Source organism: Ovis aries, chromosome 12, assembly GCF_016772045.2.
Source record: "Ovis aries strain OAR_USU_Benz2616 breed Rambouillet chromosome 12, ARS-UI_Ramb_v3.0, whole genome shotgun sequence".
Taxonomy (NCBI): Eukaryota; Metazoa; Chordata; class Mammalia; order Artiodactyla; family Bovidae; genus Ovis; species Ovis aries.
The window spans coordinates 24996831-25068919 of record NC_056065.1 but is presented as its reverse complement, the minus strand read 5'-3'; the positions used below and the strand labels follow the sequence as shown (position 1 = coordinate 25068919).

Genomic DNA, 72089 nt, shown 5'->3' with positions numbered 1-72089 from the left:
ACACACAGAAATCCCTTGCATTCCTATACACTAATAATGAGAAAGTAGAAAAAGAAATTAAGGAAACAATTCCATTCACCATTGCAATGAAAAGAATAAAATACTTAGGAATATATCTACCTAAAGAAACTAAAGACCTATATATAGAAAACTATAAAACACTGATGAAAGAAATCAAAGAGGACACTAATAGATGGAGAAATATACCATGTTCATGGATTGGAAGAATCAATATAGTGAAAATGAGTATCCTACCCAAAGCAATCTACAGATTCAATGCAATCCCTATCAAGCTGCCAGTGGTATTTTTCACAGAGCTAGAACAAATAATTTTACAATTTGTATGGAAATACAAAAAACCTCAAATAGCCAAAGCAATGTTGAGAAAGAAGAATGGAACTGGGAGAATCAACCTGCCTGACTTCAGGCTCTATTACAAAGCCACAGTCATCAAGACAGTATGGTACTGGCACAAAGACAGAAATATAGATCAATGGAACAAAATAGAAAGCCCAGAGATAAATCCACACACCTATGGACACCTTATCTTTGACAAAGGAGGCAAAAATATACAATGGATTAAAGACAATCTCTTTAACAAGTGGTGCTGGGAAAACTGGTCAACCACTTGTGAAAGAATGAAACTAGATTACTTTATAACACCATACACAAAAATAAACTCAAAATGGTTTAAAGATAAATGTAAGACCAGAAACTATAAAACTCCTAGAGGATAACATAGGCAAAACACTTTCCTACATACATCACAGCAGGATCCTCTATGACCCACCTCCAAGAATATTGGAAACAAAAGCAAAAATAAACAAATGGGACCTAATTAAAATGAAAACCTTCTGCACAACGAAGGAAACTATAAGCAAGGTGAAAAGACAGCCTTCTGAATGGGATAAAATAATAGCAAATGAAGCAACTGACAAACAACTAATCTCAAAACATACAAGCAACTTATGCAGCTCAATTCCAGAAAAATAAACGACCCAATCAAAAAATGGGCCAAAGAACTAAATAGACATTTCTCCAAAGAAAACATATGGATGGCTAACAAACACATGAAAAGATGCTCAACATCACTCATTATCAGAGGAATGCAAATCAAGACCACAATGAAGTACCATTTCACGCCAGTTAGAATGGCTGCGATCCAAAAGTCTACAAGCAATAAATGCTGGAGAGGGTGTGGAGAAAAGGGAAGCCTCTTACACTCTTGGTGGGTATGCAAACTAGTACAGCCACTAGGGAGAACAGTGTGGAGATTCCTTAAAAAACTGGAAATAGAACTGCGTTATGACCCAGCAATCCCACTGCTGGGCATACACACTGAGGAAACCAGAATTGAAAGAGACATGTGTATCCCAATGTTCATCACAACACTGTTTATAATAGCTAGGACATGGAAGCAACCTAGATGTCCATCAGCAGATGAATGGATCAGAAAGCTGTGGTACATATACACAATGGAGTATTACTCAGCCATTAAAAAGAATACATTTGAATCAGTTCTAATGAGGTGGATGAAACTGGAGCCTATTATACAGAGTGAAGTAAGCCAGAAAGAAAAACACCAATACAGTATACTAACACATATATATGGAATTTAGAAAGATGGTAACGATAACCCTGTATGCGAGACAGCAAAAGAGACACAGATGTATAGAACAGGCTTTTGGACTCTGTGGGAGAGGGAGAGGGTGGGATGATTTGGGAGAATGGCATTGAAACATGTATAATATCACATATGAAATGAATCACCAGTCAAGGTTCAATGCAGGGTGCAGGATGCTTGGGACTGGTGCACTGGGATGACCCGGAGGGATGGTGTGCGTGTGTGTGGGGGGAGGTGGGAGGAGGGTTTGGGATTGGGAACACATGTACACCCGTGGTGGATTCGTGTTGAAGTGTGGCAAAACCAATACAATATTGTAAAGTAAATAAAAAATAATAATAAATAAAAAAAGAAAAAAAATGAAAACTTGAATCTGAAGTTATAATCTGTGAATGCCACAAAGATTCAGAACAAAATAAAATGGGATCAACAAAGTTTTCCGAAACTATGGAGTGATAGCTGAGGTGGTACTTTTATGCCTTAAATTGTACAGTTCTTTGGAATGCCTTTCTTCTTGCAAGATAGGATACTGTCTGATTCAGAAATCTGAATAAAGCTAATTCGGTCTTCATGGTTACTTATTTGAATTTTAATTTATTAAGAGTTCTTTTACATTGGATCCTTTCTTACGGACACTAATGTGTATCTTACACATTCATATATTTTGTGTCTATTCTTGAAGTATTTTTACATGCTTTTTCTTTAAATCTCCTTGTTCTTGATCTTTTAAGTCCACATCTTCCAAGTGCCTGACCAACCAGCCAAGGTATTTGCCGTAACTCAGGAGTCTATGCATATTCATACAAAGTACGTGACCAAATACATCACTTGAAGCTGGGTCACTCATAAGGCTGTAGTTGGGCAGCGGTCTATTTTTGAGTTATATAAATATTGAGCTGATCTATTCATAGACCAGGCCTATATTTTTTCCCTCCTCTATTTTAGTTGCATAGAACTCACCCTACTCCTCTCCAATCCATGGTGTGTGTGAGTTCATATGTAGTCAAATGCTCAGCTATGTCTGATTCTCTGCAACTCCACAAACTGCAGCTCACCAGGCTCCTCTACTCATGGAATTTTCCAGGCAAGAATACTGGAATGGGTTGCTATTTCTTCCTCCAGGGCATCTTCCAAATCCAGGGATCAAATGTACATCTCCTGCATCTCCTGTACTGGCAGGCAAATTCTTTACCACTGAGCCACCTGGGAAGTTCCCCTCCATGACACAGCAATGTATACTGAGAAAGAAGTGTCATTGTAACAGAGATGAGTGGCATGGGAATTTGGGCCATCCATTCATGGACACTTCTGCGCCCACCTGCTTTTACATTATTGTGTATCTGACAGCACCAGCTCATGAGGGACAGCTCCAGTAACATGTTCAGTCGATATCTTATGGCCAGACTCCCCATCACTGCCATAGTATACCAGGAGTTTTTTCCAAACGGTATATAATGCTCTGCTGCAGACTACATGCTCCATAACTTTAGATTTCTGTGTTATGACTCCTACTGTGGCTTGTCGAAAACTCCACGTGACAGATTTACCCATTGTGTACTCCATCATTGTGCTGTCCATTGGCTCAAGTGCCAGCAGGCCTCCTTGTCCCACAGCCTATACTTATTGCAGAGCTCTCTATTTCTTTGGCTGCCCACTCAAAACCGCAGTCTCTTAAGTTCCAATAAATGGATCCCAACAGTCATTGTTCCTGGTGCTTCCCTCTTAAGGAAAGGGTGAGTCACAGACTGGTCTGATAACTGAGTCACTCAGTGCAAATGGCAGGGCAGCTTGAGGGCTGGACTGCTGGCTGAGCGCAATGGCTTCAGCCACTGGTGCCTGAAGGCTGTGGCCATGAGAGACCAAGGATCCAAGGGAAGTGGTTAAAGAACTTGGTGAGGACTCTGGGTTAGTTATTTCTCTGAACCCAAGCAGATGGGGACAGCACCCAGGAGCTCAAGCTACATGTACTTGAGCCTTAAACTTACCCTGTGGTTTAAGATTGGGAACTGTCTCCAAGGAATAAAACTTCTAAAGGTAAGTTAGAGCTCCAGCTCTAGGAACCTAGATATAAAGGTCCAGTTATGGGATACACTGGGTACATTGAAACTAGAATTAAAAAGCTGTTATTAGAATTAAGGTGCCCAATGGCAGTGGAAGGTAGAGGTGAGCCACAAACCCAGAGAACAGATAGGTTCTTTTACATAAGCCCTTGCCATTTGAAAGAGAAGGGTAGAGATTTCCTTCAGTTCCACTGCATCTTTTGGAATGGGCCAATGAAACATCTAGGATTTTCAGTCTAGAAGAAATATGAGGACCTTTCAGGTTCCAATTTGGAAATGTGGGTTATCCTTAGTGAACTCCACATCTTCCAATCAGCCCCTATTAACCCAGTGTCCTGTGTCCAGTGTCTGATAAGAACATGCTTTTCTCATTATAGATGTCCTGGGCCAGATGGCCTTGTCCCTGGCTTGCTCCAAATCAACTGCTCCAGTCTCCTGTTTCCCTGGCTCCTGACTTGTCAAACTTATCCTTGGTCTTGAAAATGGACTTGGCTTCACCAGGACTGTGCTGTGTTCTTAGTTGTTCAGTTGTGTCCAACTCTTTGCAACCCCATGGACTGTAGCCTGCTAGGCTCCTCTGTCCATGGGGATTCTCCAGGCAAGAATTCTGGAGTGGGTTGCCATGCCCTTTTCCAGGGGATCTTCCCGACCCAGGGATCAAACCCAGGTCTCCTGCATTGCAGGCGGATTCTTTACTGCCTGAGTCACCAGGGATTAACCTTTAGCATTTTATTCAGACATGATTATACTGCCTCACTAGCTTTTTTTCACCTCTTTCTTTCCTGGACTTAGTCTGACTACTGAAATCCAAGTTGAACCTTGCCTTCCTTGGCCATGGACCCACATGACCTGACTTTACCTCCTTGGGAGGGAAATGGTAGGATATCATAATCACCTTGGATTTAGCTAGTTATAAAGATATATGACTTAATATTTTGCCAGCTCTGGATTTTTTTAAAAGAAAAAACATTATGGGAAAAAGAAAATAAAGCATCTCAGTAGCATTTATCACTTTGAAGATCAGTCTGCAGTGGAGTTGATAAAAAATACCAACAATGCAAACATCTGGGTGAAGGAGCAGAAAATCAGGTTATAATTCTTTTTTATATGAAAATATTTATATTTTCCCAGGCCTTGGATCCTTGGTTAGTGTCTGATGTAGAGACAAAAGAATGTTTTGCTACATTTAGTGATGAGCGTGAGGAATGAACCACAGTGTGGTGCCATCTGTAAAACAGTGTGCATTTCAAGTTTGTTGACAGGACTTCTTGGAGGAAAAATGGAAAAAGATGCTCAATTCCTAATTAAAGGGTCGCTTACGTTTTCCTTTCACTATGAAAAGAGCCATTGGTAATTTTGTCTAATTACAAGACAGTTTTAGCACTGAAAATGCAGTTCCATTTAGTTAAATCTTAATGGGACTAGAGATTTGTTTCCCCAGAAGTTTCCTCTGTGCTAGGGAATGAGATCTGATTTGGGACAGAAAGCATAGCACTGTAGGAATTAGGACACATATTTACTTACGTGTTTATTTTCAGCTCTAAAAACTCTAATATTTGGACAGACAGAAGCTTGTCCTATATTTGTCTTGGCCTGGAAGAGAGTTGGAGCCAGAGAAATAGGGGGACAGAGCCGTTGGTGAGAAGCACAGTCAGGAACAAGGAATCTAAAGATGGGAATTATGGTCTGACATGCATAAAACTAGAGAAACTCATAATTAACTGACTGATCACTGCCACTCATATTGAAGGGGAACTTAAAAGAAGGCTTCTCTCAGAGACAAGATTCTCTAGTTCAGATCACTTTTATTATAATATCACAAAAAAGAGAAGAGCAAAAACATAGCTATAATTCATTATGTAATAGCTTTTATTAAAATGTTGTTGTTCAGTCACTAGGGCTTGTCCGACTCTTTGCAAACTCCATGGACTACAGCATGTCAGACTTCCCTGTCCTACACTATCTCCTGGAGCTTGCTCAGACTCATGTCCATGGAGTCAGTGATGCCATCCAACCATCTAGTCCTCTGTTGCTCCCTTCTTCACCTGTCCTCAATCTTTCCCAGCATCTGTGTCTTTCCCAGTGAGTCAGCTTTTCACATCAGGTAGCCAAAGTATTGGAGCTTCAGCTTCAGCATCAGTCCTTCCAATGAATATTCAGGACTGATTTCCTTTAGGATCAACTGGTTTGTTCTCCCTGCAGTCCAAGGGACTCTCAGGAGTCCATCTACATGCCTAAAATACAGGCATGGTATATTAAAAAGCTCTGTATGAGCTTGCAGTTTTGATTTAGACAGTTATTAGAGAATGTGGGCTCTCATTCTAACAACGTGAAAAAGCTAGATTAGTTACATCCTAGTCATTTAAAAAACCCATCAGAAAGTTGAAAAGAAAGTGAAAGTGAAAGTCGCTTAGTTGTGTCCAACTCTTTGCGACCCCATGTATCCGTTCAGTTCAGTTCAGTTAGTCCAGTCGCTCAGTCATGTCCAACTCTCTGAGACCCCATGAATCGCAGCATGCCAGGCCTCCCTGTTCATCACCATCTCCCAGAGTTCACCCAGACTCATGTCCATCTAGTCCGTGATGCCATCCAGCCATCTCATCCTCGGTCGTCCCCTTCTCCTCCTGCCCTCAATCCCTCCCAGCATCACAGTCTTTTCAATGAGTCAGCTCTTCTCATGAGGTGGCCAAAGTACTGGAGTTTCAGCTTCAGCATCATTCCTTCCAAAGAAATCCCAGGGCCGATCTCCTTCAGAAGGGACTGGTTGGATCTCCTTGCATCCAAGGGACTCTCAAGAGTCTTCTCCAACACCACAGTTCAAAAGCATCAATTCTTTGGCACTCAGCCTTCTTCACAGTCCAACTCTCACAGCCATACATGACCACAGGAAATACCATAGCCTTGACTAGATGGACCTTAGTTGGCAAAGCAATGTCTCTGCTTTTGAATATGCTATCTAGTTTGGTCATAACTTTTCTTCCAAGGAGTAAGCATCTTTTAATTTCATGGCTGCAGTCACCATCTGCAGTGATTTTGGAGCCCAAAAAAATAAAGTCTGACACTGTTTCCAGTGTTTCCCCATCTGATAGATAGAGTGCCTGATGAACTATGGAATGAGGTTTGTGACATTGTACAGGAGACAGGGATCAAGACCATCCCCATGGAAAAGAAATGCAAAAAAGCAAAATGGCTGTCTGGGGAGGCCTTACAAATAGCTGTGAAGAGAGGCAAAAAGCAAAGCAGAAAAGGAAAGATTTAAGCATCTGAATGCAGAGTTCCAAAGAATAGCAAGAAGAGATAAGAAAGCCTTCTTCAGCGATCAATGCAAAGAAATAGAGGAAAACAACAGAATGGGAAAGACTAGAGATCTCTTCAAGAAAATTAGAGATACCAAGGGAATATTTCATGCAAAGATGGACTCGATAAAGGACAGAAATGGTATGGACCTCACAGAAGCAGAAGATATTAAGAAGAGATGGCAAGAATACATGGAAGAACTGTACAAAAAAGATCTTCATGACCCAGATAATCATGATGATGTGATCACTAATCTAGAGCCAGACATCTTGGAATGTAAAGTCAAGTGGGCCTTAGAAAGCATCACTATGAACAAAGCTAGTGGAGCTGATGGAATTCCAGTTGAGGTATTTCAAATCCTGAAAGATGATGCTATGAAAGTGCTGCACTCAATATGCCAGCAAATTTGGAAAACTCAGCAGTGGCCACAGGACTGGAAAAGGTTAGTTTCCATTCCAATCCCAAAGAAAGACCCCATGTATAGTCCATGGAATTCTCCAGGCTGGAATATTGGAGTGGGCAACCTTTCCCTTCTCCAGGGGATCTTCCCAACCTAGGGATCGAACCCAGGTCTCCTGCATCACAGGCAGATTCTTTACCAGCTGAGCCACAAGGGAAGCCCAAGAATAATGGAGTGGATAGCCTACCCCTTCTCCAGTGGATAAGTTGCAAATAAATCTGAGTGAACTTTAGACCAGCAAGGAATAAATCTTTTCAGGAGAGAAGAGATCCATGCTGCCTGCATCTGTGTGAGTGTAATAGGGAAGAACAAATCTGACTCCACATTGAATCTCTTTCTTATACTTTGTTGTAGTGGTTAAGTTCTAACTTATGTCCGACTTCTGTGATCCCATGGATCCTGGCCCTCCAGGCTCCTCTGTCCATGGGGTTTCTCAGACAAGAATACAGGTGTGATTTGCCATTTCCTTCTTCGGGGGATCTTCCTGACTCAGATCTTCCTGACTCAGATCTTCCTGAGCTACTAGGGAAGCCCCAGGTCAGTGTAATATGGAAGACCAAATCTGACTCCCTATTGGATCTATTTCTTTTACTTTAACTTTTGTATTCTATTGCTTTTGCTATAATTTAATAACTAAAGGGAGCTTCCCTGGTGGCTCAGTGGTAAAGAATCTGCCTGCAATGCAGGAGTCTCAGGAGACACAGGTTTGATCCCTGGCTTGGAAAGATCCCCTGGAGGAGGGCAAGGCACCCCACTCCAGTATTCTTGCCTGGAGAATCCCATGGACAGAGGATACTGGCAGGCTATATAGTCCATGGGGTCACAAAGAGTTGGACACAACTGAAGCAACATAGCGTGCGTGCACACAATTGCTGAACGGATGCTGCCTACAGTTTAAAGTGTACCTAATGGACCATCTCTGGGAACTCTGCCTCCAAGATAATGAGCATTAAGCTAAAATACCTTTGTTCATAAGCTAAAATACCTTTGTTCAACTCACAGGAAACATCTGGACCAGGCCCACCTGTGAATGGCTAGACTTGCTGTTACACTTGTATGATTGTTTGTATGAATATTTGCTTCATGCTTATCTCAGTAGTATGTGAGCTACCTGTGATCTGGTGCCATTGTATCCTTTGACTCATTATTTGTATCTTTGAGAGCAGATACACATTAATAAGTGAATGAGAACTCTGACATAATTCAAGGAAATGGTGAATGATGTTTCCTTGCAGGGAGGTGTCAGGTCTCCCAAAGAGTCATGCCTGTCCTATGACCTTTTACCCTGCACTCAAATAAATATGTAGAAAAATGGGTTAAACTGATGGATGTCTCAGAATAGGGGGGAAATATGATAGGATAGGGATAAATTATTTTTAACAGTTTTCAACCATGTAGGAAATTTGATAAAATGACATTTAATAAGGAGACATGTAAATGAAACATAGATGACTGCCAGAGCTGTAAGATGTATTAGATAGGAGAGTTGTTTCTAAATAGCATTATTCATAGAAAAAGTTTTGGAGGTTTTGGCTAATATGCCAATATACTCTATTACTCAACAAAGAGGTGTGAGTGACTTTATCAATTAATAAAAATGCAAGTATCCAGTAAAATATGGGCAAAAAATATGAATGGGTAACTTGGAAAAGAATATTAACTTCAGCTAATAAATAAATGAAAAATATAAACTAAAATAAAATTAAACTATTTTTGGCCATAGAATGGACAAATATTAAGTGAAAGGTAGTGTACAGCAATGCTAGGGTTTGTGATTATCAGTTTTTATACTTTTGGTTGTAATATAAACTGATTCATTTATAATTTTGGTTGCAATATAAATTGATAGCAGTTTTTTTACTTTTGGTTGCAATATAAATTGATTCAACCAGTATACTTTGAAGGCAGGAAGAGCAGAGGGCGACAGAGGATGAGGGAGACAGAGGATGGTATCACTAACTCAGTGGACATGAGTTTGAGCAAACTCCGGAAGATGGTGAAGGACAGAGAAGCCTGGCATACTGCAGTCCATGGGGTCACAAAGAGTTGGACATGGTTTTGTGTCTGAACAGTATACTTTGGTTGCAATATAAATATGAACACCTCTTTTGGAGATATATTTGGCAATTCAAATAAGAAAATCTTAAAATGTGAGTGTTTTTGGCTTAGCAATGCCACTTTTAGACTTAAATCCAATGGAAAGGATACAATAGATGTGTAGAACTATTTAGCTGTAAGGATGTTCACTCTAGTATTGTAACAATGGCAAGAAAGTTGAAATGAGTCTCTAAGAATGGTGGGGCACTTGTTAAAATCTAGCATATTCGTATAAGGAAATAAAATGCAACTACTCAGTTGAAGTCATGAAAAAATATTTAAGTAGTGAGAAAGACAGCTAAGTGAGTTTAGAAAGCAGATTACAAAACATTATGGTATGATCTTATTTACTACCAAATATGTGCATAGAAAAATGGTTAATAATGGTTTTATGTGGTTGATGGAATGTTGGTTTTTTCCCCTTATTAATGGTATTTGTTTTCTATCATAAACATACATTGATTTCATAAATGATAAACAAACAAACCAAAAACATTATTTAAATAGTGAGAACATGAAGTGGCCAGTGAAGCCACTTTGAACTTGGGCTGCATGAATTGAAGCGGCATGTCAGACATAGAATTCCACACTCCTCTGTGCGCGCACCCTACCCTGAGTGTGTTGGATTCAGTACTAAGTGACTTATTACAGGTTTGTGTCCACAGAAGAGCGTCAGAGATCACGAGGGGATTCAAAACCACGTCTTCTGTGGCAGCAGAAGGAGCAATGGATTGGGAATCAGGAGGCTTGCCTTTGAGTCCAGAGTCTGTCACCTGCCAGCTGGTGACTTTAGGGCAACCACTAATTTTGTCTGATCCTACATCTTCTCATTTATAAAATGTGTCATAACATCTCTACATCGAAGACTATATTGCAAATATTAACTGAAATGATAACTTGAAAAGAAGTTCGTAATGAGGAACTATCTGTGATCAGTTTGGGACCAAAAAGGGATGAGGAGAATGGGTTTTCTGCCTTAGAGTGGCATATAGCTTACTGGGTATGCATTATAAGAAGGCAGATTTTGGCTAAAATATGGATGAATTTTCAAGTACCTACAATTGTTTCAAAATATAAAGAATGGCTTTGGAGTTTCATAACTTTCCTGGAGCTATAGGATTTCTAGCAGAGAGAACTCAGTTATTGAGGATATTAGAGTGGAAATTCAAATGCCAGTGAAAGAAAAGAGATTATGAGGGGTTTAAGATCACTTCCTATTTGGATATTTTGATTCTTTGCATTGAACATCATGGTAGCATCTGCATTCTAGTACCATCAGAAGGGTTACTGGGTTGGAAAGATCTATGCATTTTGAGGCCATAAATTGTCCATCTGTGAAGAGAGACCTAGTGCTCTATGAATTCTGCGCAGTTCTGAGGGTGCTGTCACTAAAGTAGTATCTATAACATCAGTGGGAATTAATAGGCTCAAAATAGAAAGCCATGCCAAAGGAAGAAAAGGCTAGCTTTATGTAACATAGAGGGTGGATGGCAATTGTTTCGAGGCCAAAAATGTAGAGGAAATAGATGATTTATGACTCAAGCTGTATGAAAAGTTTGTTCACTCACCTGTGAGAGGTATGTGGCAGGTTGCTAAGTGAACTCAGTGTGTGAGACAGTCATGCAGGGAGAGCGACTTCTAATTATTTCTTCAAAATTACATGTGGAGGACTTCCCCAGTGGTCCAGCGGTTGGAACTCTGTTGTCTCAATGCAGGGGCCCCAGGTTTTATCCCTGATCTGGAACTAGACCCCATGGGCCACAGCTAAAATCCTGCATGCCCCAACTAAAACAAACAAACAAAACCAAACAACCAAAAAACAAGAACATCAAAACTGCAGATGGACTTTCTTGATTTGGGCATTGGTTCTACAGGTGAAATTCACATGTTTACATGAAGGTTTCATGAGCTGAGTATGACTTCTTCTGAAGCCCATGTGCAAGGTGACGTCTTAAAAAAATATATGCCCGGGGTGGAGACCATCAGAATGTCTCCAAGTCCTTTTCAGTCACCATCTCAGTGATAAGAAACCCACAGGTACTCTGAGGATGTAAATAGTGGCACCTCCTCAGTGTTTGAGAGTGGCCCAAGCTGTCCGCATCCACAGGTCCTGGGTCCTTGCTGGCTGTCTGCAACATCATCAGGGTACCTGCAGCTGGCCCCACAGCACCCTGAGAGCAACAGAAGCATGGTGGGTTATCATTGGAAACAAAAGTTCTGAACAGCGGGCTGCCTTACTAAGGCTGAAATACTCCCGGGCAACCCAGCAAGTGTGTTTCAACACCACTCCACCCCAAACCTCAGAAAGGGAATCAGTGTGTTGGTTTGGGCCTCTTTACCACAGGTCTCTGGAGTTCCTTGGTGTACACATTGTTGGAGAAAATGGGGTCATTTTCATGTCTGGGGAGCTGGATTTACATTATCCCATTCACTAATTCTTGCCAACACCGACTTACCAAAGTTGACTTTCCTCATGTTCACAGAGCACATTTTTCGACTACAAACAAGTCCATTGCTAATACCCCCACTGTCTTTCAAAGCTCAGGCACTGACATATTCCTTCCAACTTGACACTATTTAGTAACAATGATTTTTTGAACCCCTACTATGTGCCAGATAATTTTCTAGATGTCAGTAATATAATAGGAAAGAAGTCAGGCTTTGTAGGCCTTCCACTGTAGAAAGGAAATGGATACTATAAGCAAAAAATTGTACTATTGAGATAAATTCTCTAGGGGCACTCATCCTACCAGAAGTACCATGAATCATTTATGGTGGATCTGAGTGCAATGCAGGAAAAAGGGGTTTATTAATTAGGAATGCTTTCAGCTGTATTGACCAGAATGCCCAACCAACATTGGCTTAAGTAATGAGGGCATTTAGCTATCTTAAATAATGAGTCTAGAGTTTTTTAGTTCAGGGTGGAAGCAGCAGCTTAGTCATGTTCACAGAGACCTGATGTCTTTCTGTTCTTGCTGCCTGGTTGATTTGATTCCCTCTAGTTGAACTGTCTGCTGTACTTCCAGGCGTGACATCACATTCATGGCAGGGAGGAAGAGGAAAGCAACTGTAAGCTGTGTCTGTTTCTTCCATCAAGAATGCCAATGCCTTTTCAGAACTGAATCCTTGTTCATTTACACCTGAGTGGCCAAAAGTGGAGCTGGCAGCCACACATAGGGAGGCTCAGAAACTGGGGAATGGGATTGTTATGTTTAACTTAGACATGGTTTTGGGGCTGACCACATTGAAGTTCCAAGATTGAGGCTGTGCTAGCGAAGAAGGTGAAATGAGTACTGGGTGGATGACAATATTTGCCTGCCACATAGAGTAAGGAGGAGCACTATTATTGTGGCAAGTAGAGGTGATTGGTGAGCTAGTCAGCTCACAAAGGGTGGTCTGGGTTTGAGGACTTGATTTAAGATGGCTCTTACTGTGGTGTACCAGTGGACCAAACAAATGATTCCAACCAAGACTAAGGATACAGATGGGTAGGTGGACTTCCCACTGTCTCTTCCCTCTCAGAGATGATCCATATGGTACCCATAGAATGAGATAGTTTCAGATCTGAGGATTCCAGAGCTGCAGTCTCATTGCTGTTTATCCAGTAGCTGGGGAAGGGCCATGTCAGTATCTTAATATCTACCTACAAAACTGTGGTACAGTGGGTTCTTGGTTTAGCAATCCATATATTACCATTTGGGACTTCCCTGGTGGCTCAGCGGTAAAGAATTTGCTTGCCAATGCAGGAGATGAGGGTTTGATCCCTGGGTTGGGAAGACTTTCCTGGAGCAGAAAAAGGCAACCCGCTCCAGTATTCTCGCCTGGGAAATCCCATGGACAGAGGAAATGGGTGGGCTACAGTCCATGGGGTCTCAAGGGTCAGACACGACTTAGCAACTAAACCACCACCACCATATTAACATCTCATGGCAATAAAGGAAGTGGATGGCACTAGTGGTAACGAACCCGTCTGCCAAGGCAGGAGACCTGAGATGTGAGTTCAGTCCCTGGGTTGGGAAGATCCTCTGCAGGAAGGAACGGCAACTGACTCCAGTATTCTTGCCTGGAGAAATCCATGGGCAGAGGAGCCTTGTGGGCTACTGTCCATAGGGTCACAAAGAGTTGGGCACGACTGAAGCAACTTAGCATGCACACAGAGGAAGTGAATGCCAATAACCAGAGTATATGAGGAGGCTGCATGGGTATGAGATGTGCATACAAAGAACATTGCTTCTGTGGATCCACCCTAGAAGGACTCATCCCAGTCAGGGGAGGGGATGATTGAAATCTAAAAAAAGTTTGATATACAAAGATGTTCATTTAAGCATGTGAACAAAAAGCCTGAAGTGCAGCCCCCATTGGCTCTCTGGCTTGGATTCTTGCTTTATTCCTGGGACGTCTTTCTTTCAAAATTAATTATGAATGTAAAGATGTGTTTTATATTTTATCAAGCATTTAGCATGATTTTGAAAGAGGCTTTTTTTGTTTTTCATCAGCTTCGTATGCCATATTGTTAGAAGCCCCCAGAAGACATTTGGCAGAGGGAAAGGGTCACTATTCAGGGAAGGGAGAAAAGTTCTTAAGTGGGAGCCCTAGCTCAGCAGAGTCCTGTAGAGAAACTGAGGGCTGGCTGGACAACAGAGACTATGGACTGTTGGTCACCTCTCTACCCTTCTCTCTTCCCCCCTCTCCTAGAGCAGTTGAAAGAAGTCCACTTGCCTTCCATTTATTCAAGGTTTCCAGAATTCTGGAACATAAAATAAAGGCTGACCCTTCTTGCAGTCCACTTTTAGAGATTTACAATGAACATATTAATGCTATAAAGCACGAAACACAAGTGAATTCTTTCTATGCAGAGCTTAATTATAGCCTGGTTACAAGGCATAGTGCATTGGGGGGTGGTGCATTCTGGTGATCGGATATGAGATTAAGTCTGGGTAGTAAATTTCTTGCTTCAGTCATTCAGTGGATCTTTGTGAGTGATACAGGACTTCATTTGGAGGTACCCTCACAGGTCTAAATTTGAATCCCTTTGTGAGTGTAAGAACTCACCCTAACAGTTCTCCTGGCTCACTGCTCCTTGGTGAGGGTCAGGATTACATGTCAGAACTCAGTGCAGTGGCCAGAGCGCATGTCCTGACTAAATGAATACATTGCATGGTGTAGCCAGATAGGAGGGAGCACTCGTGGGAGAGGGAGGGCAGAGGGTGTTAGAATCTCTTTTCGTACTGGTGGCTTCTGCACTTGGTGTTGGGGGGGCACTACTGTTTACTAGATGGGCACACATTTCTAGATGTGGTGAGGCTCTGAAACAACAGCCCAGAAACTCGCCTGGACAATAGCCCAAGTCTGTGTCTCACAGCAGTGCAGACTCGTGCCCAGCCTGTCAAGGTGGAGCGACACAGCCTGCCCCTTTGGATTAAACGGGTCCCTTCTGATTTAGGAATGAGTGCTAAATGCTTGTCTGATACAGATCGCGGGGGAGAGGGCACAGTTTCAGCTCAGTGGCAGTAGCCTAGGAGACGTCCTGCCATGGTGGCAGTGGCAAAGGAGCAGATGGCACGGGGTTCATGGAGAGCAGGAGGTGTACACAGCATGGACTTGTCACAGTCTCTGCATGATGCTCCAGGGAGCTACTGCCTGCTGTGTTTTGTGGTCAGGCTGCATTTGTATTCTTGTGGTTTAACATCCAATATTAAGCTTATCTGGAAAGTGACAGCTAGATTTAAACTAGTCCAAGCTGCTATTAACAGTTTTGCAGCGTTCACTACTATTTTGGAGGGGAAGAGCTTCATTACTGAAGAATTAGGGGCTGGATGGCGTGATACTGAGACGGTTCTCTTGGGTCTTTGATTCTGTAGCCTCGTTTGCATGGAGAGCTCAGTTGTATATTCAAAACTGAATGCTCCCCTCTTTCCCCAGGTGGCTTTCTTAACCAAGCACTGGAGCAAGGGAGAGAAGTCCCTTTCATTAACATGTAATTGACCAATTTAACGTACTGATGAAGTGCGCAGGTGTCCATGTGTGTCCTTTGATGTCCTAGGAGAAGATGTTTATTAAGCTAGGATGGTTACTGTTTGCATTAATCTATTAATTAGAGAGCTGCTTAACATGCCATTGATTTTCCTAAAGGAAGAAGGTGGGCAGGGGATAGAGAGAAATAAATTAGGAGTTTGGTATTAACATGCACTACGACACGTAAAGTAGATAACCAAAGGACCTGCTGTATAGCACAGGGAACTATGCTCAATATTTCATAATAATGTACGAGGGAAAAGAGTCTGAAAAAGTATATTTGTATGTGTGTAACTGAATCACTTTTCTGTACATCTGAAACTAACACAACATTGAAAATCAATTAAGCTTCAATTAAAAAATCATCAAGTGTGTTGTTATGGAACAAGAGCCACAAGCCTACTTTTTTCTAGAACGGGAACGGACTAGTAACAGGGACATGTGTGCATGCTAAGTTGCTTCAGTCGTGTTCGACTCTGTGCAACCCCACGGACAGCAGCCCACCTGGCTCCTCTGTCCATGGGATTCTCAGGCTAAGAATACTAGAGTGGGTGGCTATGCCCTCCTCCAGGGGATCTTCTCAACCCAGGGATGGAACCTGTGTCTCTTATGTCTCCTGCATTGGTAGGTAGGTTCTTTACCACTAGCACCACCTACGAAGCCCCAGTAACAGGGACAAGGCATGCTAATTCTGATCACATAGAATAACCCAACTTTCTGCAGTTGTTTCCCTGAAAACTGAAGAATGTGCTCTGTTCTCGTCTTTGCTGGTAGGTAAATTGGAAAAAAAAAAGTTCAACTTCTCTTTAATTCAACTCTATTAATTATGACTAATAGCCCCTGGCTTTATCACAGCAGCATGAAATATGATGTCTTCTGCAAGCTTTCTGCACAGGGATGAATATATTTCCCTGCTTTCTCTCATCTTGACAGACCTTGTCCAAGAGAATTGGTGACATCATGGAAGGGGTTCTAGGACAGCATTAGCTCAGGGCCTAATAAAGAGATTTCTCTCGTAGATGTGGGTAATTAGGAATGACTCACTAACTGTGGAGTGCAGGATTAAAAGTGTTATTATTGTCTTATTAGAAGTGATGAGCCATGGGCAAGAGTATTTGCCTGGGAATGAGTCTACTGACAGCTTCTTGTAACTCTCATCTCTGATTAAAATGCTTAATTGATTCCAGAGCTTGGGTGCTAAAAACTCCGGTTCGTTTTGATACTAATGAGAGAAAAATGTTCTCCAGAGATATGCACATGGGGAGAAAGGAGGGCGGCGTTCTTTGCTAATTAACAGCAGGTCAGCTGCTGAGTGTGAGGTAGTGAAGAGCGGAAGACCAGGAAAGACAGCTAACCCTGGTCGGTCCTTGCTGTGCCATCTTGGCAGAACGGGTTTCTTCCTCAATTTTCAGATCTGTGTATGCATGCAAAGTTGCTTCAGTCGTGTCCAACTCTTTGTGACCTTATGGACTATAGCCTGCAAGGCTTCTCTGTCCATGGGATTCTCCAGGCAAGAACACTGCAATGGGTTGCCATTTCCTCTTCCAGGGGATCTTCCTGATCCAGGGCTCAAACCTGCATCTCTTAAGTCTCCTGCCCTGACAGGCAGGTTCCTTACCACTAGTGACACCCGGGAAGCCCTTCCGCATCTGTAATATGAGGATAACAATGCCTGCCTGAAAGAGCTCTTGGTATGAGACAAAGTCAGGGACATTGCAGGAGCTTACAAACACCTCCCTCTCTTTTTTAAAAAAAATTTATTTATTTGTTTGGCTCCACCAGGTCTTAGTTGTGGCATTGCAGGGTCTTCAATTGTTGTTTCAGCATTCAGGTTCTTTAGTTGTGACATGTGAACTCTTAGTTGTGGCATGTGGAATCTCGTTTCCTGATCAAGGATGGAACCTGGGCTCCTGCCATTGGGAGCACGAAGTCTTATCCACTGGACCATCAGGGAAGTCCCTAACGCCTTTCTTTTTCTTTCTTTCTTTCTTTTTTTAAAATCTCTTCTTGGTCTTGTTAATTCTTTTCAAATCCCGATGAAGATATTACAATTCCATTTGACGCATTATCATACTAGAGATATAGGCCAATACAGAAGGACTATTAAAAATGCCCCTCTATAAACTGGTAGGTTACTTCAAATGAACTCTTATCCAAAAATTGCATTGGCCCCAAACTCATTTAGACATTCTTTTTGTAAAAATAAGAGAAATTCTCTTTGCTTCATCCACCCTGTCCATTTTCTTCCTGGTTCCTCCTACCTCTCCCCACTTCATTCAGTTAAGACAACGCTTGGTCAGCGGGAAGAAGCCAGGAGGAAACGGAAAGGAGGGACAGAAACCATTCTAACATAGTGCTGTCTTCATTTCCCCTGTGCCCTGTGATGGTTAATTTTATGTGTCAACATAACTTGATCATATGGTGCCTAGATGTTTGGTTAACCATTATTCTGCGTATGTCTGTGAGGGTGTTTCAGGATGAGATTAGTAGACTGAGTAGAGCATATTGCCCTCCTCCATGTGGGTGGGCCTCATGCAACCCACTGAAGGCTCGAAGAGAACAAAATACTGGAGTAGCGAGAACTCTCTCTCTGCCGGTCTTAGAGCTGTCACTCTTCTGTCGCTGGACATAGACTGAGCCTGAAACCACACTCTCAGCTCTCCGAGGGCTCCAGCTTGCCAACCACAGATCCATGCAATGTTCCTTGCTATGCTTTGGACTTGCTTTGTACCCATCACCCGTTCTTTCCAGTTTCTCCTTTTTGGAATGAGGATGTGCATCCTATGACTGTCCCACTAAGGTGTTTTGGAAGCACATAACTTGTCTTGTGGATCACAACAAACTCTGGAAAATTCTGAAAGATATGGGAATACCAGACCACCTGATCTGCCCCTTGAGAAATCTGGATGCAGGTTAGGAAGCAACAGTTAGAACTGGGCATGGAACAACAGACTGGTTCCAAATAGGAAAAGGAGTATGTCAGGGCTGTATATTGTCACCCTGCTTATTCAACTTACATGCAGAGTACATCATGAGAAACGCTGGGCTAGAGGAAGCATAAGCTGGAATCAAGATTGCTGGGAGAAATATCAGTAACCTCAGATATGCAGATGACGCCATCCTTACGGCAGAAAGTGAAGAGGAACCAAAAGCCTCTTGATGAAAGTGAAAGAGGAGAGTGAAAAAGTTGGCTTGAAGCTCAACATTCAGAGAACTAAGATCATGGCATCTGGTCCCATCACTTCATGGCAAATAGATGGGAAACAGTGGAAACAGTGTCAGACTATTTTTTTGGGCTCCAAAATCATGCAGATGGTGATTGCAGCCATGCAATTAAAAGACACTTACTCTTTGGAAGGAAAGTTATGACCAACCTAGATACCACATTAAAAAGCAGAGACATTACTTTGTCAACAAAGGTCTGTCTTGTCAAGGCTATGGTTTTTCCAGTAGTCATGTATGGATGTGAGAGTTGGACTATAAAGAAAGCTGAGCACTGAAGAATTGATGCTTTTGAATTGTGGTGTTGGAGAAGACTCTTGAGAGTCCCCTGGACTGCAAGGAGATCCAACCAGTCCATCCTAAAGGAGATCAGTCCTGGGTGTTCACTGGAAGGGCTGATGTTGAAGCTGAAACTCCAATGCTTTGGCCACCTGATGCAAATAGCTGACTCATTTGAAAAAACCCTGATGCTGGGGAAAGATTGAGGGCAGGAGAAGAAGGGGATGACAGAGGATGAGATGATTGGATGGCATCACAAACACAATGGACATGGGTTTGGGTGGACTTCAGGAGTTGGTGATGTGTGCTTTGGTTCATGGGGTTGCACAAAGTCAGACATGACTGAGTGAGTGAACTGAACTGAACTGAACTTGTCTTGTTTTCCACATTCAGAACTGGAGAGGAGCTTACCTCAGGGTGAATTATACCCGGAGTCTCACTCATATCTGATTTACATGACATTTAGGTGAGACTTTAGAGTTGATGCTGCAATGATATCAGACTTTTGGGACTGTTGAGACAGAATGAATACATTTTGCACGAGAGATGGCCATAAATTTGGGGGGATTGGGGGCAGAATGTGTCCCCTTAATATTCATATGTTGAACCTCTAACGTGATGGTTTTTAGAGATGAGTCTTTGGGGTATGGTTGGGGTTAGATGAAGTCATGAAGGTGGGGCCCGAATGATGGGGTTGCGTGCATGCTTAGTTGTGTAACCCCATGGACTGTAGCCCGTCAGGCTCTCTGTTCTTGGAATTTTCCAGGCGAGGATATTGGAGTAGGTTGCCATTTCCTTCTCTAGGGGATCTTCCTGATCCAGGGATGGAACTGTATCTCTTACGTCTGCTGCATTGGCAGGTGGGTTCTTTACCACTAGCACCACCTGGAAAGCCCCAGTAATGGAGTTAGCGGCTTTATAAGAAGAAAAAGAGAAAGATTGCTTTTCCTCTCTTCCATGTGAGGACACAATGAGAAGGTGGTGGTCTGTGAGCCAAATAGAGAGTCCTTGCCAAAACCTGACCTTGCTGGCACTTTGATAATGGGCTTCCATTCTCCAGACTGTGAGAAATATCTTTGTTTAAGTCACCTAATCTGTGGTATTTGTTATGGAAGCCTTAGCTGGCAAATACAGGTCCCTTACCTTGTTTTTTCCCCACCAAGCTATTCTCTTTTGTTTGGAGCTTGGGCATGAAGTTTGTGTGAATGTGCATATAGAAAATGCTAATTTCTGGGAAGTCCACCAGTGTCCAGAAACTCAGTAAATAAGAGCTGATCATCACTTTGGGAAAGCCACTTTTATTATACATCTATTATACAAAAGCTTCTAATTCCCTGAATTATCTGAGCTGAGAATCTCTTCATCAAGTAGAAGGGGACACAGAATAAAAACATAAGTGTTTATGCATTTGCAGTTTCAGAAATGGAGAACAAACTGGAAACTATGAAAAAATGAACAACTCATAGATGCTGATCTGGGAAGGAGTGGACCTCTCCCACCTCTTCCTCTCTCCTTCTCTTCTTCTATACCTGGCACTCTAAAGAAAAGTGGATTGCATTTCTCCGTTTTAAAAAGTTCTCCTGTCCCCATCCCCCAACATAACTCTTTCCCTGGAATCTGTTTCTTGGCAGCTGTTGTTTCTTAATGACTCAGTCGCTTACCTGGGACTCAAGACCACACAGTAGATAATGATGGTACCTATGTGGTAAGCTATTTGGGAGATGCAAGGAGTACTTAGTATTTATTCACGCCAGTCGTTATTTTGGAATTCTGGGCCATTCAAAACCATGTGACTCCACCCCGGGCAAGACTTGGTTTCTTCCTTTTGGAGAGAGGCTTTCAACACATGTGGTTTCAAAAATAAAAGTAAAACTCCATCTAATTTATCACTTTGCCAGATACCCTCAAATAGCAATTGTGAAATGCTAATAGCTCCTTACTATGAGCTTACACTTATTAAATAAACAGGTCCATGGATTAAGAACAGAAGTGTTAATGAACTTTTGAAGTCTGCTAATTTGTTGAACATTTAGGGCCGTTAATAAGTGCCTATTCATTGGAACATACACACACCTTTCCTCTGCTATATAAGCAGTTAGCTAACATCATAAGCATGTTGTTAGGAAAGCAAGATTGCAGAAGAGGCTGCAGGTGCTGGGGTTGACTGTTGATAAGGCAGGGGCTCTAAATAGGATTTTGAATACTCATCTGCCATCTTGCATGAACATTATAATACATGAATCGATTTGAAAAAGCATTGAATTGCTGTTTTGCAGGAAGGTGCAGCAATTTCAACTTCTTTTCTTCTTTTTTGACAGGCTTCTGATATCCAGACCTGCAAAGGCTGCAGGATTTTGCTTTACACAATGAAGAAGTGCTGGTTCAGGCTTGGGTACTGTTGGAAGAGCTAGCTTTGAGGGAGAAACTGGTTTTTGCTGCAACAAAGGGTAGACTATTAAAGATGAGTCATTTGATGGTAGTTGTGTGTGTGTATGTGTGTATGTTTGGTGCGTTGGTTTAAGTTTCCAAATTGGAAAAACAAGAGTGAAGTTTCCGACTGGAGACAGGCAATCTTTTTTAAAAAGTAGCTTTCCTTTAGCCTTAGTGTCGGGGTCCAGCCCTGGTGGATCTAGGGTAATTTGAAGCGGGGATGGAGTCGGCGATTAGGAAAGATTTATTTATTTAGAGATACAAAGAGAGATTAGAAGAGAATAGTGTAGTAGAGAAAAAGGGGCTGAGATTCCTTGGTTTACACAAGAAGCCAATAAAGTCTCGAGGCAAGAGACTTGCACCATCTATGTTAGGCCACAGGCGCCCTCCTGGTCTCCTGAAGGAGCGGCGACACAACACGCCTCCCCGTTTGGGTCTTAGAAGCCCAGGCAAAATTAGTAGACACGGCGAGCCTTTGTGTTCCAGATGGGAATTTAGCCTGAAAAGGAGAGGGAGGGAGAGGGAGAAAGAGAGAGAGAGAATTGACACGGGGGAAGCCAGATTTCTGAGAAACTGGTTCATCCTTTATTTTTTAGAAAAACTTTTATACTTTAAGTTGTACATAGAGATCAATGGATAATACAAAGCCATGCAGGGTCAGCAGCCCTGACCCTTATCAAGACCAGGCTTTTTTCTGCATACCTTTCCCACAAACGATGTTGTGTATATTATCTTCTGGCCTTGGAGGCCTGTGGACATTTTCTGACCCTCTTTAGATAAAGGCTGCTCAACCAGAAAACTTATTTTCCCTTGAAGTGTTTTTTCTTTATATTTCTAATCTACGTTAGCCTCAGAAAGTATCAAACAGAGTTACATTTTCACGAAGCAAAGGTGCAGCGAGTTACAACAAAGAAAGAACCAATTAGCTCAAAGGTCTGAAGTGGTTAGTTTTAAGGCTACACTTGTTTTTCTTACATTCCAACTATGTTAACTAATGTACTCCCAGGTGCACAGTGGATAAGAGATATGAGAACTTGGCAGCAAACATTGGCTCAACAGTGAAATCTTATACCAACACTATTCTAACAGCTTTTAACTCTTTGAAAGGCTCTACGTTTTAGGCTTCCCATGCCTCTCACATTTGGGGGGCAGTAAACAATCACATGCGTAGTTGTAAAAGTCTGGGTAAACCTGTCAGGCAAGTTAGAGAGCCATCAGAGGGATCTGAGCTGAGATGCTCCTTTTATATGCAGAAGATTGTTAACCGGAGCTCTAAGTTAACTTTTTCCAGAGAAAGGTGGTCGGGGATAGCCCCTGTTAATATCAAAAATGTTGGTGACAGGCATAATACAATAAGACAGACAGACTCTGGTTTTGGGGTAGATGCCTGAGAAAGTCCAGGGGGACCACTGAGCCTGATCCCGCCTTTGTGTTTTGTCAGGCGCCTTTCCCCATGACCTTTGCCATGGGCGGGATTCCCCATGTGGCTCCTGGCATCTTAGGACTGTGCTCAGGTCTTTTGTGGAGCTAGCTGTCCTTTGGCTCTGTCACTATTTTATATGTTCTTTTATGTCTGTGTTCTGTGATGACCTTTTATTCTCTTTCTTTCTCTCTCCCTCCAACCTTCCATCCTAACCCTCAACCACATTCGAGAACTGAAGGACCTTAGATTGTTCCCTCCTCTCTAATCAAATTTTGCTTACCCTTTGTGAGAGTTCTGAGCTGCCCAGTGTTCTTCCTCTCCCAGCAGTAACTACTGAAGCATGGGTGATATTATGGGCTGAATGGTGTTCCCCTTGTAATTCAGAATGAGACCTTATTTGGAAACAGAGTTGTTGCAGATGTCATTAATGATGATGATGACATACTGGAGTGGGATGGGTTCTAATTCAGTAAGGTGGTTGTCCTTATAAAAGAGGAAATTTGCACAAAGACATACAGAGTGTAAATGTAGTATGAACTTGAAGGTAGAGATCAGGGCGATGCCTCGACAAGCCAAGAGCTACCAAAGGTTCCCTGCAAATCAGCAAAGGCTAGAGAAGAGGCCTGAAGAAGAGGCTTGGATTTTTCTTCACAGCAGAAGGAACCAAAACCTGCTGACTCTTTGATCTCAGGCTTACAGCTTCCATAACTGTGAGGCAGTAAAGTTCTGTTGTTCCAAGCCCAGTTCATGGTCCTTGGCCCTAGCAAACTAATATGGGTGTTATTTTCTATTCAAGCCCACTTCAGGCCATAGTGAGGTGGTGGGAGAAGTGTCTGGAGGAGGTTGGGCAGACCCCTGACCTATGAACAGACCAGGAAGGCCTGCCATCTACTCAGATGCTTCTACCCCTGCAACCTGAAAGAATAATTCAACCTGGCTACCACTACAGTTCAGCTCCAGCTTGGCTAACACCAGTTTGTGTGGCTCCTTGAACCAGCTGTAGACTCTTTATCTGTCTCTGCCTGTGCCTGGGTGACATGATGACCAGGGGGCAGAGGATCATTAAATGGCCATTACTTTGTTTTTATTTATAACTTTTATTCATTTATATTTCTCACTGTGCTGAGTCTGTTGTGGTGTGCAGGCTTTCTCTAGTTGCAGTGAGTGGGGCTCCTTTTTGTTGGGATGAGTGGGCTTCTCACTGTGGTGGCTTCTCTTGTGGAATGCAGGCTCTGGGTGCATGGGCTTCATAGTTGGGGCTCTCAGGCTCTAGGGAGCTCAGGTTTCAGTAGTTGTGGCACAGGGTCTCATTAGTAGTGGCTCTCAGGTCCTGGAGCTCGTGAGCTCAGTAGCTGCAGCTCACGGGCTCAGGAGTTGTGGTGCATGGGCTTTGACTGCCAGCAGCGTGTGGAATCTTCCCAAACCAGTGGTTAAACCCATGTCTCCAGAATTGGCAGGCAATTTTTTATCCATTGTACCATCTGAGAAGTCCCAATCGTCATTAACACTCTGAAATGTCACTTCCTGCCTTACCTCTTGACATTGCATGGATGAGGGACTGTCCTGTTGATTCCTAGATTATACCAGGCAATTCATATTCACAAAATATGATGTTGGAGATGCTCTGTGGGTCCCAGTGCAAAATGAAAATGTGAGGCCCAGTGGGGTGGTGAAGTCAGTCTCCGCTTCCTTCATGCCAGCTGCCCTAACGTGTGCCTGGGTGTGCTCAGTACCTGGATTGAGTTTGCCCCTCCCTGTCCCCCAGTTGCCCATCAAATGTGCGGTGGCGCTGCCAGTCAAGTGCAGGATGACTCAGCCTTGAGATGCTATGGAGTGAACATTGCTCTCTGGTCCTCCCCATGCTGGGGGCAGAGGATGAAGGCAGAGTGCAGCGTCTCCCCCAGTGTTACTTTGTTTCCCGTCCAGTGGAGTACACACTGCTTTAGGGATGGGGTCAGTAACGAGGGACCAGGGTACCAGGGCAGAGACAGCAGACCGTGTTGCTTTGTTTGTTGTTCAGTCACTAACTTGTGTCTGACTCTTTGTGACTCCATGGACTGCAGCCTGCCAGGGTCATCTGTCCATAGGCAAGAAGACTGGGTGGGTTGCCATTTCTTTCTCCATGGGGATCTTCCTGACCCAGGGGTTGAATTTGAGTCTCCTGCATTGGCAGGTGGATTCTTTACTGCTGAGCCACTAGGAAAACTTACTAAGCCCAAATTCAAGGACAAAATTATTAAGAATTTCAAAATGGCAAGGGGACAGAATTAAACTTAGCTCCAAGTGCATGCATGCCCCTTCTGAGGCTGGGGACATGTATGACCACACTTGTCCTGTTAGAAGTGCAACTGGTGTGGATGGAATTTTGTTCCAAGAATTTAAACACTACAATGCCATGCATCATATCAAGTAGCTGGAGGATGAATTCTTTGGGCAGAAAGAACAATGAAGAAACTCATGGGTGACCATTCAGGCTTGATGTTTGGTTTCAAGACTGGATTAGAAGATGAGGTCATCTAGTCCAATCTGCTCATTTGACAGGTGAGGAAATGAAAGCTTTCAAAGCAGCTCAAGGGCACACAGCGGGTTATAGTCAGATCTGGGGCAAAACCAATGTAATTTTGCTATCACCTGGATTTTAGAAGGGCTTGGGAAACTTTTGAAAGTGATGGGTCTATTTCTTACCTTGACTGGAGGGATGGTTTTATGGATGTTTACATTCGCTAAAACTTACCAAACTGTACATTTAAACATTTGGAGTTTATTGTATGTCAATTAGTCCTCCATAAGCGTGCTTAAAAACATTTATGGCAAGAATAAAAAAGTGATTTAAGAATAAGATTAATAGCCAGCAGTTTAAGTTGGCCAGGACTATGGAACAGAAGTGAGTAGTTTGTTAGACAAATAGACAAACTGCCATTGGTTTCAGGCTTTGGGTTTACAAAGTGCTAATATTATCTCAAGAGAGTCTTCAAGGAGGAAATTCAATGTGAGAGTCTGCGTGGAGAAGGAAACCCACCCAAGGGCCCAGCATAAATCAGGAAGTGTGGGAGTCCTGGCATGTTGAAGGTAAAACAAGCCTTAGGGTCCTGCAGGTGCTGGAGGAATTCTTAAAATGAACCTCACTTATGAGAGCCAGTTTGGGAGCTGTAAGAGCTTTCATCTCCATTTAATGGGAACAGCATCTCTGTTGTCTTCATTGCTGGAAACAGGGTTCCTCATCTACCTGTAGGCTTCTGTTTTGAGTAGAATAGAGGAAAGGGACCCTCCCAGAGCCAGGCTGCTCTCCTGAGGACTCCTTGCCCATCTCCCTGCCCCCTTCCTCCCCTCTTCCCTCCTTTTCCAAAAGGAGAATTTTAAGGCCAGGAAGGGCCTCCTTTTGACCCTTGGCAGGTGGTTGGGCTCCAGAATGGTTTGAGGCATTATCTTTCTTCAGAGATACATGACTCAAATGAGTCAGCAGGGAGGCAGATTTGAGCAGTTGAAAGAAAAACAGTAGGAGCTGTGAAAATAAAAAGCAGAGATTTTCAGTTTCATTCTGTGCATCTTCATGGACTGTGGATCTGGGACATGCTCAGAGGTCCCTTGGCTCTGTGCCCTCCGGAAGGTCCGACACTCCTATCCCCTCCTGTGGGGCAGCAAGGCCTCTTCTGTTTGCGTTCCTCTCCCTGCACTGGGGAGATTTGGTTGCAACTCCAGGGCTGCCCGGGGAAATCGTGGGAACAGGTTAGAACAGGCTGGAAGGGTGTGGCAGCAGTGGGGGCCCGTGCTACAGGTGAGCGAAAGGCAGTTGCAGTCCTCCTGAGAGCTCTCAGGAGGACCAGAGCCAAGGCCAGCAGGCTGGTTTTCTCTGGATGCTGAGTTTTCATTTAAAGGAGAGAAAGAGAGAGCTCTCCTTCTCTTTTAATGTGGACCATCTTAAAAGTCTTCATTGAATTTGTTACAATATTGCTTCTGCTTTATATTTTGTGTTTTTTTTTTTTTTTGGCCAGGAGGCATGGTAGGATCTTAGCTCCCCAATCAGGGATTGAACCCACTCCCCCTGCATTGGAAGGCTAAATCTTAACCATTGGACCTCCAAGGAAGCCCCAGGGGGCTCTCTTTGTTTGATTTTGTCTATGTTGCCTGAAAAGTGAGTTGATCTCTCCCCAGTATCATCATTTTGTCCCACCAGATGAGTTGCTCTTAGAGAACTCACCGCTCAGGTGGAGGTTGTATGAGCCCCAGTGTCTTCTCTAAAGGACTGCAATCATTGCTGCTTTCCCAGCCCAGTATCTCACCTGGGAAGGACATGAGCTAGCTGGTAAACCCTGGGCAGAGCACCCACATGCTCTGCTCTTGTTGGGAAGGATGGGGAGAAGGGGCCAAGGATGGACAGTGAAAGTTGGCATTGTCCCTTGGGGTCTTGGTGACCCGAGCGTGTTCTGAAAATCCAGGAAGACACATGAAAGAGGCGGAATTTGTCCTCATGTTTTCACAGCTCCTATGGTTAGGTCGGGCTGGCACATCTTGGAATTTTTTTTTTTTTCTTAAAAATGCACTGAGCACAGAAGAGAGATTGACATCCACAAAAGAAACTTTGCCTGTAAATGGGAAGGACCCACTTCTTTTTCAGTGCTGATTTTATTTTCATGGTTAATTATTTATTCATACATCTTGCCTCGGAGGTTTTATTTTGGCTCCCAAGTGATAAAAGCTCAAGGTCACAGGGGAAGTGTTTTCAAATGCTAAGTGATCCTCCTCCAACCTAATGTTGTAAAATTTTTATTTCAGGAGTGGTGTTGCACTCAGGAGGGGTGATGACTTAATTTTAGCTCCCAGATGAAATATTGACTTCAGTGCTGATGAAGGATGGAAGACAGCACGGATCAGTGTAATGAGGGCCTTGGCTGAGCTGTCTCTACCCTGACTTGGCAACCCCTTCACGGTGGGGTGACCTTTACAAAGTGATGATGTGGACATGTTGGGGAGGAGAGGGCAGGGATCTCAAGATGCTAGGCTGCTGCCGATTGATTTTGCCTCCATTGGAAGCAAACAAATATACTGGGGAAAGCTGATTTTTCTTGCATGTTTTTTGAAAGCTATAGAGAGACATGTCCAAAAGCAACTTTGCTTTCTCATCCATTGACAACAATGGCCTTAAAAAATGCTGTATTTTCCTCTCACTGCATCACTGTGGGCTACCTAAAGAGGGTGAGATTAATTCATATGGGATGAAGAGTTAATTTATTAACTCTTCATTTACATTTTAGCCATTCCAGCCATTTATTTTATTTTATTATTTTTGTATTTTATTTAATTTTTTTTAATTTTTATTTTTACTTTATTTTACTTTACAATACTGTGTTGGTTTTGCCATATATTGACATGAATCCACCACGGGTGTACAAGCATTCCCAAACATGAACCCCCTCCCATCTCCCTCCCCATAACATCTCTCTGGGTCATCCCCATGCACTTAAGGCTTAAGATTATTCTTTTTGCATAGTTACAAATGGTAACATTCAAAAGACACCAAATATAAGTCCTTTCACTCCAACTCCCTACCTCTCATCTTCAGAGGTAGCCACTCCAAACAATTTTGTTGATATTTTCCCAGAAATATTCTATACTTATACATTTTGTATATATATAAATATTAAAAATTAGCAATGATAGGATATTAACAATTTTTCTTTAGATTACTCCATATTAGTAAAAATAGCAGCTCTAAGAATTTATAATGTCAGACATTCCAGCATTTGGTAGGAGAATTGGATCTGGAACTCAGAAACCATAATTTGACCTCTATTTCTTTGCAATAGTCTCAGTTATTTTCTTTTGATCCGGAAAGAATCTGTGGCCAAAAAGACACCCTAAGTGTACTTGTGTTAGTATACAGGCTGCTGTAACAAAGGAATCCCAAGGTTCAGTCGTTCAGACGACATAGAAACGGACTCTCCCTCCTCTGACAGCTCAGAGGGAAGTTATCTAGGGCAGTGAAGGTGTCTTCCAGAGTGGATGATTAATTCTTGTTCCTCTGACCAGAGGTGGGAAAAATCTGTCCGGGAAGCACACATGCACGTTTCCGTTTAGAAGCACAACCTGTAGGTGGCGCACCTCATTTCTTACATGCTGTTGGCCAGAGTTTATTCACAGACCACATAGGCTGCCCAGCTAAAACACTGGAGCTTTGAAAATAAAGATGGCAAAATGGATATTGTTGGCCAATCAGCAATCTTTTTCACAACTGGAGGGTCCAAGTCCCACTTTTTAAAAAGATTGTTTATGTGTTTATTTTTGGTTGGACTGGGTCTTCCTTGCCTTGTGCGGACTTTAGCTGCAGCGAGTGGGAGCTACTCTTTGCTGGGGTGCTCGGGCTCCTCTTTGCAGCTTCTCTTGTTGCAGAGCATGGGCTCTGGTTGCAGCACGTGGGCTTAGTAGTTGCAGCTCTCAGGTTCTAGAGTGCGCGCTCAGTACAGTGCGGCCACAGGCTTAGTTGCTTTGAGGCATGCGAAATCTTCCCGGACAAGGGATTGAACCCATGTCCCCTGCATTGGCAGGAGGATTCCCATCCAGTGTGCCACTGGGGAAGTCCCCTATTTCCAACTGTACCCAAGCTGACATGAAGTCATGGGGCTATTTCCTTTCCCCCTCTGCCCCCAATCTGGCTCATGATGACACACACGTAACTCTTGGGTCTCTGTGGCTGAGATGGTAGGTCTGACAATTTCTGGGTTTTGACTGGAGGAGAGGAAGAAAGTTTAGCTCTGCACACCTGCTGCTCCATAGGAAGATGATGTCTTCAGCCTTCCTAACAGAAGGCAGAATGGTGTCTTGTTGTGCTGCCTGACTCCAGGACAAAGTCTGACCCCAAATGGAAAAGGGAACTCTGGAAAAAAGCTGAACAGAGCTTTGTGAGAGTTAGAGCTCAGGTGAGATAGTTCTGTGCAGACGAAGGGCAACAAGGTAACTGTCCATCACTTCTGCATGGGACACACTGGCGGCCTCCAATGGAGAAAGGAATTTACATTCTAGTGGAGTCAGATGGGTATATTTTGGCCACCTGACGTGAAGAACTGACTCACTGGAAAAGACCCGATGCTGGGAAAGATTGAAGACAGGAGGAGAAAGGGACAACAGAGGACGAAATGGTTGGATGGCATCACTGACTCAACGGACATGAATCTGAGCAAGCTCTGGGAGTTGGTGTGTGGTCTGGTAAGCCTGGTGTGCTGCAGTCCTTGGGGTCGTAAAGAGTCAGACACAACTGAGCGATTGAACTAACTAACTGGAGTCAGATGGACAATAAGCAGAGCACATTAATATGCTGTAGAGCATTTTATATAAGTGCTGTAGAGATTAATAATGAGGAAAGACAACAGGGAATATTGGATGGCTGTGGTGGAGATTTTTGCAGTTTTGAGAGTTGTTCGGTCGCTCAGTCATGTCCATCTTTCCCAGCATCAGGGTCTTTTCCAATGAGTCGGTTCTTCACATCAGGTGGCTAAAGTATTGGAGTTTCAGCTTCAGTCCTTTCAATGAATATTCAGGACTGATTTCCTTTAGGATTGACTGTTTTGATCTCCTTGCAGTCCAAGCGTCTTCTCCAATACCACAGTTCAAAAGCATCAGTTCTTTGGTGTTTAGCCTTCTTTATGGTCCATCTTTCACATTCATACATGACTACTGTAACAACCATAGCTTTGATTATACGGACCTTTGTCGGCAAAGTAATGTTTCTGTTTTTTAGTATGCTGTCTAGATTTGTCATAAATTTTCTTCCAAGGAGCAAGCATCTTTTAATGTCATGGCTGCAGTCACCATCTACTGTGATTTTGGAGCCCAAGAAAATAGAGTCTGTCACTGTTTCCATTGTTTCCCCATCTATTTGCCATGAAGTGATGGGATCAGATGCCATGATCTTAGTTTTTTGAATGTTGAGAGAGTATCTTTCTGAGAAAGTGAAATGCCTCAAGGTGCGAGCATGCCAGGTATATTTGCAGAAGAGAAAGGAGGCCAGTTTAGTTGGAGCTAAGTGAATGTGGGGCCAAATGGGAGGTGAGGTCCCAAAGGTGAGGAGAAAATATATCGTAGGGCCTCATAGGCATTGTGAGGATGTTGGCTTTTATGTGGAGTGAGAGGGGAAGTTTCTGCGGGGTTTCGGGAAGAGGAACAAAGGGATCTGACTTACTTGCTCTATAGCATCACCCTTGCTGTTAAATTGGAAGTGGACTCTAAGAAGGCAAGGGCTATTATGATTATTTGGATGAGTGATGGTGACAATTTGGTTCAGGAGAAGTAGCCAGAAGGTTGCACTGGGGATGTGTTTTCAAGGTAGAGCCACAGTATGATGAAGGATTGGATGTGAGGGGTCAGAGAAAGAGATGAATGAAGAATGACTCCAGAGTGTTTTGCCTGAATGATTGAGGGATGGAGCTGCAATTTACTGACATGCAGAATTTACATGAGGAGCAAGATTTTGGAGGGAGAACAGGAGCTCAGGTTTTGATATGTTAGGTTTGAGATGGAAACTGGACATCCAAATGACAGAACTGGAAGCCTCGAATGCAGCTATATCTTCAGTCATATACCTCTTAGATTTTCCAGGTCTATGAGCTGATAGAATTTTTTTGGTACTGGGCTCCTTACCTCAATGACTGCAGCTAAAAGTCCTAGTTTACTCAACATCTTATCAATTCTTGACTGCCTCTTTTTTATGTTTATCTTATCAGAGTTCACTGTGCCCGTCCATGTCACTCTCTCTTGTCTTGGGTTATAAAGCATTAAAAGGTGAGAGTTAAGACTCTCTTTGAAGTTCCACCCAAGTCTTTTCTGTGTGTGTGTGTGTGTGTGTGTGTGTGTGTGTGTGTGTCTTGTGAGACAGACTGTGTATTGAGGAAAATAATTAATAAATTATATTTGGTGTTAACTCAATTTAAAAGACATCTACTGAGTGGTGAATAGGATAGTATCTGCCTTCACAAGCAAGGAAGACATATCAGCAGAAAGATCTAAGGCACTGTGGCATGAACCTTCACTGGACTATGGGAGTGTAGTTCAGGGAAAATTAATCCTGAGTAGAGAACTCTGGGCTTCTTTCCCTTTTCACCAGAGGAAACTGTGAGAAAGCATTAAGATTTGGCGTTTGGAGACTGCTGTTCCCATCCTGATCTCGCTTATGTGATCTTGCGCAAGATACTTACCTTCTCTGGATGGATGTTGGACATGCTAGGAAGTAATTGGGAATCCTGGATTCAGTTGGGCTTAGTCAGAAGTTGGATTTTCCAGTTCCATAAGGCGATAGAACCCTTCTGTTTCTCACCTATTAAATGGACACAGTGACTTCTGCACAGCTTATGCTACAGGGGCTACAGTGAGAATTAAGTGTGATAATGAGTGTGAAGGTGTTTTGGATTAGTACAAGGCCAAGAGAGAGGTTTTCATGAAAACCAAAGGATTCTATGAAGTACCCCAACTTCTTTAATTATAGAATTCATTTTCAAGACAATGAAAGAAATCTCACAGGATATCAGGAAGTCCATGGCTTCCCTTTCGGGGACTCACTATTTTAACCCCTCAAATAACACAGAAGCCCCAAAGCAAGTACAAGGACCAGGGGAGTTGGCCACAGAGTCTGAGATATGGAGCAGCTGTTGTCTTTTTTTCTATCGTCTCTGATTGCTATGTGCTGTGAAGGTACTTAGAGGCTGCCCAGAGGACGGGAGATCAAGCAAGAATGAAAAGTGTGTAGAAAGTATATATATGGCCACGCGAGTTGTATTTACAGGGCTGTGGTGGGAATTTGTATTCACTGTCACCAAGAGAGGAAGAGAAGTCGATCTCCTTCCTAGATATTTTTTCTTCTAAAACTGCTTGGAAGACTTATCTCAGAAAGTTGAAAAATAGCCATCTGGTGTGTTAATCCCACACCTTCAAGAGCAGCCTGTCTGGGGTGTCCAAGGGAGCATGAGTTATCTTGCAAGTTAGGCAAGGCTTTTCTGCTCTGGCTGAATGGCCCATTTTTTCCTGATACTCTATTTAGTGCTGTTGCAGACTGAGGTTTGGAATTCAAGAATGTAAGAGTACCTTCAAGGAGGTAGGAGGTAAGAGAAAGGATAAATAAAAAGGATGGGGTCCCAAGAGACCCAATCAGGCAGGGTTGATATTTTTAAAGAAATATATTCTGCATTTGAAAATGTATGAAGAATATAAAATGATCATTGATACATGCGCTAGAGTGGTTTTTGAAGGCAGATTTCAAAGATTTGAAATTAATGCTTGCATTTTAAACTAGGTGATAGTTATCCTTTTACATATGGAACCATAAAGATGTAAAACCTGTGGAAGAACTAACAATCTGCAAAGCATAGGGATAACCTTGAAGTTACAATGATAGGGAAATGTGATGAGGACAGAATGTGATAAAACCTGTAAGGAGCAAAATCAGATGATCTACTGACTTTGGATCTTAATGTTTCTTTTTATTTCCTCCTTTCCTTTTGCAAAATTTGAAATGTAATTGAAATGGCACGGAAATGTTTCTAGCATATATTTTAATCATAGCTTGGGTCCGGCTTAATGGTTCAAATTTTGAGTGTCATAGATGCTTAAAACATTAGGGCTGGAAGCTACTGCTCAGCCTTTTTCACCCTCACTTGATTTCTACTAGGACTTAGAGCCCACAAAAATGTTTCTGAAAGTGTATTCCATGGGCATCTTCAATGAGATCCTAACAATTATTTGGGAAAAAGGACTTGGGTCACTCTTAAAGAAATTTCCTTCCTTTAGAACCTATGGAGTCTCTTGTACCTTAAGGCAGAGAGACTATCCAAGATGGGGCAGGGGTAGATGTGAAATGTAATATGTATAGTATCTAGAGTTTTTAAAAATTATTTAAATTAGCTAACTAATGATATTCCAACTTGGACTTTTTTCTGCTTTCTGCTTCTTTTTTGGTGAAAGTTTACATTGTACAACACTCAGGAATTAAATGGTAGTTTGTATAAGTGTGCTTTAAATTTTAAAAGGTTTACTTTTTAAAAGCATAATTATTTCCAGAATTCTGGGAGGTGGATCATAGAGGATCCTGCTGTGATTTATGTCTGAGAGTGTTTTGCCTATGTTCTCCTCTAGGAGTTTTATAGTTTCTGGTCTTACATTTAGATCTTTAATCCATTTTGAGTTTATTTTTGTGTGCGGTGTTAGAAAGTGATCTAGTTTCATTCTTTTACAAGTGGTTGACCAGTTTTCCCAGCACCACTTGTTAAAGAGATTGTCTTTACTCCATTGTATATTCTTGCCTCCTTTGTCAAAGATAAGGTGTCCATATGTGTGTGGATTTATCTCTGGGCTTTCTATTTTGTTCCATTGATCTATATGTCTGTCTTTGTGCCAGTACCATACTGTCTTGATGACTGTGGCTTTGTAGTAGAGCCTGAAGTCAGGCAAGTTGATTCCTCCAGTTCCATTCTTCTTTCTCAAGATTGCTTTGGCTATTCGAGGTTTTTGTATTTCCATACAAATCTTGAAATGATTTGTTCTAGTTCTGTGAAAAATGTGCCTGGTAGCTTGATAGGGATTGCATTGAATTTGTAAATTGCTTTGGGTAGTATACTCATTTTCACTATATTGATTCTTCCAATCCATGAACATGGTATATTTCTCCATCTATTAGTGTCCTCTTTGATTTCTTTCATCAGTGTTTTATAGTTTTCTATATATAGGTCTTTAGTTTCTTTAGGTAGATATATTCCTAAGTATTTTATTCTTTTCGTTGCAATGGTGAATGGAATTGTTTCCTTAATTTCTTTTCTACTTTCTCATTATTCGTGTATAGGAATGCAAGGGATTTCTGTGTGTTGATTTTATATCCTGCAACTTTACTATATTCATTGATTAGCTCTAGTAATTTTCTGGTGGAGTCTTTAGGGTTTTCCATGTAGAGGATCATGTCATCTGCAAACAGTGAGAGTTTTACTTCTTCTTTTCCAATTTGGATTCCTTTTATTTCTTTTTCTGCTCTGATTGCTGTGGCCAAAACTTCCAGAACTATGTTGAATAGTAGCGGTGAAAGTGGACACCCTTGTCTTGTTCCTGACTTTAGGGGAAATGCTTTCAATTTTTCACCATTGAGGATAATGTTTGCTGTGGGTTTGTCATAGATAGCTTTTATTATGTTGAGGTATGTTCCTTCTATTCCTGCTTTCTGGAGAGTTTTTATCATAAATGGATGTTGAATTTTGTCAAAGGCCTTCTCTGCATCTATTGAGATAATCATATGGTTTTTATTTTTCAATTTGTTAATGTGGTGAATTACATTGATTGATTTGCGGATATTGAAGAATCCTTGCATCCCTGGGATAAAGCCCACTTGGTCATGGTGTATGATCTTTTTAATGTGTTGTTGGATTCTGATTGCTAGAATTTTGTTGAGGATTTTTGCATCTATGTTCATCAGAGATATTGGCCTGTAGTTTTCTTTCTTTGTGACATCTTTGTCAGGTTTTGGTATTAGGGTGATGGTGGATGGGATCTAATTAAAATTAAAAGCTTCTGCACAACAAAGGAAAATATAAGCAAGGTGAAAAGACAGCCTTCTGAATGGGAGAAAATAATAGCAAATGAAGCAACTGACAAACAACTAATCTCAAAAATATACAAGCAACTTATGCAGCTCAATTCCAGAAAAATAAACGACCCAATCAAAAAATGGGCCAAAGAACTAAATAGACATTTCTCCAAAGAAGACATACGGATGGCTAACAAACACATGAAAAGATGCTCAACATCACTCATTATTAGAGAAATGCAAATCAAAACCACAATGAGGTACCACTTCACACCAGTCAGAATGGCTGCGATCCAAAAATCTGCAAGCAATAAATGCTGGAGAGGGTGTGGAGAAAAGGGAACCCTCCTACACTGTTGGTGGGAATGCAAACTAGTACAGCCACTATGGAGAACAGTGTGGAGATTCCTTAAAAATTGCAAATAGAACTACCTTATGACCCAGCAATCCCACTTCTAGGCATACACACCGAGGAAACCAGAATTGAAAGAGACACATGTACCCCAATGTTCATCGCAGCACTGTTTATAATAGCCAGGACATGGAAACAACCTAGATGTCCATCAGCAGATGAATGGATAAGAAAGCTGTGGTACATATACACAATGGAGTATTACTCAGCAGTTAAAAAGAATTCATTTGAATCAGTTCTGATGAGATGGATGAAACTGGAGCCGATTATACAGAGTGAAGTAAGCCAGAAAGAAAAACAACAATACAGTATACTAACACATATATATGGAATTTAGGAAGATAGCAATGACGACCCTGTATGCAAGACAGGGAAAGAGACACAGATGTGTATAACGGACTTTTGGACTCAGAAGGAGAGGGAGAGGGTGGGATGATTTGGGAGAATGACATTCTAACATGTATACTATCATGTGAATTGAATCGCCAGTCTATGTCTGACGCAGGATGCAGCATGCTTGGGGCTGGTGCATGGGGATGACCCAGAAAGATGTTATGGGGAGGGAGGTGGGAGGGGGGTTCATGTTTGGGAATGCATGTAAGAATTAAAGATTTTAAAATTTAAAAAATAAAAAACTAAAATTAAAAAAAATAAAAATAAAATAAAATAAAATAAAAAAAAATAAAAAAAAATAAAAGCATAATTAAAATTTTAATCTGCCCTACTAAATAAAAGCTTTATTGAGGGATAATTGACGTAAATAAAAGGTCCGTATTTTCAGTTTATGTATAATTTGGTAAGTTTTGCCATATGAATACCCTTGGGAAAAGACCACCACCATCAAGATACTGAACATGGCTGTCACCCTCAGGAGTTTTCTGGTGTGCGTTTCCTTCCTCCTTCCCTCATCCCAGCCCCAGGCAACTGCTGATATATTTCCTATCACTTTAGACTGGTTTAGGTTCTCTAGAATTTTGTGTAAATGGAATCATGCAGTATATGCTTTTGATTTTTCAGTGTGGGGTCTTTCACATATAATTATTCTGACATTGATCCGTGTTGTTCACTGTCCAGTGATGAGTTCTTCTACACTGCTGAGTGGAATTCCATTGCATGGTTATATGAGTTTATCTGTATACTTGGCTTGCTTCCAGTTTTTATTATTATAAATAAATGTGCAAGGAATATTCATTACAAGCTATTTTTTCATTGAGGTATAATTGACATATAGTACTTTATTAGTTATCAGTTTTGTATGTATAGCATAATAATTTGATATTTGTGTATATAACCACAGTATAATTTGATAGTGTATAAGTTTGTAAATGATTACAAGTTAGTCTAGTTAACATCTATCATCATACATCAGTTCAGTTCAGTTCAGTCGCTCAGTCATGTCCGACTCTTTGCAACCCCATGAATTGCAGCACACCAGGCCTCCCTGTCCATCACCAACTCCTGGAGTTCACTGACTCAAGTCCATCGAGTCAGTGATGCCATCCAGACATCTAATCCTCTGTCATCCCCTTCTCCTCCTGCCCACAATCCCTCCCAGCATCAGAGTCTTTTCCAATGAGTCAACTCTTTGCATGAGGTGGCCAAAGTACTGGAGTTTCAGCTTTAGCATCATTCCTTCCAAAGAAATCCCAGGGCTGATCTCCTTCAGAATGGACTGGTTGGATCTCCTTGCAGTCCAAGGGACTCTCAAGAGTCTTCTCCAACACTACAGTTCAAAAGCATCAATTCTTCGGCGCTCAGCTTTCTTCACAGTCCAACTCTCACATCCATACATGACCAATGGAAAAACCATAGCCTTGACTAGACGGACAAAGTAATGTCTCTGCTTTTCCTTCCAAGGAGCAAGCGTCTTTTAATTTCATGGTTGCAATCACCATCTGCAGTGATTTTGGAGCCACCAAAAGTAAAGTCTGACACTGTTTCCACTGTTTCCCCATCTATTTCCCATGAAGTGATGGGACCGGATGCCATGATCTTAGTTTTCTGAACGTTGAGCTTTAAGTCAACTTTTTCATTCTCCTCTTTCACTTTCATCAAGAGGCTTTTTAGTTCTTTGCTTTCTGCCATAAGGGTGGTGTCATCTGCATATCTGAGGTTATTGATATTTCTCCCAGCAATCTTGATTCCAGCTTGTGCTTCTTCCAGCCCAGTGTTTCTCGTGATGTACTCTGCATAGAAGTCAAATAAGCAGGGTGACAATATACAGCCTTGATGTACTCCTTTTCCTATTTGGAACCAGTCTGTTGTTCCATGTCCAGTTCTAACTGTTGCTTCCTGAGCTGCATATAGGTTTCTCAAGAGGCAGGTCAGGTGGTCTGTATTCCCATCTCTTTGAGAATTTTCCACAGTTTATTGTGATCCACACAGTCAAAGGCTTTGGCATAGTCAATAAAGCAGAAATAGATGTTTTTCTGGAACTCTCTTGCTTTTTCCATGATCCAGCGGATGTTGGCAATTTGATCTCTGGTTCCTCTGCCTTTTCTAAAACCAGCTTGAACATCTGGAAGTTCACGTATTGTTGAAGCCTGGCTTGGAGAATTTTGAGCATTACTTTACTAGCATGTCAGATTAGTGCAATTGTGCGGTAGTTTGATCATTCTTTGGCATTGCCTTTCTGAATGGTCTAGTGGTTTCCCCTGTTTTCTTCAATTTAAGTCTGAAATTGGCAATAACGAGTAATGCAGGGGCAACAAACATTTTCTCTAATGATTCAGATAGTAAATATTTTAGGCTTTGTAGGGGCACATGTGTCCTCTGTAGAATTTTTTAAAAACCACCTGTAAAAAAATACGAAAACCATTCATAGCTTGAGGGTTGTAAAAAACAGGCAAGGGTTCGATTTTCTTCACCCTCGCTCAGATGGTAAAGAATCTGCCTGCAATGTGGGAGACTCAGGTTCGATCCCTGGGTCGGGAAGATCCCCTGAAGAAGGGAATGGCAACCCACTCCAGCATTCTTGCCTGGTGAATTCCATGGACAGAGGAGCCTGGTGCGCTATAGTCCATAGGGTTGCAAAGAGTTGGATATGACTGAGTGACTAACACTTTCACTTTCTTGTCTGCTAAGTCCTATTTAGCTTTCTAATATATTTTGAAAGTAGGTTATGCTGGTTCTCTATCTTTGTTCTCCATTTTCGGAGTTGTTTTGGCTATTCTAGGTCCTTTGCATTTCCATATGAATTTCAGAATCAAGGTATCAATTTCTATAGAAAAGGCCTCTAAGGATTTTGATTAGTTTTTGTTTGGTTTTGGGGTTGCATTGGTTCTCTTGTTCAATTTTGGGAGAAATGACATCTTAACAATATTGATATATTTCCTAATCCCTAAATCTCCTACATGTCTAGGTCTTTGTTATTTTACTTTAGCTATATTTTGTCATTTTCAGTGTACAGGTCTTGTGTTTCTTTTTATCACATGTATCCCTAGGTATTTAACATCTTTTAAAGTTACTGTAAATAGTAATGATTTGAAATTTCATTTCAGTTTCCATTTTTGCTGCTAGTGTGTGGAAATGAAGTAGAACATTGTATGCTGATTTTGTACATGGCAGCTTTGCTAAACTTACTCAATAATTCTGTTCTCCTTTTTGGAGATTCCATAAAATTTTCTACATACATGTTCTTGTCATCTGCAAATAAAGGTAGTTTTTGTTTTTTCCTTCCCATTCTAGGCTTTTATTTCTTTTTCTTGAACTGGCTATACATACAGAACACTAGTGAAGAGAAGTGATGAGAAGAGACACACTTATCTTTTTTTCTGATTGTAGGGAGTATAGTAGTTTGCTAAGTGAAAGTGAAGTTGCTCTGTCGTGTCTCACTCTTTGCGACCCCGTGGACTATAGCCCTCCAGGCTCCTCCGTCCATGGGATTCTCCAGGCAAGAATACTGGAGTGGGTTGCCATTTCCTTCTCCAGGGGATCTTCCCGACCCAGGGATAGAACCCAGGTCTCCTGCATTGCAGGCAGACGCTTTAACCTCTGAGCCACCAGGGCTTCCCATAGTTTGCTAGGGCTATTATAATAAAATATTACAGAATGAGTATATTTGAACAACAGAAACTTATTTCTCATATTTCTAGAAGTCAGAAGTCCAGGATCAAGGTATTGGTGGCTTTGGTTTCTTTTGAGACTTTTCTCCTTTGTTCATAGATGGCTACCTTTACACTGTGCCCCTGCAGTGGTTTTCCCTGTGTGTCTGTATCCTAATCTTCTTTTCCTATATAAAGGCACCAGTCATTGGATGAGGGCCCATTCATATGAACTCCAGTAAAACCCTGTCTGCAAATATAGTCACATTCTGAGGCACTTTGAATTAAGGACACAAAATTCAGCTGATAACAAAGCAAAAGCCTGTCTTTGTTATTAAGACTTCTGTTATTATTGTCTTTTATTTTAAGTATGATGTTAGCTGTAGGTTATTTGTAAATTCTTGTTGTCAAGTTGTGGAAGTTTCTATTCCTAGTTTGCTAAGAGTATTTATCAGAAATTAATGGAATTAATGTTGGAATTTGTCAAGTACTTTTTCTGTGTCTACTGAGATAATATAATTTTTCTTAGTTTGTTTACACTGTGCTTTTAGAGTGTTAAATCAGCCTTGATTTCCTGGGATAAGCTCCAATTGGTCATGATGTATTAATCTTTTGATATAATATTGGCTTCAATTTTCAGAGATGTGCTAGGTAATGAAACAATAAAACTATCACGATTTAAGTTGCCTTTTTGCCCCAAATGTAAAAAAATAAATTCAAAACCAAAGGAAATCTTTGAAAGAAAATGTGTAGAATTAAAAAGATGGGAGAAATAGATGCTTATTATTTCATGTATATAATGGAAGTTCATGTTGCCAGCACTAAAAGCTACATATTATTACTGAAACTATTTTAAAGATGTTTGCTTGGAGATGGGTTATTCAGTGTCACTTTTCAATGACACAGTATCTTGATTTATATTTTTTATTTTGAAATTTATTTTTACTTTTGTTCATTTGGCTGCACTGGGTCTTAGTCTTGGTACCTGGGATCTAGTTCCTGGACCAGGGATTGAACCTGTGCCCCCAGTCTTAGCCAGTGGACCACCAGGGAAGTCCCTTGGTATATTTTTATGCTGGATATTGATACAGAAAACCAACTTAAAGAATAAATAAGCTAGAAATGTATGTTTCATTGCACCTTGACTTATGCACATATATTGCTGTACTTGCAATTTTTTTTCATATATCTCCAATTTGATGATGGCAGTTTGAAGAATTCATGTTTTTCAGCTTCATTGTCAACAGTTACAATTGGCTTCAAAATGTGTAAAACTGTGATGGATTATAAAATTAACTTTATGTTTCAGAGTTAGTTCTGTGTGGAACTATACTCTGATGTCACAGTTGTGGTGAAAAGAAAACTTTCTGCACTGGATAACCCAGGTCAAAGAGGTTGGACCAGAAGGAAATTAATGTCCTGCTTCCTTTACTAAGAAAGTCTTGCTATGAAAAAATCAGTCAAAATAAGCAATGTGCTGAGTGACAGAAAAATTGTAAATAAAGGGTAATGCATTAAGTTTTAGATAATTCTTTCTTTACTATTATAATGTGGAAGATGAATTATAAATGACTTTCACTGCATATTGAGGCACAATGATTGTGGAGAAGGAAAGCTGAGAATGCTTAATCTATTTATAGAACAAAAGCTTAATGTTCCTGAAAGATAAGAATTCTGTTGGATCTCATCTTGTTAAAGGGGTAAATTGGACAGCTGGATTTGCTTATTGGTCTGCTATCCTTGGTGATAATGATATCCTTATAATGATGCTAATACTTCTAGGCAAGGAAGAGGTGTAGTATGATTTTGAATGGCAGGTAAGATCAAAGGACAAGAACAAAAGGTACACGCTTAGAAGAACAGAGTTCCTACACATGGTTATGACGTGTTTCATAATTTAAAAACAATGATCAAAAGGTTACAAACTTGAAATTTCAAAACTATAAATCACCAAACACCTTCTGGATTTTGGCAGCATTTTTGCATTGTATTTTCCACGAAAAGAAGATCTTTACATGGGAAATCTATGGACTGACATTCATTCCTTTCATTGAGAGATAATTTAGATTAAATTATAACTTTGTAGAGTGAGTTTTGGAAGTGGTTACTGAAGAAGGATTAAACCTGAATTTTGAAAAAAAGATTGCTGTCTTCATTTTGGATAAAAATCAGACGTGAATCATCTAAGCTTGCTAAAATTACTTTAAAAATCATCTCTCTTCTCTCAACATACCTCAGTGAGACAGATTTCTGTACTGTCAGTGTTATTAAAACAAAGCACAGAAATAATTTAGATATACATTTTGGCCAGCGAGACCATTATGATCAATCCAAACTATTAATAAAGCAGATATGTTAATAAGCACAAAGCATGCTTGTTTGCCATGTTAAGAACTTTAATACTGGAAAATATGATGTGCCTTCAAAACACGCATTTAAGCATTTCATATGGGGACTCCCACTTGCACACATATCTCTTTAGTTACAACTGCAGAATGAAAAAATTATTATTCACTTATACATATGCTTTCTATAGATAAGGTACACAGTTTTCCTTATCTTTTCTTTTTTCTAGATATTATTTGTTCTTACAGTTATAAAGCTATGGCCACTGAATGTAATAATTAAGTTTGAGCTTATATTTTGTTCATCTTTTTTTCCTGTTTCATTTTCCCAGTATGTACTTCATTTAAAAAAAAAAAAAGTTAAACATTTTTTAGAACAATTTTAGGTTTACATAAAATGTACCCTACATCCAATTTCCATTTTTTCTAACATCTTATGTTGGCATGATACATTTGTCACAATCAGTGAACCAGTAATGATAAATTGTTATTAACTAAAGTCCATAGTCATTTGGATTTCCTTGGGTTTTACTTGATGTCCTTTTTCTGTTCCAGGACCCCATTTAGGACACCACATTACATTAAATTATTGTGTCTTTAGACTTCTCTTGACTATGATAATTTATGGGAATTTCCTGTTTTTGATGACCTTGGCAGTTTTGGTCTCTCTAATTGGATCTTTTGTATACCATCCCTTAACTGAGACTTGTCTGATGTTTCTCTCTTGGTTAGACTTGAATTAGAGTAAATCATTTTTATCATTTATTACAAAAGCACTGGTGAGTGGTGGCTTGGAAATTTAAAACAAATGGGTACTTCACAGATAGTTGATGAAACCCTTCTCTAGTAATACTGGGGTCACTAATAGAATTGAGGGTGTTCTGAATGACCTGGGGAAAGGTGGATTCAGGATGCCTCTAGATTCTGCCCTACTCCCCACTCCAGTAGTAGAACTTTTACTCTAAAAAACTTTCTCCAGAATCTTTCAGTCTCTGCATCTCACTCACAAGTTTTGGATTTCAGGAGAGGGACTCTGATCAACTCAGTTTGGAGAAGGCAACTAGTAAATGTATGGTGATGGAGACCTGGATTCAATCCCTGGGTTTGGAAGATCCCCTGGAGGAGGGCATGGCAACCCACTCCACTATTCTTGCCCAGAGAATCCCCATGGACAGAGAAGCCTGGTGGGCTACAGTCCATGGGGGTCACAAAGAGTCGGACATGACTGACTGTCTAAGCACAGCGCACACAGGGGTTGTTTGACAGGTGTACAGGTCAGAGTAGGGGAGCTGTGTGTCTGAGCTCTTCACCCCTACTTCCATCACAGCCTCATCCCGATTTCCACTTGAATCTACTACACACTCCTTGTTTCATAACTCCAAAGCCCTGGTTTTTCATTCCTCTTTCAGGGAAGAAATTCATTTACTTTCTGAAGAGAATAAGTAGATTTCTCTTACTGTCTCATCAAACAAGCCAGCCTGGGATAAGGACTCCAAGGTAAGGCAACTACTCTCCATTCAATGCGTTTAATCAGTAGGACTCATTCTTGGGTAGAAAATGTGTACAGCTCTTCTCTCCCAAATATGTTTTTGTTTAATGTTGCTCATTGTTGATGCCTTAATTAAATAAATGGACCAGTCATTGCAAACATAATAGATAGATTTGCCTATTACCATGTTGTGTGAGGAATAAATATGGAGTTCAGTTCAGTCGCTCAGTCTTATCTGACTTTGTGATGCTATGGACTGCAGCACACCAGCCCTCCTGGTCTATCACCAACTCCTGGAGTTTACTCAAATTCATGTCCATTGAGTTGGTGATGCCATCCAACCATCTCATCCTTTGTCATCCCCTTCTCCTCCCGCCTTCAATCTTTCCCAGCACCAGGGTCTTTTCAAATGAGTCAGTTTTTCACATGAGGTGGCCAAAGTATTGTAGTTTCAGCTTCAGCATCAGTCCTTCCAAAGAATATACAGGACTGATTTCCTTTAGGATGGACTGGTTGGATCTCTTTGCAGTCCAAGGGACTCTCAAGAGTCTTCTCCAATACCATAGTTCAAAAGTATCAGTTCTTTCATACTCAGCTTTCGTTACAGTCCAGCTCTTACATCCATACATGACTACTGGAAAAACCATAGCTTTGACTAGGCGGACCTTTGTTGGCAAAGTAATGTCTCTGCTTTTAATATGCTGTCTAGGTTGGTCATAACTTTTCTTCCAAGAAGCAGGCATCTTTTAATTTCATGGCTGTGATCACCATCTGCAGTAATTTTGGAGCCCAGAAAAATAAAGTCTGTCACTGTTTCCACTGTTTCCCCATGTATTTTCCATGAAGTGATGGGACCAGATGCCATGATCTTCGTTTTCTGAATGTTGAGCTTTAAGCCAAATTTTTACTCTCCTCTTTCACTTTCATCAAGAGGCTCTTTAGTTCTTCACTTTCTGCCATAAGGGTGGTGTCATCTGCATATCTGAGGTTATTGATATTTCTCCCGGCAATCTTGATTCCAGCTTGTGTTTCATCCAGTCCAGCGTTTCTCATGATGTACTCTGCATATAAGTTAAATAAGCTGAGTGACAATATACAGCCTTGACGTACTCCTTTTCCTATTTGGAACCAGTCTGTTGTTCCATGTCCAGTTCTAACTGTTGCTTCCTGAGCTGCATATAGGTTTCTCAAGAGGCAGGTCAGGTGGTCTGGTATTCCCATCTCTTTTAGAATTTTCCAGAGTTTGTTGTGATCCACACAATCAAAGGCTTTGGCATAGTCAATAAAGCAGAAATAGATGTTTTTCTGGAACTCTCTTGCTTTTCCCATGATCCAGCGGATGTTGGCAATTGGAACCTCCAATAGAGTTATGGTTTGGTTTGTCTACCTCCTGCTCCCCCTGTGGCTCTGCCACAGCCTCCTGACCGGCCTCCCTCCCCCAAGACCTTGTCCCCTCCATCTGATCTGCACAGGAATCCTGTCCAAAGCCCAAGGCTTGAAGGAGCTCCCCTCACTTTATCACCCTCGGCTTGAAATCATGTGTGTTCCTTCGCTTGCCCATTACGTTTGATCTGAAATCCAGCAGCTTCAGAATCACATGGGAACTTGTTAAACACTGCAAATTCTCAGGCTACAGCCCAGATCTACTGAATCAGAAACTCTGGGGATAAGGCCCAGAAACTAGTGTTTTTTAAAAAAATACCCACTAGGAAATTCTGAAGCATGCTTAAGTTTGAGAACTATTAGCCAATGGGGAAGAAATATAAGCTTCTGTCCTGAGAAATCTTTCAAAGCTTCCTCTGCTCTGGTCCCCATCAGCCTCTCCAGTTTCTCCACCTCCCCTGCCCTGAATTTTCCACCACAAGAGTGAGGAGCTGTGTGAAGTTGCCTGCAGAGAATGAGTGGATGCTTCTCCAGCTCATTTTTAGTTGTTACTCTAGCAGGGCTTCTGTGGACAGGCTGCGGGCCCTTCTCTGGCCAACTCCCTCCAACACTTGAAGACTCAGCTTAGACGTCATTTCTCCAGGAAGCCTTTCTCCAGCCTCCCCATGTCCCCTTGGATGCTTCCATAGTGCCTTAGGCCCATCTCTCTAAACCCATCACATTATATTTATCTGCTTATGTTTCTGACATTAGATTGTTAGTTACTCTTATTAGGGACTATGCATCCTTCATTTTTATCCATAGAACTTAGCCCAGTGTTTGGCCCCTTAACATGCAGTCAGTTATTTAACAATCACTGAGGGATTTATGAATGAATGAAATAATGACTGCATTAATATTTGTCAGTGTTTCTGTCACATCTGTGTTTCTACGCCTGCATTCTTTTTAGCCAAGGAAAATTTCCCTCCAATTCATCAGGAAATACTACCTCTATTCCTTTGGCTTTTGCTGGTTATCCAATGCAGAACAGATTCTTCCTGCTCTATTATTTCCACATTATGTACTTCAGGGCTCCCACACTTGGTGTAAGGGCCAATCTTAGCTCCTTATTGGTCAGTGACATTATCATCATGTGAATTTGGTAGCCATAGAGTCTTCTGATAGATTTCTGTCACTTCACTGTGGACTCATGCATCTGAGTTTACTAAGTGTTCATTGTGAAGTTAGTATTAACTGAAGGAGTGCAAGTGCTTTTAAAAGTTTTTCTCAATGCCCCCTTTGGGCTTCTATGCACTGCCAGGATAGAAGCATAAGTTTCAAAGAAAAAGGAAATACATCTTGGGCTTCCCTGGTGGCTCAGTGGTGAAGAATCCACCTGCCAGTGCAGGAGATGCAAGAGACATGGGTTTGATCCCTGGGTTGAGAAGATCCCCTGGAGTAGGATACAGCAACCCACTCTAGTATTCTTGCCTAGGAAATCCCATGGACAGAAAAGCCTGTGGGCTACAGTCCATGAGGTCACAAAGAGTCAGATGCAGCTTAGTGACTAAACAAGAACAACAACAAAAGTAGGAGACATTTTCATTGGCCATTAAAAAAAAAGAAGAAATACATCTCAATAGTGTTTGTCTGTGTTCTTATTTCTTCCTTTATTTAGGAACCCTGTGTCTTGCTTGGGCTGCCCAGGGGGTGCTAGTGGTAAAGAACCCACCTGCCAATGCAGCAGACTTAAGAGATGCAGGTTCGACCCCTGGGTTGGGAAGATTCCCCGGAGGAGGGCATGGCAACCAACTCCAGTATTTTTCCCTGGAGAATCCGCCTGGACAGAGAAGCCTGGCAGATAATGTCCATAGGATTGCAAAGAGTCAGACACAAGTGAAGTGACTTAGCATGCATGCATGTGTCTTGCTTGTGGGAGAGAAATGTGTGATCAGAAAAATTTGAAAATGAGATATTAAGTAGTCCTGTGTAATATAACACAAGCAGAAAACAAGATTTACTCCCAAAGCCATTTCGTTCCTTCCACATGCATGCAGCCCACCCGTGTAATCCAAACCTGTACACACACCATCACATCTGCTTTTGGACGTGGGGGTCATAGTAGTTCCTCCAGCAGAGGTTGTCAGCAAATGCTTCTTCCCAGTCTGCCCCTTGTCATCCCAGATTGTGGTTAGACATGTACCTTCTAGCCATGGATTTGGATAGAAAACTCTTAAATAAAAAATGATAATCATTAATGTCATCTTTTAAGTATTTTATATTTTTCTATGGGTTTTCTCTTTTATTCCCACATTAAAAAAATTCTGATAAGCCTGTAAGTTGTTAAGGTTCATCTGTGAAAGCAGCATTATTTCAAACATCCATAAGGAAGCTGTGACAGCAAATAGTGAATTTCCCAAGATGACAAGTTAGCAGAGGACCTGGAGCAGAATATCTTCTACTTCTCACTTAGTTGCTGGGTAAGAAGGAACCAAGAAGGAAGCAGCCTGATGGCAGGTTGTTTGATGGAGGCGCAGAGCATTAGCAGGTTACTCACATGGATGCAGAGGACAGAGAAGTTCAAAGCAGGGGCTCTGGATTCAGGCTGCCCGGTTTGAATTTTAGCTCTTCTACTTGCTTGATTGTATATACTGAGAAAGTTACTTAAAATCCATGAACCTTAGTTTCCTTCTCTGCAAATGAAAAAAAAAATTGTAATAACTATCTCACATGGTTGCTTTATGACTTCATTACATTAATATGTAAAGAGAGCTTAAAATTATGCCTGGCACATAAATTCTAAATAAATATGGCAGGAGGAGAAGGGGAGGACAGAGGATGAGATGATTGGATGTAATCACTGACTTTATGGACATGAGTCTCAGCAAGCTCTGGGAGATGGTGATGGACAGGGAGTCCTGGTGTGCTGCAGTCCATGGGGTCACAAAGAGTTGGACATGACTGAGCGACTGAACTGAACTGATTATCACACTGACAATTTCTCTGTAAAGTCTTCTTTCATTATACCAATGAACGTGCGTGGCTCTTTTTCTTCTCTGAACACTAGTCACTTTTAAGCAAACTTGGAGCTTCCCAGGTGAATCTGAAACTGGCCCCCATGCACCGGAGGGCAGGGAGAAACTGGAGAAAGAGGTAGCCCCTTGCAGAATGTTGGGCCGCAAGGTTATAAGCAAGGGAATATCTTTATGAAGCTTGTCTTGGGTGGCTGAAAAATGATTTTCTCACCCTCCTGCCAAAATCCTCAAAGTTTATATAGTAGCCTAAACTAGGTTCACTCACCTTCACAGTTCAAATAGTGTTGACATTATCACATTACTTGGTGCAGCTTCTGGGAGCAGAGAAGGCAAGAGAAAGGCATGTTCCAAGACTGGAGAAGGAGTGAGGAGCCGCCAGTTGCCTGGGTCCAGCACACAGGTGTAACCAGTGGTCACTCCTCAGTGACCTCCCGCAACAGTCATTAAAGGGCTTGCTATTTTTTAATGGCACAACTTAGCACTCCAGAACATACTTGCTAATACTCTTTAGTAATTCTTAAAGGCATATTCAGCTCATTTCCCCAATGATGTCACAAACTCCAGAGGCAGACTCTGTGTTGTATACAGCTTTGAAATCCCTTCCAAGCCCTTAATTAATATTTGGATGAATGATCTTTGGATAAAATTGCTTGGGTTTCATTATTTTCTCAAAGATTATTTTTTAAAACACACATTTGCCTGACATCTTCGATTTTTATAGTCTGTATGTCAATTACTTTATTTACATTTCACAGTGACACTGTGTGGATGGAAACATTTGATTATACCCACTTTTGTTGTTGTTATCATCAGTGATTGATCAAGAACTCGTTGCGTATTCTTTGCAGAGTAGCCTCTTTGTTGTTGTTTAGTCACTAAGTCATGTCCGATTCTTTGCGACCCCTTGAACTGCAGCGTGCTAGGCTTCCCTGTCCTTCATTATCTCCTGGAGTTTGCTCATGTCCATTGAGTCAGTGATACCATCCAATCATCTCATCCTCTGTCTTTACAGATGACTATTATGAGCATTTGAGCATTGAAATGATACACTAAAGTACATGGGTTGAACTTTGAACCTGGGTTTCTGAACTCAAAATTAATCATTTTCTACTTCATTTTAAGTGTATGGTCAATTTAGACTGGACCAAACATCTGACAGTCATTTATTTTACATATTTCTCCTTTTATTTCCTGTTTGGAGATGTGTGTTTACGGAGTTAAAGCAGGCATATTCAGAAGGGGATGGAAATCAGGACTTCAATTAGAAAAGATACAAATAGAGTTGGACCACATCAGACAAGTCATCTCAGATCTCTGGGCCAAGGACAGCCTGACCAGTAGTACTGGTGGCACATGTCTTTTTGGACACTTGTACAGATGAGTTGTGATCTTTGTAGAATATTGAAGCAAGGGGTGATTTATTTTTGATGACTTAAAAAAATAAAAGTGAAAGAAAGTGAAGTCGCTCCGTCGTGTCTGACACTTTGCGACCCCATGGACTGTTGCCTACCAGGCTTCTCCATCCATGGGGTTCTCCAGACAAGAATACTGGAGTGGGTTGCCGTTTCCTTCTCCAGGAGATCTTGACCCAGAGACTGAACCTGGGTCTTCTGCATTGTAGGCAGATGCTTTACCGTCTGAGCCACCAGGGAAGTCTAAAAAAATAAATAAAAGGAAAAAATAAAAGGAAAGGGAAAAAAAACCCAAACAGAAATCTCTCCTTGTTAGGAAGGAATGTTATTTCCTAAGTATTAACAAATGCTTCTGAAATGCAAATATTTATTGCACATATATTGCGTTGAATTGAGATAGTCATTTAATCTTGGTGTTCTATGTTCAGTGAAGTAGACATCAGTCTTTCCTCCTATTTATCAATTTGGAATATCCTGAAGTGACAAGTCTAAGGGAGACATTTCCTTTCTGTCATGACCCTGCACTTCGATTCACAGCATGGCCCTGGTTTTCCCATTACAACCACTATTCTCCTTTTCCCAGAGTTTTATTTTCTTTACTGGTAGGGTCAGAAACTCAACAGCAGAATGTGAGGGGATGGCAGGTATTTTAAGAGAGTTTAATAAATAAACCATTTTCAGAGGAGATGGCAGGGTATAAAAAGCCACAAGGGAGCATATAGTCCCTTGTGAAGGGTGAAGGGTGTTTCTAGAGGCCTGAGGAGATGAAGAGAAGACTGGTTACTGGAACCCAAATGGACAGTTGGGTGCAGAGGCTACCTGATCAGAGCATCAAGCCTCCATCTCAGGCATCATCCAGGACTCTGAGGGGAGCCCAGAGCACCCGACCCTGTCTCACCCCACCTCCCTCCCATTCATGCCAGTATTTCCATTGCCTGGACCCAACCAGGATCTGGAAAGCCTATTGATGCTGTTTGTACCAGTCATCCCCCAGGACATAAGATGGTTAGAGAAGATGAAGAATGGGGAGAGGGTGGTTGTAAGGGCGAGTGAAAGATGCTGTTGTTGTTTTAGTCGCTAAGTCATGTCTAACTCTTTGTGACCTCATGGACTGTAGCTTGCCAGGCTCCTCTGTCACTGGGATTTTCCAGGTAAGTATACCGGAGTGGGTTGCCATTTCCTTCTCCAGGGGATCTTCCCAACCCAGGGATCCAACCCATGTCTCCTTCATTGGCAGGCGGGTTCTTTACCACTGAGCCATCAGGGAGTCAAATGCAAGATAGCCAGTAAAACATTAGTGAATCTTTGTCAGCGAGGAGCATGTTTTTCCTGGATTACATGTGCAAGACACTGAAAGGTCAGCAACTTCCTAATCTAGGTGGATGCAGTGGGATTCTCTACTTAAAGTTTGTTCTGAGAAAATAACTCTGTCTTAGAGTTAAGGGAAGGAAAGAGAATGCTAAGTACTGAAATTTCTGCCTGAAAATTTCTGTGTTTTCTAGGAAGTCCATCCAGGGGTCGTGAACCTGGAAGAATAAGAAATGAAAATGATGTCTCTCTGGTAGTCAGAGGAAGGGCGTGATTGCTCCTTCCTTCTGGGAGTATACTTGGTCTAAAGAACTTATCATGCCTCTGCTCTGTTCTACTCATCTCTGTGTTTTTCTCTTTTTGCACCCACCCACACATACACAAACACACTCACAGTTTATCATATTATGGTTCCTCAGGCATGGTAAGTTCATTTCTTATGGAGTCCCCTTGTCACCCAGAATGTGCTAAGCTACACTTCTCTGTGGCCTTGTTTGGGAATGCAAGCTCATTTTAGTGGGAAGTAAGCACACATCAAGTCACTGCATAAAACTCCTAAAACATTCCTAAGGCATATATTCATGGTGTCTTAAGTTCTGCTTTGAATTAACTGCTTCATAGTTTTCATTAATAAAGATAATAGAGATTGGCTTATATAATTTTTGTAAATGTATAGTTATAAAAATGTCTCCAAGTATTTTGTGATAAATGATCACTTTGAGGCTTCATGGTGAATGATGAATTTTTATTAGGTCCCACTTGAATTTTGTTTAGAATCCTCCTTTGGATTATGCATCACTGGCAGGGGACTATGGCGAGCAAAAAGGAATGACTAAATGGCAGTGTCTCTTGTAGACAGACTACAGAAGAAGGGCATGCCTGCGCACACCTGCACCATTAATTCCGGTACTGGGTGGTAAATGAGATTCCCTTACAGGCGCAGCGGGAGAGCAAGGGAGGAGAGATTGCTTTCCTCATATCTGTGCTGCACCAGGTACTGTATCGTGTGCATGCGGGAGTTTGATTAATTCCTTTGGGTGATGGTCCTGACAGTGATGACGAAGATGCTGATGGCTTTGAAGAATAATTTTGTTTTCCGGGCGGGTGGCTGCATCACAAACAGGGAGAAGAAGCTGATCCAGGTCGCCTGATGAGATAGGCCTCCTAAGGACTTGAACGTGTGACTTTCCTGAGCCGCTGGCTGATTTTAGAAGTCACGCCTGCCTAAGGAATATCTTTGCTTCCCTGGTAGCCATCGCAAGCAAGCTCTGACACAGCTAGAAAATTTGCTGACTGCAATCAGAGAGTCAACCAGCTGTCCTTAAAGTAAGCAGATTGTTTACGTGCCCTCTTGGTCCAGTCAGATTCAGTGTTGAAGAATAAATAGTTCATTCAGGAATAGCAGAACTGCTGCTTTTTCCCTCAAACCCAAAGGCAAAATTAAAGCAATAGAACATTTTTTTGCCAGTTACATTCTGTTTGAAAAGATGAAAAGATGAATCATCCTCATGTTTGTACTCAGAGACATCTAGTTAGGGGCAAGATTATTTGCAGGCCAATTTTTTGTAGGAATCACGTTTTGACAGCATATCAATATTAGTAGATGTGTTTGCTCTGGGAAGGAAGAAAAAAAAAGCATATCTTGCAGAAAAGGAGAAAACTTGAGTTGCTACTTCTCAGGTGTATCACTGTAATGTTTTTACATAGGTCAAAAGGTTATATGCGGGCTTCCCTCATATTTCAGTTGGTAAATAATCCGCCTGCAATGTGGGAGACCTGGGTTTGATCCCTGGGTTGGGAAGATCCCTGGAGAAGGGAAAGGCTACCTACCCCAGTATTTTGGACTGGAGGGATTCCATGGACTGTACGGTCCATGTGGTCACAAAGAGCCGGACACGACTGAACGACTTTTTCACTTTCAAAGGTCATATACAATGACATTTAAAAAACTAACAGACAAATTCTCTGTTTTTGAGATTTGAGTAAGATTCAGTAATATCCTAAAAATAGCTATTCACTCTCCCTTTAATTAATTTAAAATTGAGTGAGAGAGCAGTTCTAAGTACATTTGAAATTCCTTGCTTCCTGGGTTTGTCCCCCTTCTATTTTTCTTTGCCCTGAGTAAAAGAGTCTAGAAGGAGAGAACAGAAGGGTGATCTGAACAAGTATGGGCACCATCAAGGACACAAAATTACCTTGAGAAGTTTGGGTCACTCATTGATGTATTTAGCTTTGATGGTGTCAGGAGAAGGCCTGATAGACTCTTCTATACACAAGAAGCATTTTCAACAAAAGTAATTTCAGTGGAAGTTTATGGGTGTGACTGATTAGTGGGAAACTTCTAAATTCAACTTTAGATAAAAGTGGAAGTGAAAATTATTTTTTTATATCCATTTCTATTATGAGAAAGCAAATACTATTGGCCAATTAAAAGATTGGATTTTCTTAAAGAAAGGCTCAGTTCAGTTCACTTCAGTTGCTCAGTTGTGTCTCTTTGTGACCCTGTGAACTGCAGCACGGGCTAGATATAAATGATAAGATTCAAGTTCATATAAATAGACTATGCTCAGAAGATTCTAAACTCTCTACTTCTTTGCTCCCTTTGTTTCAAAGGCTGGGGGCAATAAAAGAAGAAACAGATTTTGTATTTTTTTAAAAAATTATTTTGTCTTTTTTGCTGGGGCACCCAGGCTTGGGCTGAGTTGACCCTCAGCATGTGAGATCTTAGTTCCTGAAATGGGGATCTGTAGGGAACTAGATTTAAGGAAGGTTGAGAAGTGCTTGCAAACGAGACTCTCAACCAGGGCTGGACATTCTTGCAAACGAGATGTTCTGCCCAGTGTAGGGAACTAGGTTTAAAGAAGGTTGAGAAGTGCTTGCAAACGAGACTCTCAACCAGGGCTGAACATTCTTGCAAACGAGATGTTCTGCCCAGTGTAGGGAACTAGGTTTAAAGAAGGTTGAGAAGTGCTTGCAAACGAGACTCTCAACCAGGGCTGGACATTCTTGCAAACGAGATGTTCTGCCCAGTGTAGGGAACTAGGTTTAAGGAAGGTTGAGAAGTGCTTGCAAACGAGACTCTCAACCAGGGCTGAGCATTCTTGCAAACGAGATGTTCAGCTAAAAATCCTATTTGTTCCCATGGGAAAAGAACATTGCTTGCACACAAGGATGTTTCTCTGATTCCTCAATAGGAACAGACCTTGGGACAAAACGGATTCTAAGTTGATAAGGAAGTTCCCCAAAACAAAGTCTTAGCTGCAGTAAATAAGCCAAGGTAAAGGTTATCTCGCCCTGCGCCTGCGCACTGTATAGTCTCTGAATCGTAGTGCTTGGCAGCTTGCCCTGTAGGTTGTTGTACAAAGGATATAAAAATTAAGCAGCTGTAAGAAGCAAGGGTTAAAATATAAAGATTTAAACCACTCTGCAGTGTTGGTGTGTCATTCCGTCGCCGACATCTGGCGCCCAACGTGGGGCTCGACGGAACCGAAAGGGTAAGCACCCCGGGGCAAAAAGGCTAAAAGGGGACTTTCGGAAATAGAGAAAAAGAGAAAAATAAAAATCCGAAAGGGTAAACACCCCGGAGCAAAAAGGCTGATAGGGGACTTTCGAGAAAAAGAGAAAAATAAAAATCCGAAAGGGTAAACACCCCGGAGCAAAAGGCTGATAGGGGACTTTCGAGAAAAAGAGAAAAATAAAAATCCGAAAGGGTAAACACCCCGGAGCAAAAAGGCTGATAGGGGACTTTCGAGAAAAGAGAAAATAAAAATCCGAAAGGGAGAGCACCCCGGAGCAAAAAGGCTGATAGGGGACTTTCGAGAAAAGAGAAAAATAAAAATCCGAAAGGGAGAGCACCCCGGAGCAAAAACGCTGAAAGGGGGACTTTCGAGAAAATAAGAAAAATAAGAGAAAAAGAACAGAAAAAGAAAAAAGAAAAAGAAAAAAACTATGGGAATTCCCCGTCTTTAAAGTCACAATATATGGAGCTGGTTAAGGGGCTCCTGCATTCTATAGGAATTAAAACGTCTACTCGCCGCTTGAGTGAGTTGTTCTGTCTTATAGAGCAGCATTGTTATTGGTTTCAATATCAAACAGAAGTACAGCTGAATTTGAAGGAATGGAAAGTGGTGCAGAAAGAGTTAAGAAGGCAGCATCAAAAAGGAAATGTGATTCCTTTAAGGCTGTGGACTCTATGTAACATTATAACACAGGCTTTAAAATTAATGGCTGCTGATAGTGAGGCCGCCTCATGTTATTTTGAGGAGGGGGCTTCACCTCGGCCTCCGCCCAAACCTCCAGATGATATATAGTACAGATTCATCCACTGAGCCAGATAGAGATGTGAGTTCTGGGGAGGATTCGGATTCTGTAGAGGCAATGACTGCTGCCTTTTGAAAGGTTTTATTAAATAAAAAATGAACTTCCAAGGCTGTTAACCCTTCTGCACCACCTTACGCCTCCCTATTTCTAGTAGCTGCTGACAAGGCTGAGGTAGGGAGAGAGAGTCAGTGGTTTTGGAAGTACGGGAAAAAGTATATTTTGGGAAATATATATTATATATATATTAATGACTCTCGTCCTTTAATGTCACTGATTATTGAAGGTATACAGTTTGAAAGATTAATAGATACAGAAGCAGATGTTTCGGTTATTTCTCTCCAGCAGTGGCCTAACGACTGGAAAAAAAAAAATTCCTCTTGTTTTAACAGGTTTAGGATCAATAGCAGATGTGTGGAGAAGCACTCAACCTTTGTCATGCCAATTGTCTAATGGAAAGAAAGTATCTATTTCTTTTTACATTGTTAATATACCTATTAATATCTGGGGAAGAGATCTTTTATTTTCTTTAGGAACAACACTCACCATCTCGTCGGAAAACTTGTAGCCACTGCTCAGATTCCTCGAGCTCTCCCATTGAAATGGTTAACTAATGTCCCTAAATGGGTTGAGCAGTGGCCGCTTCCAAAAGTGAAGCTCGAGGCTTTAGAACAATTAGTAAAAGAACAGCTTCAGTCTGGCCATATTGAACCTTCTACGTCTCCTTGGAATTCTCCTGTTTTTGTCATTAAGAAAAAATCTGGTAAATGGAGAATGTTAACTGATTTAAGGGCAGTTAACAAAAGTATAGAACCTATGGGAGCTTTGCAATTAGGTCTCCCTTCTCCTGCTTTGATTCCACAGGATTGGTCTTTGATGGTTTTAGATTTGAAGGATTGTTTTTTAATATTCCTTTGCAAATAAAAGATAGAAATAAATTTGCTTTTACTATTCCAGTGTATAATCATGGGCAGCCCGTAAAACGTTATCAATGGACAGTGTTGCCTCAAGGAATGATTAATAGCCCTACACTTTGTCAGGAGTTTGTTAATCGTGCTCTTATTACTGTGAGACAACAATTTTCTAATTGTCTTCTCTATCATTATATGGATGATCTTCTATTGGCAGCTCCTAGTAAAGAGGAACGAGATACATTTTTTATTCATGTAAAGAAAGCTTTAAGTGATTTTAATCTTCAAATTGCTCCTGAAAAATTCAAACTGAATTTCCTATTTCATATTTAGGTGCTATTTTGGAACGACAAAGAATAAAACCTCAAAAGGTCCAAATTAGACGAGATAATTTGAAAACTCTTAATGATTTTCAGAAGCTTTTGGGTGATATTAACTGGTTACGTCCCATGTTAGGGATTCCTACACATCAATTGCGTCATTTATTTTCTACTTTAGAGGGTGATACTGCTCTTAACAGTCCTCGATCTCTTACTTCTCAAGCAAAAGAGGAATTACACTTTGTAGAGCAACGGTTGAATGAAGGGTTTCTTACTTATCTACAACAGGATCAACCTATATATTTCATAGTGTTCCATACTCCCTATTCTCCTACTGGAGTTATTGCTCAATCTGCAGGGTTGATTGAGTGGGTATTTTACCCAATAATTATACAAAAAGCTTACTACTTATACGGATAGAATTGCTTTTCTTATTTTGAAAGGTCGAGGCCGTATTATTCAGTTAATTGGAAGTGACCCTCAAACAATTATTACTCAACTTACTTCCACCCAAATTTCTAATTGCTTACAGTTTAATGAAAATTGGCAGATAGCTCTTGCATCTTATTCAGGGACTTTTTCTAATCAATATCCTCAATCTAAAATGATAGATTTCCTTCGACATACATCAATGGTTTGTAAATCTCCTATATCTAATATTCCAGTTGAAGGAAAAACTATTTTACAGATGCCAATAAAAATACTGCTGGCTATTGGACTGATACTACTTCTAAAGTTGTTCCACATTCCTTTTCTTCTGTGCAGCCTGCTGAACTTTGGGCCATTTGTTTGGCATTACAGGATTTTTTTGATATTCCTATTAATATTGTTTCTGATTCTAAATATGCAGTCTTTTCATGTATTTATCTTCCTGAAGCCACTTTACCGGTAACTTTAAAAACTAATATTGATAAATTATTTTTTCAGGTTCAACAATTATTAATTAGGCGAACTAACCCTGTCTTTTTACTCATATACGAGCTCATTCTTCTCTCCCCGGACCATTATCTCAAGGAAATGCAAATATTGATGCCTTACTTTATCCTTTACAGTCTGCAACACAAGAACATTGTTTACATCATACTAATTCTAAAGGGTTACAAAAACTTATTCGTTAACACGAAAACAAGCTCAACGCATTGTTCGTTCTTGTTCCATATGTGCACCGTTTATTTTGCCCTTTGCCCCTCCTGGAGTAAATCCCAGAGGACTACAATCTAACCAAATTTGGCAAATGGATGTTGTTTTTATTTCTTCATTCGGTAAACAGAAATATGTTCATCATACTATAGATACTTATTCTCATTTTCAATGGGCTACAGCTTTAAGTTCAGAAAAGGCAGATTCTGTTATTACTCATTTATTATTTTGTTTTGCTATTATGGGCATACCTATAGAATTAAAAACTGATAATGCTCCCGCATATCAATCCTCTAAATTATCTCAATTTTTAGAACAATATCATATTAAGCACACTTTTGGTATTCCTTATAATAGTCAAGGACAAGCTATAATTGAAAGAGCTAATCGGACTCTTCGAGAATACATTGAAAAAATAAGAAAGGGGGAGAAAGGCGTGATATCACCAAGGGATGTATTAAATAAAACACTATTAACTCTTAACTTTTTGAATGTCTGGGGAAAAGTAAGATTACTCCAGCAGAACAGCATTTTGGCAATTCAGAAAAGCAGACAAAAGCTTTGAACATTCCCAGGTATGGTATAAGGATGAGATAAAGGGATGGGTTCCAGCAGTACTTCACTTCTTGGGGCGAGGGTATGCTTTTATTTCTGTGAATAATTCCAGGATCTGGGTTCCATTGAGATTGGTGAAGTTGCAGAATGAGCGACCCAATCATGCGCCAGTTTCAGGAACTGTCAATGCAGAGGACTTTCACCTTTGCGACAAGAGAGGCAGGTCCACCGACATGGGGACAGTTGAAGAAACTGACTCAAGAAGCTGAGAAAACATTGCAGAAAGCAGGACAACCATTGAATCCTACTAATCTTTTGTTGGCCATGATGGCGGTGGTAACTTGTCAGGTAATGTATGTGGAAGCCGCAAACTATACTTATTGGGCCTATATCCCTAATCCTCCTTTGGTGCGGGGCGGTATCCTGGGGTGAAGTAGAAGTCCAAGTTTGTACTAACGAAACTAACTTTTCCCTCCACCTGATTGTGGAGGGATTGAACAATATCCCAGCATGTACAAAATTATAACGTTACTAATCTTACTATAGCAGCTGAAGGTATTCCTTTATGTATAGGAGGGCATTCTTTTGTCTGTCTACAAAACACACTCACATCATTCTTATAATACTTGGGGAGTTAATTATAGGGGACAACACTTTGCAGTTTTTACTGTGCTCATTTCTTCTCGTGGCTTTAATACTTCACGGTCTTCTTTAAATAAGAGTAAGAGGATACATATGTCCCTCTGCCCTGCTTCATTTTTGAAGCATCTTTATCACGTCTGGAGTGGGAACATTGCAGGGATCATGACCCTCGTCTAGTTATGAATTTTTCAAATCATGTAATTGTAGATTGGAGTCCTACTCATGGAGAATTTTTAGAAAAATGGTCTAATCGATCTTTAAAATGGCATCGCATAAATGGTACCCTGAATGGTCAAGGAAATGAAACTGTAATATGGCAACATTTTGCATTGGTTCCACCTCAATTACAAATGGATGGGCACCCTCAAGTACAAGGAGACATACGGAAATTATGGGCAGTGTCAGGTGACCTTACTATATGGACGGGAAACTTTACTTTAAATATTAATGATCCTAAAGGGCCATTTCAAGTTCATTTGCATATTAATAAATCTTACTCTGCTATAGCATGTGTAAAATTTCCTTATTCTTTACTGTATGGGCAATGGATTTGGAATGAAATTTTGGGAGTTATATCATGTTCTGATTGTAACTTGACTCAATGCATAAATCGTTCTTGGTGGGAAAATGTTGAAAACAAGATGGTCCATTCCAATAATTATTCTTTGGTCATTGTGAAAGCACGGACTGAACTTTGGTTGCCTGTTAATCTTACTCGACCTTGGTCGGACTCTTTTGCTGTCACTCATCTTGTGGATGCTGTACAAACTCTTCTCCATCGATCTCGAAGAATGCTTGGCATTGTCATCGCATCAATTCTCGCCGTGGCTTCAGTAACAGCAACAGCAACTGTAGCAGGTCTTGCTTTGCATCAAGGCATACAGACTGCTGATTTTGTCAGGGAATGGCATAAAGATGCTCATTTATTGTGGCAACAACAGCATGATTTGGACGCTCAATTGGCTACTGATGTATTGAATTTACAACACACAGTTTCCTGGTTAGGAGATCAAGTGACTGTGTTAGCTACAAAGAGTGTGTTAAAATGTGATTGGAACTCATCTCACCTATGTGTAACCCCTGTTCCCTTTAATATGAGTGAGGGTTGGGAAAAGGTGAAAAGGTCTTTAGTGGGACACCAGAATTTAACTACTGAAATTATGGAATTGGAACAAACTATATTGTCAACTTTTAGTAAGACGCTGCCTGATATTCTTGGTTCTGATATATTGAAAAGTCTTCAAGAAGGATTAGACAACCTTAATCCTTTAGGGCATGTATCTACACTGTTAACAACATCCTTTGTAAATACTTTGTTAATTGTTGCTTTATGTTTTATTGCTTTTATAGTCTACCGGCGCTGGCGAAAAGGGAAACAATTGAAAGAAGAAGCTTTGCGTATTCAAGCGCTTATTCAGCATCTAAAAGAAAAGAAAGGGGGAGATGTAGGGAACTAGATTTAAGGAAGGTTGAGAAGTGCTTGCAAACGAGACTCTCAACCAGGGCTGGACATTCTTGCAAACGAGATGTTCTGCCCAGTGTAGGGAACTAGATTTAAGGAAGGTTGAGAAGTGCTTGCAAACGAGACTCTCAACCAGGGCTGGACATTCTTGCAAACGAGATGTTCTGCCCAGTGTAGGGAACTAGGTTTAAAGAAGGTTGAGAAGTGCTTGCAAACGAGACTCTCAACCAGGGCTGAACATTCTTGCAAACGAGATGTTCTGCCCAGTGTAGGGAACTAGGTTTAAAGAAGGTTGAGAAGTGCTTGCAAACGAGACTCTCAACCAGGGCTGGACATTCTTGCAAACGAGATGTTCTGCCCAGTGTAGGGAACTAGGTTTAAGGAAGGTTGAGAAGTGCTTGCAAACGAGACTCTCAACCAGGGCTGAGCATTCTTGCAAACGAGATGTTCAGCTAAAAATCCTATTTGTTCCCATGGGAAAAGAACATTGCTTGCACACAAGGATGTTTCTCTGATTCCTCAATAGGAACAGACCTTGGGACAAAACGGATTCTAAGTTGATAAGGAAGTTCCCCAAAACAAAGTCTTAGCTGCAGTAAATAAGCCAAGGTAAAGGTTATCTCGCCCTGCGCCTGCGCACTGTATAGTCTCTGAATCGTAGTGCTTGGCAGCTTGCCCTGTAGGTTGTTGTACAAAGGATATAAAAATTAAGCAGCTGTAAGAAGCAAGGGTTAAAATATAAAGATTTAAACCACTCTGCAGTGTTGGTGTGTCATTCCGTCGCCGACAGGATCAAACTCACGTCCTTAGCATTGGAAGGAAGATTCATAACCTTGGGACCACCAGGGAAGTCCCTGTAATTTTTTTTTGTGCTTTTTCTCATTTGTTAACCATTTCCATAAGTCTGAACAAGTTTGTCTTTTTTATTATACATGAAAAATACCCTTCTCCTTCTTCTTTACTATTTTTGCTTTCTTCACTGGTGTCTTGTTTCTTTCCTAGTAACCTTCTTGAGTACCATTTTGTTATACATAGGAGCTTTCTGAAGCTACTAAACACTGTGACTTGACTATATACCGTGTCTAAGCAGCTTCAAACCTATGCTGTTAACTTCAGCCTAAAGTGTTAGTCACTCAGTCATGTCTGACTCCTTGTGACCCCATGGACTGGGGCCAGCCAGGCTCCTCTGTCCATTGAATTCTGCAGGCAAGAATAGTGGAGTGGCTAGCCATTCCCTTCCCCAAGGGATCTTTCCAACCCAGGGATGAAATCAGGGTATCCTGCATTGTAGGCAGATTCTTTAGCATCTGAGCAACCGTGTGCTCTAAAGAGTGTGAAAAACCATAGCATTTCCCAAGCTGTCATAAAATGTGACTCAGTGATCCTATATGTGAGACAGCAAAAGAGACACAGATGTAAAGAACAGACTTTTGGACTCTGTGGGAGAAGACGACGGTGGGGATGATCTGAGAGAATAGCAATGAAACATGTATATTATCGTATGTGAAACAGATCGCCAGTCCAGGTTCGATGCATGAGACAGGGTGCTCAGGGCTGGTGCACTGGGATGACCCTGAGGGATGGCATGGGGAGGGAGGTGGGAGGGGGTTTCAGGATGGGGAACACATGTATACCCATGGATGATTCATGTGAATGTATGGCAAAAACCACCGCAATATTGTAAAGTAATTAGCCTCCAATTAAGATAAATTAATTAATTAAAAAATAAAAATAAAATGTGACTCAGCCATCCTGCAGGCAGCTGTGTTACAAACGCTTACAGGGATTCAGAATGAAAATTAACCCTCAAAAATGACCGGAAGTAGAACCAGCAGCAAAATTAGACCTGTTCCTAGGAGGCTCTCATGCCCTCATAGCTGTACCTACTTCCAGGGTCTAAAACTTGGAGGCTAGTGTTCATGCTGCCAAGCTGGCATCCCCCAGAGAAAACGGAGCAGGTGGCTGGCACTTATTCCAAAGGTGAAACTCAGTGCAGCAGCCCTTTCTTAGTTTTATTTTGTAATTCTACAGAGGTCTTTTCTATACCTAGAACATCCAGAAACTTTCTATGAAATTTGGTCAGCCTGCATTTGCCCTGATGCTGGGGAGAAGTTGTCTATTCCCTTTGAAGTTTCCTCTTATGACATAAGTTGGCCCAAGTGGTTAGGTGGATGCGGCTCTGAAGGTTATTTAGATTCCATGGTGGTCCTTAGACTGGAATGGCTGCAGGGCTGGGAGAAGGGATCCACTGTTTTATCCAAATGTCATGCTAGAGGTTCAACAGTGAGACTGATTGGATTCTCCAAATCACCCCTTTCCTTCATTTACAGAAATAACTGGAGTTGACTGGAGAGCCACAGTGAAAGCCTTCCTGGCCTCTTGTCGACCCTGACTCTTTTTGTCATGAGATTAATCACAGTTCATTAGGCAATTGTTTAAATGGCAGGGAACACTTAGATTTTGGAGCAGAGTGCCTGGGAGAATGGTTGACGCATGGAGAGAAAAATGAAAGAACTCAGATAGCTCTTTAGAGAGAAGGACTGCTGGACTTTACCAAAGGAAGCTGAGCAAATGCCAAGGAGAAGGGCAGGAAGAGACAGTGCCTTCAAGGACGGTCCTCAGTACCAGCCCAGGTCAGAACTGCAGCAGCCCCAGAGATACAAATGCAGATGTTTGATGAGTGGTGGAAATCACTTAGAATTGTAAATTGATTTTTTAAGAACATTGTTTGGCTTTGGTGGCAACGGGGGTTGGGAGGATATAGGAAGCTGGGATTACAAAGACCTAGAGCCTTTCAAGGAACACTAATTCAGTGGCAAGTTAATAGGCATTGAGGGGAAAAAAGTAATTTGTTAGTCAAATAGTTTTAAGAATTCTGGCTTAAACAAAGTTAATACCCTAGTGTTTCTGAAATCCTTTAATATATGTTTATGCAAAACAAATCCATGATGACGGTACATAAGATGCAGGATTCTCCCCATTTATATGAACATAAAACTATTTATAAAGGACAATCTCATACAACTGAACTTTTGGGGAACACATACAATACTGCCTTGGAAGGCAGATTGGAGGGAGTTGTTCAGTCACTAAGTCCTGACCGGTTCTTTGAAACTCATAAACTGCAGCACATGAGGCTTCCCTCTCCTTCACTATCTCCTGGAGTTAAGACACAGTTCTAATTTTTCATAATTTTATCCAGTGAAGAAGAGGCTAAACAAGGACTCAAAAATAGGTGTTTACCAACTTCAGGATTTTTCCCAAACCTGAATTCAGCCCTGGCACTTAAAACAGAAGAACCTCAGTAATACTGTGTGTGAAAGCAATGATTAACTACTTTCATTGGATAGAAAAAGAGAAATTAAATTGTAAGCCTAGCATGTAGGAATTCTGTATGGGTTAGAATTTTGGTCCACTTGTGAGAAGATTATTTTCTAATTGGTTTCTGGGAGATAGTTTATGGGAGTTATGAGGGTCGGATGCATTTAGAGTGGGATGAAGGAGATAGGAAGATTCAATGTAGGTGTAATAAGTCTTCATTTAGTTGGAAATTTGATTGGCCTGGGTGTTGCTAGAGTAGAAACTGAGGGACCCTGGAACAGTAAACTTGTTTAGAGTAGTTTTCTTACATCAAGAAAGTATAATTGACTAGAGTGAATGAAAAGATAGAATTATGGTCACCTACTATCACTGCTTGAATTTTGAAGATTACTGAAAACTGCTTCAGTTCAGTTCAGTTCAGTCGCTCAGTCATGTCCGACTCTTTGCGACCCCATGAATTGCAGCACACCAGGCCTCCTTGTCCATCACCAACCCCCGGAGTTCCCTCAAACTCACTTCCATCGTGTCGGTGATGCCATCCAGCCATCTCATCCTCTGTCGTCCCCTTCTCCTCCTGCCCCCAATCCCTCCCAGCATTAGAGTCTTTTCCAATGAGTCAACTCTTCACATGAGGTGGCCAAAGTATTGGAGTTTCAGCTTTAGCATCATTCCTCCCAAAGAACACCCAGGGCTGATCTCCTTCAGAATGGACTGGTTGGATCTCCTTGCAGTCCAAGGGACTCTCAAAAGTCTTCTCCAAAACCACAGTTCAAAAGCATCAATTCTTTGGCACTCAGCTTTCTTCACAGTTCAACTCTACATCCATACATGACTGCTGGAAAAACCATAGCCTTGACTAGACAGACCTTTGTTGGCAAAGTAATGTCTCTGCTTTTGAATAGGCTATCTAGGTTGGTCATAACTCTCCTTCCAAGGAGTAAAGCGTCTTTTAACTTCATGGCTGCGATCACCATCTGCAGTGATTTTGGAGCCCCCAAAAATAAAGTCAGCCACTGTTTCCACTGTCTCCCCATCTATTTGCCATGAAGTGATGGGACCGGATGCCATGACCTTAGTTCTCTGAATGTTGAGCTTTAACCCAACTTTTTCACTCTCCTCTTTCACTTTCATCAAGAGACTTGTTAGTTCCTCTTCACTTTCTGCCATAAGGGTGGTGTCATCTGCATATCTGAGGTTATTGATATTTCTCCTGAAAAATGCTTACCTACCTGTTTTTTTTTTTCTCTCTACATATGTCCAGGGATTGGTCCTCTTACTAAATGGAACTTCACCAGTTAGTTCGCCAGTCTGATTTTGGCCACTGTTTAGGACTTTGGGCTACCACTCATTCTGTTTGCAACTCAGTTCCTCTGATTGAATGGGAACAATAATTTAACCTGTTTTTCTTCTCTTCTATAGTTAATTAATTGACTAATTCAATAAATATTTACAGAGGCTCTATTGAGTATGAGACCCACTCCAGTGTTCTTGCCTGGAGAATCCCAGGGACAGGGAAGCCTGGTGGGCTGCCATCTATGGGGTTGCACAGAGTCGGACACGACTGAAGTGATTTAGCATAGCATAGCATTGAGTATGAAGCACTCTTTCAGATTTGAAGGGGTGAACAAAACAGAGTTTAATTCTTCATAGAGGAGGCAAAACAGGAAGTAAATGAATGTATAACGTAATACCAGATCAGTGATTAATGTTATAAAGAAAAATAAAGGAGCATAAAGGCCTAGAAGAGCTTCCTTGGTGGCTCAGATGGTAAAAAATCTCCCTGCAATGTGGGATACCCAGGTTGAATTCCTGGGTCAGGAAGATCCCATGGAGAAGGGAGTGGCTACTCACTCTTGTCTGAAAAATTCCATGGACAGAGGAGCTTGGCAGCCTACAGTCCATGGGGCCAGTCCGAAGAGTTGGACATGACTGACACACACACATAAAGGGCTAGAGAGATAGGAAGGTTAGGAACAGCATCTTTAAGGATGTGACATTTGAGTATAAACTTATATAAAGTGAAGGATTGAGCCAATGAATGTCTTAGAGAAAAAGAGACAGCAGGTTCAAAGCTTGAGATGTGAATGTTCTCGGCAGGATAATTTCTATAACAACAACAACAACAACTATCTACCATATTTTAGTGGTTTAATACAACAAAATTTCCTTTTTCCTTTAAATCAGAGTCTAGCAGGCATCAGTGGCTATGGGAGTTCTGGTCCACTTAGTCATTCAGGGATCCAGGCTGAGAACCTTTGATACTTTTAACAATGGCTCCCAAGGTTGCCGTGGGGACAACCTTGTTGTCATGTATAGGCCAGAGTTGGACACGACTGAGCGACTGAACTGAACTGAACAGGCCAGAATGAAGAGGGTACAGAAAGTGAAAGCAAGAAGTACCACACAAATGGATTAAGAGACCAGGTCTGCCTGTGGCATACATCACTTAAAGTTTTCTCTTTAACTCAAAAAAACCCCTTTTTGTTTTATATTGGAGTAGAGTCAAAGCTGGATTTAGAAAAGGCAGAGATAAAATTGCCAACATCTGCTGGATCATAGAAAAAGCAAGAGAGTTTCAGAAAAACATCTTCTGCTTTATTGACTGAAATCTTTGACTGTATGGATCAAAACAAACTGTGGAAAATTCTTAAAGAGGTGGGAATACCAGACCACCTTACCTGCCTCCTGAGAAATCTATATGCAGGTCAAGAAGCAACAGTTAGAACCAGACGTGGAACAACAGACTGGTTCCAAATCAGGAATGGATTATGTCAAGGCTGTATATTGTCACCCTGCTTATTTAACTTATATACAAGAGTACATCATGAGAAACACTAGGCTGGATGAAGCACAAGCTGGAATCAAGATTGCCAGGAGAAATATCAATAACCTCAGATATGCAGATGACACCACCCTATGGCAGAAAGCGAAGAGGAACTGAGGAGTCCCTTGATGAAAGTGAAAGTGGAGAGTGAAAAGGCTGGCTTAAAACTCAACATTCAAAAAACTAAGATCGTAGCATCTGGTCCCATCACTTCATGGCAAATAGATGGGGAAACAATGGAAACAGTGACAGACTATTTCCTTGGGCTCCAAAATCACTGTATATGGTGACTGCAGCCATGAAATTAAAAGACACTTGCAACTTTGAAGAAAAGCTATGACCAACCTAGACAGAACATTAAAAGCAGAGAGTACTTTTCTGACCAATGTCCATCTAGTCAAAGCTATGGTTTTTCCAGTAGTTATGTATGGAAGTGAGAGTTGGACTATAAAGAAAGCTGAGGACTGAAGAATTGATGCTTTTGAACTGTGGTGTTGGAGAAGACTCTTGAGAGTTCCTTGGACTGCAAGGAGATCAAACCAGTCACTCCTAAAGGAAATCAGTCCTGAATATTCATTGGAAGGACTGATGCTGAAGCTGAAGCTCCAATACTTCAGCCACCTAATATGAACTGATTCATTGTAAAGACCCTGATACTGGGAAAGATTGAAGGCAGGAGGAGAAGGGGACCACAGAGGATGGGATGGTTGAATATTATCACTGCCTTGATGGACATGAGTTTGAGCAAGTTCTGGGAATTGGTGATGGACGAGGGAAGCCTGGTGTGCTGCAATCCATGGAGTTGCAAAAAGTCAGACAAGGCTGAGCAACTGAACTGAAATGAACTGAACTGAATAGGTGATTAACAATGTTGTGTTAGTTTTGGCTGTACAGTGAAGTGATTCAGATATACCAAATAGACACGCACCTATTCTTTTTCAAATTCTTTTCCCATTTAAGCTATTGCATAACATTGAGCAGAGTTCTCTGTGCTATACAGTAGGTCCTTTTAGGCTATGCATTTTAAATATAGTAGCGTGTACATGTCAATCCCAAACTTCCTATCCATCCCTCTCCCAACTCTTCTCCTCTGGTAACCATAAGTTTGTTCTCTAAGTCTGTGAGTCTGATTCTGTTTTGTAAACAAGTTCATTTGTAATTTTTGTAATTTCTGTAATTTTTATATTTCTCTATCTCTATCTGACTTTCTTCACTCAATATGACTATCTCTAGGTCTATCAATGTTGCTGCAAATGGCGTTATTTTATTCTTTTTAATGGTTGAGTAATATCCCATTGTATATATTTTCCACATCTTCTTTGTCCATTTTTCAAGTTTTATAGTTGGACTGTGCATTACTGTGGGCCTCAATTTTATTGACTAGTATCATATCATTCCACCTAACTTATATCAGAATTCTTTTTTCCCACTTGAAGCATAAATCCTTCCCCATTTTCTCCCCTGTAGCTGGCATATTGACTACTTTTGTCCCATTAGATTGGATTTTGCATGGATGTGGATGCCAGTTACAGACATGTCTGAACTGCTGGGTCATTTGGAGGAATTTATATGGGAGTCCTTGCTTCCCTTGGGTCTTCATCAGCTTTCCTCTGACTCCTCTTCCAATGATTATCTCCCCCCACCCTGCCCCCGCCCCATCACCACGCCAACTGGAGGACTGGGAAGTCTGGAGTGGGAACTCACTCGAGTCAGGAACTGCTGGGGATGAACCTGGATAGAGCACACAGGCTTTAGAAAATCTGAAATCTTAAGCAGGCCCTGTCCCTGGAGGAGAGTCACCTGAGATTTTCAGAGAGTTCCAGTCTTATTAAGATGAGGAAATGTTAAGATAGCATTGTTTGAAAAGTTAGAAGAGACTTCAGAGAGTCATTAATTTACATACCGAGTGGTCAGTATCTTACTTGAGGAATTTACAGCTGTTATAAATGGATTATTAAATGGTGATCCCTAAAGTTCAGAGTTGGCGACTGTTAAGGTTAAATTGTTAACAAGAAACCATATTTGTAGGATGGATGAGGTTGTAAAATCAGATTTTCTGGAGTATTTAATTACAATGAACTATGTAAGTTTTTCCCTTTCTTGTTCTATTCCTTGGATTATCACTTAAATTAAAAATCTTGGCTCTCATGGTTTTATTTTATTAGGCTTACACTCGTTCGACTTCAAATCACTCAGATGATTTTCAGGAATACTTATGACCGTTTGATCATCAGTGCTGTAGTTTTATGGGACTTCTGCTGTTTTTCAGAAGGTGGTGTTTTTTCCCGCATCTTCGCACAACAGGGTGGTATATATGACCATACTTTCTAAGATGTTTTGTAAAGGTGTTTTAAGATTTTTAGCGGGGAGGGGCTCTTCTTTCAGTGCTGATGAATACCCACGTATTTCATCAGGAACTGAGTACCGTGATTCACATCTAGCAGTCTAATCACAGCCCATTCTCTGAGCCAGGCGGCAAGTCTCAAAGACTAGGTTTAGATGTCAGCTCTGGCAGCCGCAATCCAGGCTCAATTTCCATCAGAGCCAGAACATATTAGATGTAGGAAAACTGGAATAGCTTTTTGATGTCAATGTATATTTATTCTTTCTTCATGTCAGTGGGTCCTGGTATAAAACTTGACTTATATGCCCAATCATGGAGAGATGGTCTAGCTTTTGACTAATAAGGTAAAATTATTGTTTGAATCTAGCTTTTCCTGTGAAGAAAAAACAGTAGACCAGAGGAATGGGAGAGGTATGTCAGTTTTGCTTTCAAAGAGTTTCTTTTTCTCTCTCTCCTTTGGAATAGTGAAACTATCTTTTTTTTTTTTTTGTATTTGATTTTGTTTTATTTATCTTCTCATTCTGTGGGGACATTCTTGGAAGGCAGAACTTGTAGCATCTTTCCCCAAACATGAAGGGACGTGCTCCTCACACAGGCAGAGCCCTAGGCTCATGACACGTTCTTCATTTTTAGGCTAGAACCCTGGGATGCATTTGAAAGACCTGAGTGAAACTGGAATCGTCTAAGTAGGAGGGGAGATATGATCTTGAAAACAGCATAGAAGGACAAGCTGAAAATGGACTTTGCCTAAAATCTGCCATGAGAATTTAAGTTGTGGATGATGAGAAATTGTAGAGGAAAGGAATGGATATATGCAAAGGTTATACAATAATCACATGGACACATGTGATTCTGCTGGTTCTTAACCAGCATCCCATGGAGTAGAGCTGTCAGGATTAATTACTTAGATTCTATATGCACTGCTGCTGGTGCTAAGTTGCTTCAGTTGTGTCCAACTCTGTGCGACCCCATAGAGGGCAGCCCACCAGGCTCCGCCGTCCCTGGGATTCTCCAGGCAAGAACACTGGAGTGGGTTGCCATTTCCTTCTCCAACACATGAAAGTATAGTGAGTGCCAAAATGAAAACCTCTGTGAGTGCCAAGTGTTATCAGTTTGCATCACAACTTAGATATCTGGCGGAATAGCAGAGGGATTAGACATTTTCAGAAAATCTATTTTGTTTGACCTCTCTCACTTTCAGGATTGTTTTTTATTTGAAATGGGGTGGCGAGAGGGGTAAGGCCATGATTCCATTTCACTGATGTTCAAGGGCTCATAATTCTTTGTAGCTATTTTTGGTTACTTTTTTAAAAAGAATAACTTGTTATCTCCTGTAGATCTTGCACATTATTTTGACCTTTGTTCTCTTTTCACATGCTTCAGGTTAAAGTTGTTGCTGTATTTTACACACAACCAGAATTCTGGTTAGGATAAATGGGAAGAGTAAATGAAGCTGGAGGGCGGGTCTCAGAAACTGTCTTAGTTGTAGACCTTTGACAACTTCTTCCCTTAAGAATGGAGCTATCTTCCCATCCCAACTCCAGCTGTAGCATCTGTGGATGGGAGGGGCTGGTATCATGCAAACATGTGCAAGAAAAATGCTCATACTCCACAGTGCACATCCCTGTCATTCAGCAAATGCATGTTAAGTACTTCCTTTCCCTTCTTTTTTTAGTAAGTACTTTCTTAGTAGTAGTGTTGGTTGCTCAGTTGTGTCTGACTCTTTGCAACCCCATGGACTGTAGGCTCCTCTGTCTGGGCAATTCTCCAGGCAAGAATATTGGAGTGGGCTGGCATTTCCTATTCCAGGGGATCTTCCTAGCCCAGGGATCATCTCCTGTGCCTCCCGCATTGGCAGGCAGATTCTATACCATTGCGCCACCTAGGAAGCCCAATTATTACCTTACATATCTCCTACTACAAAAAGGAAGCAGAACACCCTGGGGGGTCTTTTGGGGGTCTGGAGGGAGCATATTCTACTCCAAGGAATGGAAGACATGAAAGGCTTTGTTCTTGTTTCATATGCTTCAGGTTAAAGTCAATGCTCTATTTTATACACATTGAGAATTCTGTTAGGATAAATGGGAAGAGTAAATTAAGCTGGATGGCAGGCCTCAGAAACTGTCCCTACAGTTTGGCTACAGAATGGCTACAGAAAGCCGTTCCCTTCTCCAGGTCTCATGCATTGCAGGCAGATTCTTTACCGTGTGAGCCACCAGGGAAGCCCCACTTTCTTAGTAAACACTTTTTATTTTGTAGCCTTTGTAAGCAGCACATGTTTATTAAGCTCTGCAAAACTCTGCATGGGTGCTAGTGATGCAGAAATCAGTATAATAAGTGTTCTTACTATTAAGTGGCTCATCTGAGTAGAGAGATAGACAACAAAATTGATGCTCTATTGTGTCACAGGTGTCAAATACTGGCTCAGCACAAAGTATATTTCATCAATGACACATCCATTTTTTTTTTTCTTTCAGTGTTGCACAATTCTCAACTGTTCTTTTCTTTCTTATTGGAAAAAATATTTATTCTGCTGCACCAGGTCCTGGTTGCAACATGCAGGATCTCTGATCTTCATTGCAGCATGTGGGAGCTTTAATTACACACTTGGGGTTAAATTCCCTGTTCAGGGATCGAACCTGGGCCCCTTGCATTGGGAATATGGAGTCTTAGCCACTGGACCATTAGGGAAGACCCTCAGCTGTTTCTTTTTAAATGAATTTCTTTTCTGTATAGTGACATGATATCCTTCTGGAGAGTGTATTGAATTTCCTTATTCTATGAAAGTGTGTAAGTGGAAGTATTAAGTTGCTCAGTCGTGTCTGACTCTTTGTGACCTCATGACTGTAGCCCACCAGACTTCTCTGTCCATGGGATTCTCCAGGCAAGAATATTGGAGTGGATTGCCATTCCCTTCTCTAGGGGATCTTTCCGACCCAGGGGTTGAACCCAGGTCTCCTGCATTGCAGGCAGATTCTTTACCATTTAAGCCACCAGGGAACCTCTACGCTTATTAGCCTCTGTCCATGCTACACCACTGCGTGGATTCTCAGTGCACCGTTTGTCTCTTCAGGTATTTCTAAGCTACTGCTTTATTCACTTATTGTGTGAAGTTAATGGCTTTAAACTGGACCATAGACTCTCTTTCCAAACACTAAACCAGTTGAACAAATAAAATGTGTAAAAATAAACTATTTCACTTCAGATTCAAGCCAGAATTTGTCATGAAAGTGATGACAGAACATCCATTGGGAGTGACTGAACAAAGAGAAGAAGAAATAGAGTTGTTTTTGTTCCAGTAGCAGAAGCCTATGGATCTGGGAAATTCTACAGGAAAACGGTTCTTATAACTTTGCTTTTAAGGAAAACAAAGCCAATGGGGCCAGGATT

The 72089-nt window shown here is 41.3% G+C and overlaps 1 protein-coding gene across 4 annotated transcripts; it reads left to right on the top strand.

Annotated features, from left to right (window-relative positions):
* The first annotated feature begins 53602 nt into the window (after positions 1-53602).
* LOC132657455 (endogenous retrovirus group K member 7 Env polyprotein-like) lies at positions 53603-60965 on the top strand. 4 transcript variants are annotated; one of them, XR_009595665.1, is made up of 4 exons: positions 53603-54357; positions 58219-58454; positions 60099-60509; positions 60632-60965. XR_009595665.1 is itself a non-coding variant. In XM_060396036.1 (2 exons), exon 2 carries the CDS (start codon positions 58928-58930, stop codon positions 60203-60205), a length of 1278 nt encoding a protein of 425 aa, XP_060252019.1. In that variant the 5' UTR covers positions 54339-54573; positions 54641-58927; the 3' UTR covers positions 60206-60965. The 4 variants fall into 4 exon arrangements, 1 of the variants encoding a protein (XP_060252019.1); XR_009595664.1 differs by having other exon boundaries at positions 60099-60965; XR_009595663.1 differs by having other exon boundaries at positions 55573-60965.
* The last annotated feature ends 11124 nt before the right edge of the window (positions 60966-72089 follow it).

Excerpts from the sequence above, each read along its gene's own strand:
- LOC132657455 (XM_060396036.1), top strand. The coding sequence starts at position 58,928 with ATGAATTTTTCAAATCATGTAATTGTAGATTGGAGTCCTACTCATGGA.